This window comes from Elgaria multicarinata, chromosome 8 (genome assembly GCF_023053635.1).
Source record: "Elgaria multicarinata webbii isolate HBS135686 ecotype San Diego chromosome 8, rElgMul1.1.pri, whole genome shotgun sequence".
NCBI lineage: Eukaryota > Metazoa > Chordata > Lepidosauria > Squamata > Anguidae > Elgaria > Elgaria multicarinata.
The window spans coordinates 1,885,167-1,956,139 of record NC_086178.1 but is presented as its reverse complement, the minus strand read 5'-3'; the positions used below and the strand labels follow the sequence as shown (position 1 = coordinate 1,956,139).

The 70,973-nt window shown below is 48.8% G+C and overlaps 1 protein-coding gene across 4 annotated transcripts; it reads left to right on the top strand.

Annotated features, from left to right (window-relative positions):
* The first annotated feature begins 16,476 nt into the window (after window positions 1-16,476).
* Window positions 16,477-64,397, top strand: CCDC50 (coiled-coil domain containing 50). Of its 4 annotated transcripts, none has more exons than XM_063131724.1 (12): window positions 16,477-16,573; window positions 40,991-41,053; window positions 43,146-43,275; window positions 45,849-45,939; window positions 46,325-46,442; window positions 49,204-50,034; window positions 55,583-55,710; window positions 55,952-55,996; window positions 59,084-59,185; window positions 60,680-60,759; window positions 61,290-61,390; window positions 63,511-64,397. In XM_063131724.1, exons 1-12 carry the CDS (start codon window positions 16,525-16,527, stop codon window positions 63,528-63,530), a joined length of 1,758 nt encoding a protein of 585 aa, XP_062987794.1. In that variant the 5' UTR covers window positions 16,477-16,524; the 3' UTR covers window positions 63,531-64,397. The 4 variants fall into 4 exon arrangements, with proteins under 4 accessions (XP_062987794.1, XP_062987793.1, XP_062987795.1 ...); XM_063131723.1 differs by having other exon boundaries at window positions 60,677-60,759; window positions 63,511-64,396; XM_063131725.1 differs by lacking the exon at window positions 61,290-61,390 and having other exon boundaries at window positions 60,677-60,759; window positions 63,511-64,395.
* Window positions 64,398-70,973: the final 6,576 nt, after the last annotated feature.

Sequence of the window (70,973 nt, the reverse complement as noted above, 5' to 3'; positions counted from 1 at the left end):
TGATTTTAGCCCTCTTGAATATATTTATATATATTTTAGCCCGCATATATTTGTATATTTCCAAGGCCTTTTCAAGGTACTGCTTTGAACCTTGCGAAACTGAAGAGAGCCAGTGTGGCGTAGTGGTTAGAGTGTTGGGTGGGAGTCAAGAGATCTGGGTTCTAATCCACAGGGTTGTTGTTGTCAGGATAAAACAGAGAGGAGGAGGATTATGTATGCTGCCTTTGGTTCCTTGGAGGAAAAAGGGTAAGCTATAAATGAGATAGATAGATAGATAGATAGATAGATAGATAGATAGATAGATAGATAGGGAGAAAGAGAGAGAGAGATTTAAAAAAACCCTATAAAGCCTTATTTGGCTTGGGACCACAATACATGACGGACACCTCTCCCAGCATGAACCTACCAATACATTTCACTCATCATCTAAGGTCTTCTTCCAGGTGCCTCCTCCAAAGGAGGCTCAGAAAGTGGGAACAAGGGAGAGGGCCTTCTTGGTGGTGGCTCCCTGATTCCGGAACAATCTCCCCCATGAGCCCTGCCTGGCACCAATATTATTATCTTTTCGGTGCCAGGTTAAGACAATCCTCTTCTTTTAGGCATTTGGAAGAGGGCTAACGTTGTCCCTACCTTCAAAAAGGGCAAAAAAGAGGAACCTGTCCCAGTCAGTCTGACATCCATCCCTGGGAAAATTTTGGAGCAGATATAAAGAAGTCAATCTGTAAGCACCTTGAAAACAAAGCAGTGATTATTAGAAGCCAGCATGGATTTGTCAAGAACAAATCCTGTCGGACTAATCTGATCTCATTTTTTGGTCGGGTAACTTCCCTTGTGGACTGTGGGAATGCTGTGGACGTAATATATCTTGACTTCAGCAAAGCTTTGACAAAGTGCCCCATGATATTCTGATTAGGCTATTGGGTGGTATAAAAATGTAATAAATAAATAAATAAAATAAAATAAAATAAATAAATAACAAACTAGCTAAAAGTGGGCTAGATGGAACAACTATTAGGTGGATTCACAGTTGGCTACAGAATCGGACTCAAAGAGTGCTTATCAATGGAACCTTCTCAAACTGGGGAGAGGCAACGAGTGGGGTACCGCAGGGCTCAGTCCTGGGCCCAGTGCTCTTCAACATTTTTATTAACGATTTGGACGAGGAGGTGCAGGGAACGCTTATCAAATTTGCAGATTTGCAGGTTACTATCATTCATATCAACTACTACCTTCTCTAATTTTGTACACAGAGGTGGGCCAGGATCTCTTCTCGATCATCCCAGAGTGCAGGATATGGAATAATGGGCTCAAGTTACAGGAAACCAGATTCCGGCTGGACATCATGAAAAACTTCCTCACTGTTAGAGTAGTATGACAATGGAACCAGTTATCTAAGGAGGTTTTGGGCTCTCCCACACTGGAGGCAATCAAGAGGCAGCTGGACAACCCTCTGTCAGGGATGCTTTAAGGTGGATTCCTGCATTGAGCAGGGGGTTGGACTCAATGGCCTTGTGGGCCCCTTCCAACTCTACTATTCTATGATTCTATATGGTTAAGTTTTAATCAGGACCTGTATTTTTCTTATTGATGATTGTTCAAAATGGTTTAAATGTGTATGTGTGCACTGTCCAGTTATATGGTTGTATGAAAAAAATTATACTATGTATAATGTATTTTAATGATTTTTAATTTTTGTAAACCACACAGAGAGCTTCAGCTATTGGGCAGTATTGACATATAACAACTGACTGAATCAATCAACTTTCAGGTCTGCTACAAAATTCCCTAGGGAGACTGAAAATCCGCCCACCCACCCAACACAATTTTCTGAGTGTTTCCAATTTTAATGTCTTGAGTTGAGCTATTTAATTACTTGCATAGGAACAAGCTGAGTTGTTTAATTACTTGCACGGGGTCCTAGGGCAAGATGTGGGGGCTGATGACGTAGCAGGTCTGGACGGGTGCTGCCGGGGGCCCCCGTGCACACTGTCATGAGTTCTGCAGGAATGTATTTTGATTTATGGCTGCACGCCGGATGCCGCTGAAACCATTTCAATGCCAATTTATCTGCACAAGGACAATGATGGATCTCTCTGTGCAGAGGAAACACTTGCTTTGTGTGAGGAGCTGCCTACTTCATTGAGCTGGACAGTGCAGCGTCTTTAAAATGATTCGAAAGAAAGCTTATAAGACAGCAACAGGAATATCACACTCACACAGTGGTATAACGAAAGAAAATTAAACTGACAGCTTTACAAACATCTCCAAGCTTGGTCAATGGTACGGTAGTGATTAACCTCTGAGTCTTAACCAGACCTTTTTATCAGTAAGCCCTTAACATCTCCCTCTCTCAAAATACTAGAACCCAACGGGGTCATCCCATGAAGCTGATTGGTGGGAGATCCAGGACAAATAAGAGGAAGGACTTCTTCACACAGTGCATAGTTATATTATGGAACTCACTACCACAGGACGTACTGATGGCCACCAATTCGGATGGCTTTAAAAGGGGTTAGATAAATTCCTGGAGGCAAAGGCTATCAATGGCTACTAGCCCTGATGGTTGTGTCAGCCTGTGTGCACCAGTTGCTGGGAAACATGGGTAGGAGGGTGCTGTTGCACCATGTCCTGTTTTTCATCCCTGGCTGATGGCTGCTTGGCCACTGTGTGAACAGAGTGCTGGACTAGGTGGACCCTTGGTCTGATCCAGCCTCAGGGCACTTCATAGAATCATAGAATAGCAGAGTTGGAAGGGGCCTACAAGGCCATCGAGTCCAACCCCCTGCTCAATGCAGGAATCCACCCTAAAGCATCCCTGACAGGTGGCTGTCCTGATGCCTCTTGAAGGCCTCTAGTGTGGGAGAGCCCACAATCTCCCTAGGTCACTGGTTCCATTGTCGTACTGCTCTAACAGTCAGGAAGTTTTTCCTGATGTCCAGCTGGAATCTGGCTTCCTTTAACTCAAGCCATTTATTCCGTGTCCTGCACTCTGGGAGGATCGAGAAGAGATCCTGGCCCTCCTCTGTGTGACAACCTTTCAAGTATTTGAAGAGTGCTGTCATGTTTCCCCTCAATCTTCTCTTCTCCAGGCTAAACATGCCCAGTTCTTTCAGTCTCTCTTATGTTCTTAAATCCCAATTTGGTCACATTGTGAGTTTGACTTTTGACTGGTTGTTGTTCCTACGTTGACCCAACCATTTCCAAATGTGCCCACCTTCTACTTATGGAAGCTGTTTGCCCGCTCTTCCAGTTAATACCGGTTTTCATCGGAACCTTCTGAACTCTACCTGTGTTATTTCTGTGTATTCAGCTTTAACCACTGCCTTCCCTATTCTTGAACATTACTTAATTACTTCTTTTGTAACTTTCCAGACTACTTGCGATAAGCTTAGCCAGCCATACCCTAACCTGGTGCCCTCCAGACGTTTTGGACCACAACTCCCATAATTCCCAGCCAGTATGGCCATTGGCTTTGCTGGCTGGGAATGATGGGCCTTGCTGTCCAACACATCTGGAGAGTACCAGGTTGGAGGAGCTAAGCAATACAATTGGGCCTAACTTTTCTCTGGCTTAGCTTCTCTAGGAGACCTTGGGTTGGCTATTATTAACCTCTCTGCAAATATGTGTTTGACAAAGATTACCACAAGCAAATCTATGCCAATTTAATTCCGCCGCAGTTCTAAAAGAGAAACATGGGGGTGAATAACTGCTGGCAATTATGCTACAAGATGCGAAGATAAGGAAGCTCTGAACGGTATGTCTGATACTGTTTGGTCTGATAATGATCTTGCCTTTAAGTTTATTCTTGAGGAAACCACATTAAGAACAATCCAGAGTTATAGGAACTTTTTAAAAATGGTTTTGTGTTGTGGTATGGTGATGATGGCCATGGCAATAGCAACAAGCCGCCCAGTAAATCACCCTCAGAAAGCAATTTAGTTTTTGTTCACTAAACTCAGAGGCAGCAAGTTCCAAAGGAAGTTACCTTCTAACCCTGATTTTATCCTGCATTTATTTTGCGTTGGTGAGGAGTATTCTGTAGGAAAAGGAAGGTTGTGTTCAGACAACACGTTCAGTCAACGGTGGGATAATAATCAACTCAACAGTTGTTTATCTAGGGAGTACTCCCCACACGATGTGATAATAATCAACTATGGTGTAGATTAGGATCAGTGTTGAGTTGACTATTGGTCCATGTTGAGTTGACTCACTCATACCTCGCCCTCTCTCCCCTGTCCTGCTAGTATCCCATCAGCCATTGCTGCCCAAAATCTATCCTGCCAGCTGGACTAGAGTGCCAGCCACCGCTTTGACCATTCTTGCCTTGTGACTCTGCGGCTGATGAAATATCCAACAGTGACCGAGGAAATAACCAACGGTGCCCTCCACACAACACGATAACCCATGGTGGGTTAAATAAAAAACCGTCAACAATTTAAATCACCATTTGTTATTGTTATAGTTACCTAGGGAGGTGGTGGGCTCTCCCACCCTAGAGGCCTTCAAGAGGCAGCTGGACAACCATCTGTCAGGGATGCTTTAGGGTGGATTCCTGCATTGAGCAGGGGGTTGGACTCGATGGCCTTGTAGGCCCCTTCCAACTCTGCTATTCTATGATTCTATGATTCTATGAAAGCACCTCTCCTGATGCTGGGGATGGATATTCCCATCATGCCTTGCTACGCAGTTTTTCTTGAGGCCGGTGTCCAGCCATTGTTAGAACTGTGGGGCAAACGCAATAGGGTAGGCTGACCATATGAAAAGGAGGACAGGACTCCTGTATCTTTAATAGTAATGTAGAGAAGGGAATTGCAGCAGGTGTCAATTGAAGAGGGTGAAATTCCCTCTTCATCACAACAGTTAAAGCTACACTAGCTATAGTAGAGTGGCCAGATACAAAAGACGGCATGGCTTCTGCAGCTTTAACTGTGTTGATGAAGGGAGAATTCCATCCTCTTCAATTGACACTTGCTGAAATTCCCTTTTCTACATTACAGTTAAAGATACAGGAGCCCTGTCCTCCTTTTCATATGGTCACCCTACAATAGGGCAATTCTTGACCACTCAGATTGTAACACTCAAGTTATCAAATCTGATCAGGGGTGGGGTGGGGTGAGGGGAGAAGGGGGAGTGTGTTTGCCTGTGTGTGCATGTTTGTGTGCGCATGACAGAGAGTGGGGAGGGGGAGCACAGGGTCAGGGCACCTCCCTCTCTGGCCACACCCTCACTGCCAATATGCCGCCCCTGGCCTGCCTCCCTCTGTTGCACGTCACACACCTCAAGGGCTGAAAGGTTGTTCAGTTCACACCTACATTGGATAGACCTTTGTTAGGGTGACCCTATGAAAAGGAGGACAGAGCTCCTGTGTCTTTAACAGTTGAATTGAAAAAGTAATTTCAGCAGGTGTCATTTGTATATATGGAGAACCTGGTGAAATTCCCTCTTCATCACAACAGTTAAAGCTGCAGGAGCTATACTAGAACAACCAGATGAAAAATAAAGAGGGCAGGGCACCTGCAGCTTTAACTGTTGTGATGAAGAGGAAATTTCACCATGTTCTCCATATATACTAGGGATGTGCTCCGCTCCGATTAGGAGCGTAGAAGCAGTAGCGGATTGGCCTGCTCCGCCTTACCCAGAGGCGGAGTAGGAGCGGACCGCGGACCCCCTAGAAGCAAGGCGAAGAGAAGCGGCCATTTTTCGGAGCTCCTAGTTCAGGCGGAGCGCTCCGGTCGCCATCTTGAAAACATTTCGCCATAGGATTGCATTGCGGCAAATAATCGCGCATAACTACGTTGTTTTTGAAGCTATCATTCTGAAAATTCTTGTGCACAGAGAGTCGTGGATGGGGGTCATTTTGAGACCACTCTCACCTCTCTGCGTTGTCTGGGTCGCGTGCTATATTTTTGTGAAAATCGGGTCAACCGCGCGGCTCAAACGGCGTTTTCGGCTTTTCGCCCATAGGATTGCATTGAGGGAAAGAATCGGGGATAACTGGGGGGGGTTTAAGCTATCATTCTGAAAATTCTTGTGCACAGAGAGTCGTGGATGGGGGTCATTTTGAGACCACTCTCACCTCTCTGCATCGTACGGGTCGCGGGCTATATTTTTGTGAAAATCGGGTCAACCGCGCGGCTCAAACGGCGTTTTCGGCTTTTCGCCCATAGGATTGCATTGAGGGAAAGAATCGGGGATAACTGGGGGGGGGTTTAAGCTATCATTCTGAAAATTCTTGTGCACAGAGAGTCGTGGATGGGGGTCATTTTGAGACCACTCTCAACTTTCTGCATCGTACGGGTCGCGGGCTAGAAGTTTTTAAAAAATCGGCGGGAAAAATACCTTTTTCAAAGGGCTGAGGGGCAGAGTCAGCTCCCGGTCATGATGATCCCAAAGTTGGAGGAGGGCATAGGCAAAACAGGTAACTTGGGATTCTGGGAAACTTCTCTTTCTTCATCTGAACGGGCTTTTCCCCGTGTTTTTTAACACAGTAGCCCCACCAAATGCACAAACACAACCTGAAATCATATACTAAGCCAAGAATAAGAGATAGAAACACAGCACTGCTCCCCACCCTAACCTTGGTGAACAACTGAATAGATGTGGTGCAAGGGGATGAGCTCCCCTAGGGCATCTCATCGTGGACGTGCCCCCACTCTCTCCTGCACTGGAAGGCCATTAGAGCCTTCCAAAGAGAGTAAAACGGTGGAGCAATGCCTATCATGAGTTGAAGTGAATGGTCACTTTTCAGTGGTGGAGCAATGCCTGTTCTGAGTCGAAGTGAGCGTTTTACTTCTTCTCAGAGCTGTTGGTGGCTGTCAGTGTCTTGAACTGGCAGCTACTTCCCCCTCCCCCAGGCACGTCCCCCTATTGCTGGTAAAAGACAGATATAGCCTTTTTAAAAAAATTCTTCTTGCTGTTTATTGAGCAACACTGCTGCTTTTAATTCCACCCCTCCTTTGTTTATTGATTGATTTATTCCATTTTATATGCATTACTGGCTTATCCTTGGCTCACTTCCTTATGCCCCCAGAAATGCCCGCTGCATGCCTGCCTGCCTTCCCTCCCTCCTCCCCTGCCCACCTCGCAGGGATGTTGTGTGTGGGGTGCCCGATTTTCAAAAATTCCCCAAAAATCAGGGGATGATGGGATTGCTTTGAAACTTGGCGTGCGTGTGTATATCCCCATGAGGTGTCATGGTGCCAAACATGAGGTTTCTAACTTGAACAGAAAAAAAGTTGTATAATTTTTTAGCTTTCAATGCAAGCCTATGGGGGGGGGAAACGGAGCTCCGGATCCGGATCCGGAGCTCCGGGCGGAGCGGAGCGGAAGTGGGCGGAGCGGGGGCGGGGCGGAGCGGCCCGATCCGGAAAATGGCGGATCTGCAAGTGAAGCGGAGCGGGGGGTCCGTGCACACCCCTAATATATACAAATGACACCTGCTGAAATTCCTTTTTCAATACAACTGTTAAAGACACAGGAGCCCTGTCCTCTTTTTCATATGGTCACGCTACCTTTGTTCAGCCTCCGGCAAACCAGTTTGCATGTTCCTACTCTCATGAAGCCCACGTCAACCCCATTGTAGCTGGGAACAGAAGTCTCTCCCCACCCAACCCACAGTCTCTGTCTCTGTCTCTGTCTCTCTCTCGATATATATCCTGTTCTCACTTCATCCCACTCTGGATTATAGATCATTTTTAGCTGCTTGCTGAAAATTATTTCCCCAACATCTGCTGCCAATGGGCATTCAATAAGAGGATCTGGAGGGAGGGATGGAGAGAGATCTGGCTGGCTGCCCAGCCGGCATGCAAGCCTCACTGGCATGGAAGAGGAGATTAATTCGCTCTCCTCTCAGACTACTCACCTTCTTCCCTTTTTCCTGGTTAGGTTGGGGCTTCCTGTGCTGCCAAGGCTCTCCCCATGAGAAATAATGCCCGCTGCCTACTGCACCCATTACACGTGCTTTCAAACCAAGAGAGCTTAAGATAAACCCTGAACTGTGGGTGTGCTGAACCCCTTTCAGTCTGAGGGCTGGATTCAGTGTCAGTGAAGCTCTGGGGGGGGGGGGGGTAGGGTGACCCTATGAAAAGGAGGACAGGGCTCCTGTATCTTTAACAGTTGCATAGAAAGGGAAATTTCAGCAGGTGTCATTTGTATATATGGAGAACCTGCCGAAATTCCCTCTTCATCACAACAGTTAAAGCTGCAGGCGCCCTGTCCTCTTGACCAGATATAAAAGAAGGCAGGGCTCCTGCAGCTTTAACTATTGTGATGATGAGGGAATTTCACCAGGTGTGGCATGCATACAAATGACACTTGCTGAAATTCCCTGCTTTATACAACTGTTAAAGGTACAGGAGCCCTGTCCTCCTTTTCATATGGTCACCCTATCAGGGGGTGGGGGCTGCATTCCAGGGGGTGGGGATTGCAAAGGCAAAAGAGGTGGGGCCACACTACCAGCATAGTTTAATTTAAAGCCCTTCCTGCCAACAGGGACAAAGAATTTCTGACAATTGCTTTTCCTCCAAATCCAAAGTTTACTGGGCAGTAATTTTGGCTTCACAGCAACCCTGAGCGATTTTTGTTTGTTTGCTAGCTTGATGGAGCTTTGTCCAAGGTCATCCAGAGTCAGTGTGCTTTGTGAGGGTCTGTTTACTGCAGCAAGGAGCAGAAGTCCTGTGGAAGTTTTGATCCTTAGCAAAAGAACACGGAATGAAATAAATGCATAATTAATTGATGGGCAGACAGCAGTCATCCATAGCAACAAAGAAGCACCAAATAGCATCAAATTATTAGCAGCATCTGCCATTCTCCGCCCTAGGACTGCTGTGTAGCAGATGTTTGACTGTGTGCTCAGGGGAATTCCTCTTGTCTAGATTAAGCTTCAATTTGTTCACAAGAGAAGCCAATCTTTATGCGCTCTGGTCTACTCAGAAATGGACTGGAAGACATGGTGGAGAATTGGCAAGATTATTTATTTGCAGTCTTTGCATACTGCCCCATAACATAAAGTTCTCTGGACAAATTACAATGAATGAATGGTGGGGAGGACACTATTTCAACATAAAATAAGAGCACACTTTGGAATACTGTGTGCAATTCTGGTCACCACACCTAAAAAAGGGATATTGCAGACATGGAAAAAGTACAGAAAGAAGGCTATCAATGGCTACTAGTCCTGATGGCTATGTCCTATCTCCAGTATTGTTCAAGCTATACTTCCTGCGTTTCTTTTTTTCTTTCTTTCTTTCAACTTGTTTTTAATGATTTTACTGCATGCAATCTGATTCAGTTGAAGCAGCAGTGGGGAAACAAACAGTTGTGGCAACTCAAATGCAAATTGGACTTGGTTGGGGGAGGGGGAATACAGAGCTAGGCAAATTGTTCCAACTTGCTATGCAGTCATTTGACTAGCCTCATCCAAGGCAGGCATGACCCAACACCTGAAGACAACTTTGAGCAGGCACTTGGACATTTTTTTTAAAAAAAAAAAAAGAATCCCACTTCTAGTAGCATTAGGACTTCATGAACCATACTTTTCTGTACAATTTTAATGCATAACTTAAGATTCCTGTGTGAAAACCATCCATGGGGGCCTCCAGAGAGATGCGTCCTAGCGCTACCGATGAGAACACATTGTGCAACTATTCAGTCTTTCCCTTAACTGTAACTGTAAACTGTAAACAAAATCTGGAAGCACCCCATTTATGCTTGTATTAAGGAACAGAACTGTCTCCATTTTTGTATTTAGTTGGGGGTTGGGGATACAATGGGGTTAAATCTTGTATTTGTGGGTGTGTTTCCTGGTGTCATGGATTTACAAAACGCTGTCCAAAACACCGACACAACTCTCAGGCACCATTTACAAGCAAAAGCGCTTTAATTAGCAAGTCAGATACAACACCGTGGCGGAGCTCCTGTCCAACGTCTGGAGGGAGACTGAACTCCGCCTCATAGAATCATAGAATAGCAGAGCCGGAAGGGGCCTACAAGGCCATCAAGTCCAACCCCCTGCTCAATGCAGGAATCCACCCTAAAGCATCCCTGACAGATGGTTGTCCAGCTGCCTCTTGAAGGCCTCTAGTGTGGGAGAATCCACAACCTCCCTAGGTAACTGATTCCATTGTCATACTGCTGTAACAGTCAGGAAGTTTTCCTGATGTCCAGCCGGAATCTGCTTCCTTTAACTTGAGCCCATTATTCCGTGTTCTGCACTCTGGGAGGATCGAGAAGAGATCCTGGCCCTCCTCTGTGTGACAACCTTTTAAGTATTTGAAGAGTGCTATCATGTCTCCCCTCCATCTTTTCTCCAGGCTAAACATGCCTAGTTCTTTCAGTCTCTCTTCATAGGGCTTTGTTTCCAGACCCCTGATCATCCTGGTTGCCCTCCTCTGAACACGCTCCAGCTTGTCTGCGTCCTTCTTGAATTGTGGAGCCCAGAACCAGACGCAATACTCTAGATGAGGCCTAACCAGGGCCGAATAGAGAGGAACCAGGACCTCACGTGATTTGGAAGCTATACTTCTATTAATGCAGCCCAAAATAGCATTCGCCTTTCTTGCAGCCATATCGCACTGTTGGCTCATATTCAGCTTGTGATCTACAACAATTCCAAGATCCTTCTCGTTTGTTGTATTGCTGAGCCAAGTATCCCCCATCTTGTAACAGTGCATTTGGTTTCTATTTCCTAAATGTAGAACTTGGCATTTATCCCTATTAAATTTCATTCTGTTGTTTTCAGCCCAGCACTCCAGCCTCATACAAACAGCTAGCCCCCTCCCCCCCAGCCCCCCCGCTTGCATCTTAGTATGAAGGTGTGTTCTAATGGTTGAGTTTCTTGAGACAGAGACTTCTTTCCTTATCAGGCCATAAAACCATTATGGCCTTAGTTGCCACAGTGACACACATTCCTCTAGCTTGAAGTAAGAGGCCCCTTTTCTGTGCAACACCCCAGAAACTTCAACTACAAGTCCCATCTTAGAAATTCTACTACAATTGTTAGTGTCAGACACTATAACTTAAAACAGTAGATTAAAATCCATTAAACATATTAAAATCCATTGCACTGGTCAGTTTCAGCCGAAAGGTGGACAGTTTATTCACATTTTAGGAAACAGGATGTCTCCTCAGGAGGCCAAAGGTTCACCAGCTTAAATCAAAGGTTTAATTACATCTGGAGGCAGGATGTCAGCAGAAGAAAGAGGAGGCTCATTTGAAGGTCAGAGGGAGAAAGGGGAACAAGAAACTACTCTCCTGATTGATGGGAAGGGGAAAATGTCTAATTTTAAGCTAAAAAGCCGAAGGCAGAGACAGGGAAAGACAGAGGGTGTCTCTACATTAAGGGGGAAATAACCTGCATCCTTACTGGGGTTTCTTCTTCTGTCCACGTTTGCGACTGGCTCCTTTAGCCTGCGACCATGTGATTCTGAATTGAAAACTTCCCCTCTTGGCAATGGTATTGTTAAATGAAGCAGCAGCATCTAGTGGCAGAATTATAGCACTACAGCAGCATTACACATGAAAAATCCTGCGATAATTTAAATACTACATTATCCCCATTTTTTTAAAAAAAAAATGAAATTACCAGAGGAAAGCACAGGACACATCCTGGAGGTTGAAAGAATCATGTGAAGCATCCAAAAACTTTCATGAGTGGCCAATCATGAGCGTGCAATAAATTGCTTATACAAAGAAGCTGAGAGAGAAGAGAAGCCCAGAGTCACAGTAGAAAGTGTCAGAGCTGGAGAACTGGTTAAGAGTGTATTGAAGTGTATCTTACTTTTATAAGATATTGCTGGAATAAAGGAGCTGGATAAAATAGGGACACAGTCTAGTTAGGTTAGCTGGATGTGTTAACATTAAAATCACTCCACTGGCTGCAAATTAGTTTCCGGGCAAAGTACAAAGTGTTGGTCATTACCTTTAAAGTCTGAAATGGTTTGGGGTTACCTGCAGGATCACCTTCTCCCATACAGTCCGCCCCGCACACTCAGGTCCTCTGGGGTGAACTTACTTCAGTCAGCTAAAACTAGGCTGACATCAGTTTCCTAGAGGACCTTTTCTTCTGTCGCCCCCGGATTGTGGAATGGCCTGCTGGAGGAGATTTGTAAAATTAACTCTCTCTGTGATTTTAAGGCAGCTTTAAAGACTAGCCTTTTCCGGCAGGCCTATCCAGATCAATGTAAAATCAATAATTTTAAAGATGTGTTGATTGTGTACTAATGTTGTTCCCCACCTCAATCCAAAGGGAGAGGCAGGTAAGAAATAAATAAATATATTATTATTATTATCATCCCTGGTTAATTAACCTATTGCTCACTTGGGTGTGTGTGTGTGTGTGTGTGTGTGTGTGTGTGTGTGTGTGTGTGTGCATCTATTTAGACTTTAAAACCTTTTCCTATTATCATTTTTCTTCAGTAAGTTTTTAAATGTTCTTGTTGGAAACGTTGCAGTCATAGAATCATAGAATAGTAAGTTGGAAGGGGCCTACAAGGCCATCGAGTCCAACCCCCTGCTCAATGCAGGAATCCACCCTAAAGCATCCCTGACAGATGGTTGTCCAGCTGCCTCTTGAAGGCCTCTAGTGTGGGAGAGCCCACAACCTCTCTAGGGAACTGATTCCATTGATTCCATTGTCGTACTGCTCTAACAGTCAGGACGTTTTTCCTGATGTCCAGCTGGGATCTGGCTTCCTTTATCTTGAGCCCGTTATTCCGTGTCCTGCACTCTGGGAGGATGGAGAAGAGATCCTGGCTCTCCTCTGTGTGACAACCTTTTAAGTATCCGAAGAGTGCTGTCATGTCTCCCCTCAATCTTCTCTTCTCCAGGCTAAACAGGCCCAGTTCTTTCAGTCTCTTGGGTTACCCACCCCACATCTAATACCCCCAACAAGGGAGTTTTAAAGCTGGTGTGGTGGAAGCAGCCAGGGGTGGGTGGGAAATCTACAGTACATCTGGTGGCCAAGGGAGAAGCCACTGGCAGGTAAGAGCAAAAATGCAGAGGGGCAAATTATTTTTCATGTTCTCCTTTCTGCTCACAAAGCAGTGTTACTGGTCCGTGACAGAGTGCTAGAAGTTCATGCTTCTATTTGCACGCTTTGTGCACATGGGCACGGTGTTGTGGTTGGCCAGCCTCAGTGTGCTTATCACAGGCCCTGCTTGGCTGCGGCTGTTTCAGTTTCTCCCAAACCTACCCAGCTGACCCCCCCTGAGACCAAGTTCTCTGATCTACCTCTTGGGCTTCCTGCCTTTTGCAGTATTGTAACCCCTTTTACCAATCTCTGCTCAGCACTTTTTAACAGACCAGCGGTCAGTCTGAGGGGCCGTGCTCAGTCCTGGCCATCTTGAAAACTGCTCCAGAGATTGATCTTGAAGGTGGCAAGTAGAAAGAGGCCCTGGAATTGCAAACCAACTTTCCTGCCAAGATCTGTCTCAATATTGCATCCCAAAATATGTGCAGTTTTCCTTGCCTCCCCAGCCCTGAGGACCACCCTTCAAGAAGGATGCAGACAAGCTGGAGGGGGTTCAGAGGAGGGCAACAAGGCTGATCAGGGGTCTGAAAACAAAGTCCTGTGAGGAGAGACTGAAAGAACTGGGCATGTTTAGCCTGGAGAAGAGAAGGCTGAGGGGAGACATGAGAGCACTCTTCAAATACTTGAAAGGTTGTCACACAGAGGAGGGCCAGGATCTGAACATCAGGAAAAACGTCCTGTTAGAGCAGTACAACAATGGAACCAGTGACCTACGGAGGTTGTGGGCTCTCCCACACTAGAGGCCTTCAAGAGGCAGCTGGACAACCATCTGTCAGGGATGCCTTAGGGTGGATTCCTGCATTGAGTTGTCTCCAATCCCTGGCATTCAGTTCCATACCTGATTAGCTTGTATGACTGTGCAGTGCAGCACCAATTTTCCCTGGGTCCAGCCACTGGCATCGGTTGTACGCCCCATGTGCCTGGTCGGGGCCCATAGAGACACAATATGGCGATTAGATTGCAGCCGGAAGTCTGAGTTTTCACAGCTGGGTGTGGGGCTCCAAGTGCATGCTGTTTACTTTGGGGGGAACGGCGGCTGCTTTAAAAGGCTGGCTTCGTCAGAAAAGGTACTTGCCTGCTCCCCATGGCTTAACTTGTACATCCGTAAATAAATAAGATACCACAAAATGCTCCACCAACCCTCTTCCTCCTCCTCCCCACTCTCCTACAAACTTTCTACACTTGGGGAAATGGGGAGGCGGTGAGATGTTGTTAAATATCAGGGAGGACATGGAGCATATGGGTCTTCGCAGCTCTCTCCGTTGCTGGTGCCAACCCAGAGGGGACATCTGACTTGCCGTTCATGTCTCCTTAAGAGCTCCAGAAGAAGGAGAAGGCGCTGGGTGGGAAGGTGTCAGTCCTGCGAAATGCACCACGTCTTTAGTTCCGTTCTGGCTGGTGGATGTATCCTAAGGCGTGTGAGTTGTGGCAAAAGCCGAGCCAGCGAACCTGCCATCCCTCATCCTCTAAGAGCAGCCCGAGAAACCACAAAGATAGTTATCCTGTCATTTTGCAAACCGCCTAATTATCCCCTTTTCTAGGCTTATTAAAGGCTTGCAAAGATAGCAGAACTTCAGAAGAAGACTCTGGGAGGGAGACGGGCTGCATTTCTCAGCGCTTCGTTCACAGACGGCTTGGAGTTGGTCTCCATGTGACATTTCAAAGCCAAGGGCTGGGATGGTTCCTGTGACTTTGCACGCTGGTGAGGATGAGAGACCAGCAGGGAGCCTCAGCAAATTTCAAGAGCTGTTTGTTCAGGCTGGATCTCAGGAGCCGGGGCTTAGTTCAGGGGTGGGCAACTTGTGGTCCTCCAGGTGCTTTGGCCTACAACTCCCATGATCCCTCATCACTGGCTGTGCTGATGGGAGTTGTAGGCCAAAACCTCTGGAGGACCATGGAGGACCCACACAAGAGGCAGCTGGACAACCATCTGTTAGGGATGCTTTCAGGTGGATTCCTGCATTGAGCAGGAGGTTGGACTCGATGGCCTTGTAGGCCCCTTCCAACTCTGCTATTCTATGATTCTAAGTTGCCCACCTCTGCTTTAGATGGTGTTGGGGGGAGGCATAGGAACTTTGGGTAGGCAACCTGGTGCCCTTTGGATGTTTTGGGCTGCAGTTCCCATAACCCCCTGCCAGGGAATATGGGAGTTGTAGTCCAAAAGATCTGGAAGGCATAGGTCATTTACTGCTCTACCCTGACCATCAGCAGCTCTTCAGGGGTCTGGTGCAGAAGGAGGTCTTCCGAACGGTCACCACCTGCCCTCTGAGACCCTTGGGACCAGAGAAAGCACTGCATGTCCCTGTGCAGAAGAGGCAGGATAGAGGTTGGGTTGGGATTTTATTAATGCTCAAAACAGGGGCAGCGGATGTGTGTCCCCTGTCCATTTTCTCCACACCAGGCATGATTTTGTACCCCTCACTTGGCTCTGGGAGCAACACCGGCAGCTGAGCCCGTTCCATGTTCCCCGGCAGCAGCTCCGTGCAAAAGGCTCTTGGGCAGAGGAGGCGATGGGAAGGCTGCCTCGGTCTGCCCAAAGGCCACCAACCCCCCCCGGGCAAGGCAGCTTCACGAGCAGCCTCCCCCCACCCCGCGCGCCCCTTTGGCATGCGTAGGCAGAACCCTGGACCTGCGCCTCCAAGGAAATGATGGAGATGGAGGAGGAGGAGGAAGGGGGATCCATTCTTCTACCCATTCCCATGGAAAGCGCCCAAACTACACTTCCCAGAAGTCTCTGGGAAAAGGGGGCGGGGCTAGCTGGAAGGCGCCCAGCCGCCGGGCGGGTCCAGACGTTGCCTTACCTTTGCGGGAGAGATCAAAGGACCAGCAAACCCCCCACCCCACCCCACCCCACCGCCGGCGAACGCTCCGCCTCCCGGGCCTGGGCAGCGAGAGACAGAGGCAGGCCTCTGCAGGCGGCCCCGATCCCGCGGGCGCTTGCTCTGGAGTAAAGCCCTGCGGAAGCACGCGGGGCGGGGCGGGGCGACTCGCTTCGGCCAGCGGCATGCCTGAGCCAGCACGCTGAGGCCCCGATCCCGCGGCCGTGTCCTCGCGCAGAAGGAAGCGGCGCCGCAGCCAGCGGGGCTTGCTCCCGAGGAAGCGCGCGCTCCTCCCCGGGAGAGCCGGGGCGCCTTCTGCTCCTCCGTTTCGTCCGCCGCCCTTCCCCGAGGAGCGCTCCCGGGGACGACCCGCCGCCGCCGCCGCCGCCGCCGCCGCCTGCCCTCCCCCGCTCGGCCGCTGCCTGCCTGCCTGCCGGCGCCCCTCCCGGGCCCGCTTCCTGCTCCGGAGACATTGTAGCAGCCCGGGCGTCGCGAGCCCAGCCCGGCGGAGGCGCGCGCCGGAGCCCTCTCTAGCGCCCACCCTCTGCATTGCCGGCCCCTCGCAGGCCGGAGGGCGGGGCGGCCGGGGCGGCCGGGGCGGGGGTCTCTCCCCTCCCCTCCTCCCTCCCTCCCCTCAGCAGCTGCGAGCGCGATCCGCGGCCGCCTCCCCGCCACAACATGGCTGAAATCAGCATCGACCAGTCCAAGCTGCCCGGCGTCAAAGAAGGTACAGCCCCGGCGGGGGGGGGGGGGAAGGGAAAGAGCGGGGGGGGGCTTTGCCACATTCCCGGGGAGGGCGCGGAGCCCCTGGCCCCAGCGCCTTCGGGGCCGCCGCGCCGCCTTGAACGCCCCCCCCGGGGGAGGGGGCTCTGCCTTGCCGGGGCGCCGGCGCTCGCGCCCCCCCCTCCGCGTCCCGCCCGGGCAACGTGCGAGAAGCCCGCCGGGATTGGGCCCCTCCAGCCCCGGGGAGGATCGCAGCCCCGAGCTTGGCTGGCTGCGGCCGGACAATGTTGTGAAATGTGACCCCGCCGGTGTCGCTTGCGGGCTGGCTGGGCGGAAAACCCCGCGGGCAGGGCAGGGCGAGCGCCGGTCCCGGCTGCACAAAGGGCCGGGCGGGCGGGCTCCGCGGGCGGCTCGAGGGGGCAGCCAGCCAGCCAGCCGTGCGCCGCAGCGCCGAGTGGCCCCGCCCCGCCTGGACGGCCCCACGATCCGCGGGGGCGGCTTCTCTTGGGACGTGCCAGCCCCGCTGGTTTCCCTCTTGCGGGAGCCCAAGGCGGCTTAGGTGCGCCGCCTCTTCCTCCCCATGTTATCCTCACAACGGCCCTGTAAGGTAGGCGAGGCAGGGACGCAGTGGCTGCTCCAAAGGCACTCAGTGAGCTTAGTGGCACGGTGGGGGACGGGACTAGAATCCGGGTCTGCCCAGGCCCAGTTCAACACTCGAACCGGTACACACACACACACACACACCGGGTCTCTTGTGTGGTGTCGGTTACATAGTTGAATGCCCTGCCAGCTAGACAAGTAGCACGTCAGGGGGAGGCCCGGCCGAAGGCTTCCTCTCTAACATGCTACTCTTCCATGTGCAGGGAGTGTCGAAAATCTCCCCAGAGAGTGGCTGTGGTGGCCCAGCTGTGCCTCCCTCTCCCCACCCTCGTGGGATAGGAGAGAATCTTCCCTCTCAGGAGGACTTTTATGATCTGCCTTCCTTCCTGGGCAGAGTGTTTGCAGGGCTTCCTGTTGTTCTTTAATCTCTTTATTAAGGGCTGAATTGCCAGTGGGAGAAATGGTCCTTCGGACTCAAAAGGCAGAGGACTGACTTTAGGTGTGGCAGCTGGAAAACTGTCACAGGAGGCCGAGGGAGGGAGGGAGATAAGGCCAAATGTTTCTTGAGTTTCTTTTTTTTAAAAAAAAAAAATCTTTCCAACTAATTAGGATATCTTTTCATTTGTAGAAATAGTAATTTATTAATCCATTAGACCTTGCAAGTCCCTTTTACTTTTATATCTCTGATTTTATTATTCTGTTTTATTATTGTGTATGGGTTGGATCGAGGCTTAATTATGGTTACAGTAAACACACTGAAATCAATGGGACAACTTAGTCAAGACTAACTTAAGTCTCATTAAAGTAAAAGTCACTGTGTGGTGGAAAATTTCCAAAATCCATACTAATGTAATTCTTATTCATTATTCAATTCATATCGTGCCTATTTACAGAATACCCTCAACATCATACAAAGTTAAAACAATTTAAACAAGATAAAAGAATAAATAAAATACCACCAGCAGCACAAAAATGTTATAAACAATTTAAAATAAAACCATACAGCAAAAACTTCTTTTGTAAACTGTCAAGAGAGCTAAGCCTATAGGGCGGTATAGAAAAGTAATAAATAATAATAAGAATATATAATGGTCAGCAATAACTTTTATTAATATCTTTATTAGGCCAGTCCAAAGATCATTAAATATGAGTAAGCTTTTGAGATCTCCAGATCTCTTTATTGGGCAAGATGGTACCAACAGCAGGCTGAGGACGGGCAGAAAAAGCAGGGTGGCTTGTGACTGAAGTCGCTGTGTCTGTAGATTCAGAGTCCCAAGATGAAGTTGTGTGTTTTGGGGAGGGGTCTGGGGGTCTGCAGACATTCAAATTAGCATTGAGCTGTGGGTTGGACTCGATAGCCTTATAGCCCCCTTCCAACTCTACTATTCTATGATTCTAGACTCTGCAGATCTTGTGTTGGTGACAGGTCGTACTTGGAGCGGCCCCTTGGGCTGCGGTGAAATGGAAAGTGTTGGTTCCTCCATTGGGACATAAAAAAATCCTGCCATTACTCAGACATGTTTCCATCCTGGGCAAAATCATAGTTTTTTCCTCCCGTCCCCAAACCTGCTTTTTGTAACATAGAATCATAGAATAGCAGAGTTGGAAGGGGCCTACAAGGCCATCGAGTCCAACCCCCTGCTCAATGCAGGAATCCACCCTCAAGCATCCCTGACAGAGGGTTGTCCAGCTGCCTCTTGAAGGCCTCTAGGGTGGGAGAGCCCACCACCTCCCTAGGTCACTGGTTCCATTGTCATACTGCTCTAACAGTCAGGAAGTTTTTCCTGATGTCCAGCTGGAATCTGGCTTCCTTTAACTTGAGCCCGTTATTCCGTGTCCTGCACTCTGGGGGGATCCAGAAGAGATCCCAGCCCTCCTCTGTGTGACAACCTTTCAAGTATTTGAAGAGTGCTCTCATGTCTCCCCTCCATCTTCTCTTCTCCAGGCTAAACACGCCCAGTTCTTTCAGTCTCTCTTATGTTCTTAAATCCCAATTTGGTCACATTGTGAGTTTGACTTTTGACTGGTTGTTGTTCCTACATTGACTCTAAAGATCTTGAAAGTTTGCTTGCTTCCTGTGATCTTTTGGTTGTTCTAATAAAGGCACTACACTGCTATGGATTGTGCAGTTAAGGGTACAATCTTATGCATGTTTAGACAGAAAAATGTCCTACGACTTCCAGCATTCTCCAGCCAGTCATCCTGGGAATTCTCGCTTTTGTGTCTCAACATACATAGGATTGTGGCCTAAGTCCATTGATTTTCATTAGGTCTGCTCTAAAAAATGACTTTTGTCTGGATTCAACCCTATGCGCTTTATACTTTTTTTATTATAAGCTGGGTTTTTCATTTGTTCGTTTGACTGGAGGAAAAATGGACTATAAATGGTTGTGGGAAATATTTTTCCCTACCTTTAGCCTGAAATTGTACAGTCCGGGTAAAGTGTAACCACTTGCTTCTGCTGAATTTATCAACTGGCTTTGTGTTATTTGCTTCTTGGCATTTTTAGCCTCCCTGTTCTACTCTTCTGCAAGCTGTGCTGAACTGCCTTGTTCTGGAAATGAGAGTTTCAGTTCATTTCTCGTGCTTTCACAACTGCTAGCTTCCTCTCCAGCGTGCTAGAGGTGGGCCCTATTTGCTGGCAGGTAGCATAGGATACTGCCTCATATCTAGTCCACGCTAATGTATGAAACTAATAGCTGAGAGATAAAGGGAGATTATTATTTTTAATGGTTCAGTCTTTTGTTACATGAATTTCTTTTGTTCCTCAAATCAGTAAAACAGCAGTTTTTTCTCCCTTTTTTGGGGAGCACTAATTTAATGAATTAATTAATTAATTAATTAATTGCATTTTTATACCACCCAATAGCCTAACCTCCCTGGGCAGTTCACAAAAATTAAAACCATTCAAAGTATAAAACAACAGTATAAAAACATGACATGAAATAGAATATAAAAACACAACCAAGATAAAATCAGCAGCAGTGCATAAATACAAATTTAAAATACAGATTTAAAACAGCAAAGTTAAAATTAAATTTACAGACTGTTAAAATACTTGGAGAACAAAAAGGTCTTCACCTGTTGTCTAAAATAATATAGTGTAGATGACAGGCGAACCTCCTTAGGGAGCTCATTCCACAGCTGGGGTGCAGCAGCAGAGAAGGCCCTCCTCCTGGTAGCCACCTGCCTCACTTCCTTTGGCAGGGGCTCGCGGAGAAGGACCCCGGAGGATGACCTTAGGGTCCGGGCAGGTACATATGGGAGGAGGCATTACTTCAGATAGCCTGGCCCCAAGCCGTTTAGGGCTTTGAATGTTAATACCAGCACTTTGAATCGGGCTGGACCTGGACTGGCAGCCAATGAAGCTGGAAAAGGACTGGCGTGATGTGGTCTCGTTGGCCAGTCCCTGTTAGTAACCGTGCTGCCCTGTTTTGTACCAGCTGAAGTTTCCAGACCGTTTTCAAAGGCAGCCCCACGTATAATGAATTGAAGTAATCCAAACGAGAGGTTGTAAAGGCTTGTATAACTGTATTTCATGTTTTCCCCTGTCCTGGTCAACCACAAACCCAGACAATTATTTTATTTAGATTTGCAATAAGATGCTCTTTTAATCCTTAAGAGTTGTCAGTATTTGATCATTCAAGTTTTACCTGTTGATTTTTGAAAATTTGTATCCCCCGTTCTACAGTAAAAACAACAGAGAAACACACAAAGGCCACAGCTAGACCTAAGGTTTATCCTGGGATCATCCAGGGTTCGCCCCTGCCTGAGCACTGGATCCCCTGTGTGTCACCTAGATGAACAGGTTTGACCCATGGATGATCCAGGGATAAACCTTAGGTCTAGCTATGGCCAAAGAGCTTTTAGACAATTCAGCAGAATAACAACAGGATCAAGCAGTAACATATAGATGCCAGCATTCTGTTATATGTTTCATTTATTACCAAGTTATTACATATATAGTAGTTTCATCTTCAGTACTTCCATCATTAATCCAAGACGTTTCCTCATTGTTGCAATAGCACTGTTGATACGGTGTTGTTCTTGGCCTGTCTTGCTTTGGAAGTGTGTATTTCAAATGAACAGCTGTACAATTTCGAGAACTGTCATTCCAAGATCTCCCTCATGTTCTGTATTAAGATCTGATTTCTCCTCCATTTTTAAGACATTACCAAGGGTGCTTCCAGACACCGGGGTCCTACCACTAACAGTCCCAAAGGCATTCTGCAGCTACTCCATCTTCTTCTTCGTCACAGTTTTTTTTAGGGTAGGAAAAAAAGACAGAAGATGTGGTGGGAAAACGCAGGAAGGTTATGAGTGAAAGACATTCTTATCTGGACACACATACGCCAGTAAAATTCCATGAATGCGGCAGGGCGATGACACAGGGAGGAAAACACTACACCGGAAGCACCCAAGCCTCATACTTTCATTTTTTGGTGCTCAGTGTTACATATCTCAAGTGAAACGTTTCTCTCTGTCTCTCTGTGATACGTTGCTTGAGTTTCCCCTTTTGGACACAGCATAGGGAATTCAGAAAAGGCCACTCAAGTCACTTGAACATCCTAGAATCATGGAATCAAAGAATCGCAGAGTAGGAAGGGGCCTACAAGGCCATTGAGTCCAACCCCCTGCTCAATGCAGGAATCCACCCTAAAGCATCTCTGACAGATGGTTGTCCAGCGGCCTCTTGAAGGTCTCTAGGGTGGGAGAGCCCACCACCTCCCTAGGTAACTGGTTCCATTGTCGTACTGCTCTAACAGTCAGGAAGTTTTTCCTGGAGGGGATCTACATAGCGTACTGAAGGTGCACGGAAGCGCCTTCAGTGTGACCCGAAAGCGTGTGTGTAGATCCTGCTGGAAGAGGAGGAGGAGGAGGAGGCGGCTGGGGAATCCGGCCGCGTCCTTGCTGCCGCCGCCACCCATCTCCCCGCCGGCCTCATCCCAGCCACGGGGGTGGGGGGGCGAGATCCCCTTCCGCTGCAGACCAGGCTCCTCCTTCCCTGCCCAGGCCAGCCCCAGCACGTCCTCCGGGCTGATCAGGAGGCCGGCGGGGAGGTGGGCGGCGGCGGCAAGGACGCCTCCTCCTCCGCCTCTTCCAGGGCAGGATCTACACACACACTTTCTGGTCACACTGAAGGCGCTTCCGTGCACCTTGAGTACGCTGTGTAGATCCCCTCCTGATGTCCAGCTGGAATCTGGCTTCCTGTCACTTGAGCCTGTTATTCCGTGTCCTGCACTCTGTGAGGATCGAGAAGAGATCCTGGCCCTCCTCTGTGGGACAACCTTTCAAGTATTTGAAGAGTGCTCTCATGTCTCCCCTCCATCTTTTCTTCTCCAAGCTAAACATGCCCAGTTTTTAGAATTGCTCACATTCATTTTGGTTTTGCTTCCTACGCCTGCTCTGGCTGAAATTGCACACCCAATTGCCAGGTGGTGGCTGGATAAAAACTTACCATGGCAGCCAACCATATCATAGAATCATAGAATAGCAGAGTTGGAAGGGGCCTTTAAGGCCATTAAGTCCAACCCCCTGCTCAATGCAGGAATCCACCTTAAGGCATCCCTGACAGATGCCTGTCCAGCTGCCTCTTGAAGGCCTCTAGTGTGGGAGAGGCCACAACCTCCCTAGGTAACTGGTTCCATGGTCGTACTGCTCTAACAGTCAGGAAGTTTTTCCTGATGTCCAGCCGGAATCTGGCTTCCTGTAACTTGAGCCCATTATTCTGTGTCCTGCACTCCAGACTCTTCTATCTCCATCTCTTATTAATGTATGAAGATGCTCGAAGAATGTTTAGTTCTTTGAGAATTGATGTAGCAGAGACAAAGCTTCACAAGTGAGTGGTAACAAGGGATTTCTCGATTTGGAGAAACCCCGTTCCGCGTGGTTTTCATGGATTGCGCGGTGGCGTTTGTTCCAGCGTCCGTTCACAGCCGTATTTGATTTTTTTCCTGTTATGCGGAAAAATGTGCACATAATTCCATCAGAAAGTTTGCAACAATTTCCATAATTTATGTTAGTATCTGACATTTAGCGTATCGTCCACCATTCTATTTGACATTTTCCCGTGTATGTTTTCCAGCGTGGCACAGGCCTCAGCAGAAACTAGCATATTTCCCTGCGAATGAATTTGTGTATATTTCAGGAAAGTAAACACACACACCCCAAAAAAACCTGGATGTTTGCAGCCTCTGCGTGACCTAGGGAGGGGGTGGGGTTGTCCGCAGTGGATTCCTCAGGCTGGCTTCTTAGAAATGCAAATTCATTTTTAGTCCATCTTGAATTTCTCCACCATCCCTAGTGATAACACAGATCAGGTAAACGTCACCCTTTCCCACTCTCCTCTCCTGTGCTCTTAGTACAGGGATAGGGGGACATAGGAAGCTGCCTTATACTGACTCAGACTCCCCTTCCCACCCCCTCATTCCGTCTAGCCCAGTATTGTCAACGCTGACTGGCAGCAAAGGCTCTCCACGGTTGCGGGTCGGATCCTTTCCTCTCCCTATGCTGGAGATCCTGGGTTTGAACCTGGGACCTTCTGCATGCGGAGTGGCTGCTCTGCCACTCAGCCATATCCTCTTCTGCTAAACTACATGTCAGGATTGCTGCAAAGATGACTGAAGCTATAGCTAGACGGGGCAATATCCCGGGGCAATCCCCAGGATCGTTCCTGTGCATTTATTTATTTATTTATTTATTTTATTTATTACACTTATATACTGCTCCCATAGCCAGGGCTCTCTGGGCGGTTTACAGAAATTCTAAAATTGAGATAAAAACAAGTATACAAAATTTAAAACTCTAAAACACAGAACATACACACATAAAATATTAAAAACCGTTAAAAAAAACTAAACATGTGGGTGATTAAGATGTGCCGCCATATGCCGGGGATCCCGGGAGCAGGGAGGGGTGATCCCTTCTTTTCCCTGGGATATCGCCCTACTCTTTCAGCTCACTTTTTCCGTGGTCTTGGGCTGATCCCAAAACCACAGAACGTGTGGGCGGGCATTGCGGTTTGTCCCAGCTCCTCGCGAATACTCGTGAGGAGCCGGGAACCGCACATGGGGTGCAGAGCTCCTCAGGAGCTCTGCGCCCATTAGGGGTGGGGTAGGGGGAATGGGGGAAATTGTTAAAAATAAAAAAACCTTACCTTTTGTGCATCAGCACTCCTGCGCTCGTCTCCTTCAACAAAAAAACAAAATGGCAGGCGTGATGTCCTGTTCGTCCGAGGCTGTCGCGCGCTGTGTGTATACAAGGAGATCTTGCGATAAAAATATTGCGAGAACCTCACCCCTCCGTCGCGCTAGACTCATAGGTCTAGCTGAGGCCTGAGACAATGCTCATGAAATGCGTTGAGTCCTCCTTAGTTCTATATAGTTTTTCCTTTTGTTTTCATGTGCTGTGTGTTTTGTGGTTTTGCTTCTTATGTATTTAACAACTGCAAGCCACTTTGAAAGGCTATTTATAGGCTTAAAGTTGGGAGTATAACTTCTTAAGATATATACGCTGTAATATTATTCACAGCTGTCTTTCCAGTATATTTTAATAGGGTTCATGCAGTGAGTGACTGAAGAGCGGAGGTGGAGAAGCCCAAGTGTTTATTGGAAGGGAAATGTGACAACTTACCTTGACTGAGCAGATGGCTGTCCAGTCCCTATGACCAGATGTGGCTGTACAGATGCTCTGTTTTGAGAAAGGCGCCCTCGCCCTCCTCCTGCCTCCCCCCCCCAACACAGAAACAGAGTTTGTGGGCTCAAGTGTGTTTTTTCCAAAGTGCAAAAGTGCTAACTTTGGGAAGTGGCGTAATGCTGTTCTGTGTGACATCACCACCATGGACATGTTTCCCTTGGGTGAGTCGTCTGTGGTTGAATAGAAAGTTGGAAGGGCCAGGAAAGGGGGCAGGTTGAAAGGGTTCCAACCAGCATTCTGGAAAGCTTGGTTTAGAAAGTTTAAAATGAACAGAATTCTCATAGCACAGTCCTATGCCTGTTTATCCGGAAGTATGTTCCACGGTGTGCAATGGGACTTACTCTCTGTTAAGTGTGCATGCGATTGCAGCCTTAATTTTGTTTATTGATCCCCTGAAAAGAAGAAGAAGATTTAAAAAGGGGCTGCAAGGGAAGTCTTTGTCTGCAATCCCATGTCTTTCCAGGCGAGATCTCAAAAGGACACTGGCAAACGTGAAGGATTGGGTGGGGGGTGGGGGGTGGGTCCTTTTCTTTCATGGGAGTCAAAAGAGGGGGTGAGCGGGGCGGGGTCTGGTCTCTTGTCGTTGGCGCTTGTGTCTCAAGGGCCTGAAGAGTGCTGAGAAAGGGGAGGGGGATGCCCTGGCCCCAGAGACCCCCACAAAGGGTCTGAAAAGCTTTGACTGCTCCTTGATCTCGCCTTCGCTGCATCACAATCCAGCCTGCTACAAAGAGGCCAGGCAGGGCTCCCTATTATGCTGGGATGTCATCTTGTTGCCGAGTGTGGGAAAAGGCCGGGGGAGGGGTTGTGCGGGCAGGGGCAGAGGGACCTTCAGAAAGCACAGATACGAATCATGGAATAGCAGAGTTGGAAGGGACCATTGCCACTTCTGGCACCAGGGTCCAGGCAGAGAGGAGGGTGGGGCACTCCCCCAGCCCTGGAACTGATATGTGGTTCCCCCACCTCCTTTTTTGAAGTGGTAAGCGCTGAACTTGGGTAGCCTTCCTTAGTTGGGTGCTATCCAGATGTGTTGGCCATTGGCCATGTTGTCTGGGGATGATGGGGGTTGTAATCAAACACATTTGGAAGGCACCCAATTGGGGAAGGCTGAATTTGCAGTGTTTTGCATCCACAATATTTATTTATTTATTTATTACATATATATACCGCCCCACAGCCAACGCTCTCTGGGCGGTTTATCATGGCATCATGGAAGGGGCCTACAAGGCCATCGAGTCCAACCCCCTGCTTAATGCAGGAATCCACCCTAAAGCATCCCTGACAGACGGTTGTCCAGCTGCCTCTTGAAGGCCTCTAGTGTGGGAGAGCCCACAACCTCCCTAGGTCACTGATTCCATTGCCGTACTGCTCTAACAGTCAGGAAGTTTTTCCTGATGTCCAGCTGGAATCTGGCTTCCTTTAACTTGAGCCCGTTATTCCGTGTCCTGCACTCTGGGAGGATGGAGAAGAGATCCTGGCCCTCCTCTGTGTGACAACCTTTTAAGTATTTGAACTGTTTACAACAGTTAAAAACAGTAAACATTAAAAAAAGTATACAATTTTTTTTAAAAAACATCAGAAACATATAGACAACAATATAAAAACAACATTATCCATTTAAAAATAACCGTTGTGGGGGGTCCGTTAAAAAACAAACTTAGCGTTGTTAAATGCTATTAAATGCCTGGGAGAAGAGGAAAGTCTTGACCTGGCGCCTGAAAGATAACAATGTTGGCGCCAGGCGGGCCTCATCGGGGAGATCATTCCACAGTCAGGAGGCCACCACCGAGAAGGCCCTCTCCCTTGTTGCCACCCTCCGAGCTTCCCTCGGAGTAGGCACTCAGAGGAGGACCTTAGATGTTGAGCGCAGTGTACGGGAAGGTTCATGTCGGGAGAGGCGTTCCGTCAGGTATTGTGGTCCCAAGCCATGTAGGGCTTTATAGGTTAAAACCAGCACCTTGAATTGGGCTCAGAAATGTATAAGCAGCCAGTGCAAGCGGGCTAGAATCGGTGTTATATGCTCAAATCTCCCTGTTCCAGCTATCAATCTGGCCGCCGCATTTTGCACAAGCTGCAGCTTCCAAACTCTTCAGTGGCTGCCCCATGTAGAGGGCGTTGCAGTAATCTAATTTGGAGGTTACCAGAGTATGGACGACTGAAGCTAGGTTATCCCTACACTCTACCGCTGAGCAATGGCTCTTTGGCTAGTTATAAAAGGACTTTGCGCATAGAACTCGCGTCAATTTGTCCATTAATTTGCCTCATCCATGGTTGTCGGAGACAAATTAAACGTGACCTTCAAGACATTGCTTTTTTCCCTTGCTGAGAATTAACCTTGGGGGACCTGATCTGGCTCGAAGCCTTAGCCCAGGGAGGGGGGATATGGGGGGGCTTTAACCCTTTGCCCCCCATGTCTGAAATCCGTATTGCCAAAAGTGGGTCCAGTAAGCATGCACAAATGCTTGAGATCTAAATTTGAAGCCAAGGATTGAGTTAGGAAGGTGAACCCTGCAGAGGCCAGGCAGAGTTGAGCTTTGCCCGTCTCACTTTGGGTGCTTTCAGGTGAGGCTTTTATCCCCCCCATCTACCTGCCTCATTTTAGGGGAGAGGCAGACGTTGTAGCACTGCTGCTGCATCTCCCCATTGCTTCTTCCATCTTTGTTCATGCTGCAAAAAATCTGTCAAGGGAAAAGAAAAAGTTGCAATACGCCCACAAGTCCACCTGATTAGTAGAGCTAGTTTAATCCCTCTGTTCCCCAAAGGCTTGGGGCAAATTGCCATCAGTGATTTGCATTTTCTGAAAATTCTTGAATTGCAGACTTAGTTTAATTTGCATAGGGTCATTTACATTGGAAAATTTTCAATGAGCATCTGAAAATATTCTGATCTCCTAGAGAGATCTGAGATATCATATTTATTTTACTTGTATTTAAGTAAACAACAAAGTTTTTTTTGAAAATGTACTCCATGTTATTTTTTTTGTCCCACAAATATTTGACCTGAAATATTTGTGTGTGGGGGAATTAAAACATGCTTAATGTGATTTAAATGCTATATTAGGTAGGGTGACCATATGAACAGGAGGACAGGGCTCCTGCACTTGCATAGAAAAGGGAATTTCAGCAAGTGTTGTTTGTATATATGGGGAACCTGGTGAAATTCCCTCTTCATCACAACAGTTAAAGTGCAGGAGCTATACTAGAGTGACCAAATTTAAAAGAGGGCAGGGCACCTGCAGCTTTAACTGTGGTGATGAAGAGGAAATTTCACCAGGTTTCCCATATATACAAACAACACCTGCTGAAATTTCCTTTTCTATGCAACTGTTAAAGATACAGGAGCCCTGTCCTCCTTTTCATACGGTCACCCTATATTAGGTAGATGTTTCTGTTGGAGCAGGTCCTATAAAGACTTGATGGCCTTATAGGCCCCTTCCAGCTCTACTATTCTATGAAAGCTGCATTAAGATTGACAGTATCAAGGGTAATTCAGAATTCCCTGTATCTGAGCATTTACAAATCCTTTGTCTCTTCCCAAAACTGACCCCCACCCACCTGTCTCTCCTTTTGCCCAATTTCTTCTCCTCCTCCTCCACACGCTCCTGCCCAAACACTCTCCCAGATCTCATGTACTCAGCTGTTTACTCAGCCGCTCCCATGAGCAATGAGCGTTACTCTTCAAACTCCCTTCCCTGACCCCATACTTTGGAAATGCAAAAGAAAAGGACGGAGAGCATTTCAAGGAAAAGCACAGGAGAATTTGTCCAGAGCTGCTCACTGAACCCACCTACGTGGCTACAGCGTTCACACAGAGTGTTGCTTGGGTGCTGCCCAAGCTACCTGTGAATGGTTGGCAGTGCTGCAGGGCCCAACCTGTCAGCGTTGGTCTTTGCTTCCTCCTGAATCCTGTTCCTGTTCAAACAAGCCACTGTTACAGTGGTAACCGCTCACAGGTGTCCAGGGCTACCACCTAGGGCTCATCTACACCAAGCAGGACATTCCACTATGAAAGCAGTATATAAAAGGCAGGAGCCACACTACTGCTTTATAGTGGTATTGAACTGCAGTGACAACAGTTGGGGCATCTTGACACATTCCACATACTGCTTTCATACCGCTTTCATAGTGCTATATCCTGCTCGGTGTAGATGTGTCATGGGCCCCAACAGTTCTCAGTGCACTTCAGTACCACTATAAAGCAGTAGTGTAGATCCTGCAGTGCACTTTAATATTGCTATAAATCAGTAGTGTGGCTCCTGCCTTTTATATACCGCTTTCATAGTGGAATATCCTGCCCTGGTCCACTGGATTTGCCACTCTGAGCTCTGTAAACCTTGTGGGACGGGTGCTGGAGTCTTGAGGAATACCATGATGTATGCTGTTAGCATCCCTCCTCCTGTGCTTTGCTGAAGTACATTAATACTTTAAATCAGAGGTGGGCAGGCACCAGGCTTGGGGGATCTACATTGTTTTTTTACTAGTGGAGCCATCTGCAAAAAGATGGATCAGGTGGGTGACGGTACACGAAGCATTGAGGAAGAGGGCGCCCCTGAGCGCATGCTCAGCCCAGGAACGTGAGGACCAAACTCATAAGCCCTTCCACACACAAAAACCCACTTCTGGTTTTCCTCCAGGCGTTCTTTTTCATCCACTTCATTTAGTGGTGTGGGTGGTTCTGCTATTGTTAGCCATTTGGGAATTAGAAACCACCCAGTGATCGACCAGGAGATCGACATCTATCTCGTGCCCACCCCTATTTGAAATATGTGGTTCTTGTTTGACCACGTGCCCCCTCAATGCAGGGACAAATTCTGTGATGTGGAAGATGAGAAGAGGAAGAGGAAGAAGGCGCCGGAGGGCTGGGCAGAGAATTATTTATTTATTTATTACATTTTTATACCGCCCAATAGCCGAAGCTCTCTGGGCGGTTCACAAAAATTAAAACCATAATAAAACAACCAACAGGTTAAAAGCACAAATACAAAATACAGTATAAAAAGCACAACCAGGATAAAACCACGCAGCAAAATTGATATATGATTAAAATACAGAGTTAAAACAGTAAAATTTAAATGTAAGTTAAAATTAAGTGTTAAAATACTGAGAGAATAAAAAGGTCTTCAGCTGGTGTCTAAAAGCATATAATGTAGGTGCCAAGCGAACCTCCTTAGGGATCTCATTCCACAGCCGCGGTGCCACAGCAGAGAAGGCCCTCCTCCTGGTAGCCACCTGCCTTACTTCCCTTGGCAGGGGCTTGTGGAGAGGGACCCCTGAGGATGACCTTAGGCAGGTACATATGGGAGGAGGCGTTCCTTCAAATAACCTGGCCCCAAGCCGTTTAGGGCTTTAAACGTTAATACCAGCACTTTGAATCGGGCCTGGACCTGGACTGGCAGCCAGTGAAGCTGGAAAAGGACTGGCGTGATGTGGTCTCATCAGCCAGTCCCTGTTAGTAACCGTGCTGCCCTGTTTTGTACCAGCTGAAGCTTCCGGACCATTTTCAAAGGCAGCCCCACGTATAACGCATTGCAGTAATCCAAACGAGAGGTTATCAGAGCATGGATCACTGTAGCTAGGCTATCTCCATCCAGATAAGGGCGCAGTTGGTATATCAGCCTAAGCTGATAAAGGTGCTCTGCAGAAGGGAGTCTGCAGCTAAGCAGGAGAGAGAGAGAGAGAGAGAGAGAGAGAGAGAGAGGGGGCTCCTGCATGTGGGCCTGGCGAGGAATCTGCTGATGGGAGCTAGAAGGATAAATTTGGTTTTCAATTTTTCATCTGATCCTAGGCATTGTGTTTCCTTAGTGCAGAATGTGAGGGCAGTTTAACACGGCTAGGTTGTCTGTTTTAGGCACGGTGGCAAATTCTGGTGATGCAAGTGATGTGAACTGTCCTGGGCTTGCCTCAGAGTAGAGGAGTACAAGAGAGAATTTGATGATGATGATGATGATAATGATCATGATCATGATATTGTTTTTAAAGGCACTAACCAGAGTTCTTCTTGGACAAATTAAAAATACTCCTGTCGTGATTGACTGCGTAGGATGCCTTAAAGATCTAGGAATGGTGCTGGACCAACCAGCGTGATCCTCAAGTTGGGACCTAATCCTACATTTTGCAGTTTGTGTCAAGGCATTTCACCCCAGGGTGGCTGATCAACTTCAGCTAGAGCTGCCACCATAATTTTGCCCTAAAGTGAACCCCATTGGGGTCTCTTTCACAGGCAATGTAAGCTGAAAAACATTGAAGAAATCCAGACACATTTTGAGAAGGTCAGATTTTCCAGGGAGACTTTGCACATTCCTAACTCCTTAACCCTGGTTCAAGGCTGGGTGATGGTTTTCCTGGCGATCCCGCCTCATTTTACACCCAGTGGCCATTTGAACTGGGGGAAACGCCCTTATGCCAACCTGCCGTTCCCTCCGTCCAGATTCACAGCCCTCGACGGCCTTTCAGCTAGCTTCAACTTGGAAAAAGAAAAGGTGTTCACTCAGGTCTTTCCAGGGCTTTAAATTGAGGCTGCGCATTTACAGCGGCATAAATCTTCCCTGTGCAACAAGGAACACGACCTGGGCCGTGCGTTGATTCGGTGACAGCGACAGCAGACGCATCTGTTGTCAAACAAAGGGGCCAAGAAGCCGAAGTGTGCAGAATGGAGCCCATCACCAGGGCAACCTACTCACGCCAGCTGTAGTCAATCCTGGCCAGTCCTCTCGGCAAAATGTCCACCCTCCCTGCCTCTTCTGGCTAAAGGTCACGTTAGTCATTCTTCATGGGGCTGAACGGCCCCGGCGGCTGCAGCGACGGCTTCCTTCAGTTCAGCTGTTTTATTCATTCGTAGCCGTCCTTTGGCAGAGAGAACCATGATGCTTCCTAGAGGACGAAAGGTGCCTTTCTGCAGAATTTGGAAGACTTCCTCTAGTCTGGCAGGAAGAAGGGCAGCTGGCAGTTTTGCAAATTTCTGCTACTTTGTACTGAAAGTACACCTCACCTTGACCTCCCCCCTGAAACGTTGGGGGAAGTCTGTAAAAAAAATTAAGGGGGAAGTCCTTTCCCCTCAATATTTCCAAAAATCCCTGGGGAAAAACAAAACAAAAATTGGTTCTCTTCCCTATTTTTATGGGTTTCACAGCCGTAGATATACGTGGCCACTGGTTGGGTTGCCAGCGTTTTGACAAGGCTGCGTAGATAAGAGCTGGTTGCTTAATCCATAACTATTTGAAAGCAAATAGAAATGGGAGCATCAAAGGCAGAGACGAAGCTGAGGGCGGTCGGAGGGGCCATCTGAGCAGATGTGTTGCGGGCCGGAAGACCCCGGTTTCTTCCTGGCCTGGGAAAGACTTTCTCTGCTGGTGACCTTTGAGACCCGTTGCTTATACAGTCCTGGGATGGGCAGACCAGGGGGCCTAACTCAAAATGCTCCTCAATGGGGCTCCGTGGGCTGGGCGGGAATTTCAGCGCCTGCTTCTAAAGCCTGCCCTGTTTTCAGAACTAGTGTTGAAATTTAGTGGCATTTCCTGTGCACTCATTTTTCTTCTCATAAGACCAACGTAGAACAGCCTTCCCCAACTGGTGCCCTCTTGGATTGCAGCTCACACCAATCCAGGGGGATCCTGGGAGTTGAAACCCAGCACATTTGGACAGCACCTTGGGGAAGACTGACCTAGAACGCGTCCTTCTAAATTTCATCAAAGGTCCATCATGGCCAGCGTTTGTTCTCCAGCAATGGACAGTCATTTACTTGCGTGGACCTACGACGTCATTGTTTGTCCTCAGTCCTTGGAGATCTTGTGCCTCTGTAGCTGCAGGATCGATTTAGCTCTCTTGGCCTACTGCCAGTAGTAGACTTCTACTCCGTCGTTTGCTTAATCCTTCTAAAAAGCTCTCTAAGGCTATCATAGCACCCTGTGGTAGTGCTGTCTGTTGTGTAAGATACTCAATGCTTTTTACTGGTCCATCTAGCTTTGTAACATCTCTTCTGACTGACAGCAAAGCCTCTCCAAGGGTTTATTTATTCATTGCATTTATATCCTGCCTTTCCCCCCCTCTAACGAACCCAAGGCGGCGTACATAATCCTCCTCCTCTCCTTTTTATCCTCACAGCAACAACCCTGTGAGGTAGGCTGGGCTGAGAGTCTGTGGCTGGCCCAAAGTCACCCAGTGAGCGTCCATGGCTGAGTGGGGACTAGAACCCGGATCTCCCAACTCCCAGTCCAACACCTTAGCCACTACACCACACTGGATCTCAGGCAGGATCCAGGCAGGATCCCTGGAGTTGCTGGCGGGGGTTGAACCTGGAACCTTCTGCTCACAGTGCAGGGGCTTTTACCCCACTGAGCTACAACCCTTTCTTATTTTATTTATTTATTTATTTATTTATTTATTACATTTTTATACCGCCCAATAGCTGAAGCTATCTGGGCGGTTCACAAAAATTAAAACCATAATAAAACAACCAACAGTTTAAAAACACAAATACAAAATACAGTATAAAAAGCACAACCAGGATAAAAACACGCAGCAAAAGTGATATAAGATTAAAATACAGAGTTGGAACAGTAAAATTTAAATGTAAGTTAAAATTAAGTGTTAAAATTACTGAGAGAATAAAAAGGTCTTCAGCTGGCGATGAAAGGAGTACAGTATAGGCACCAGGCGGACCTCTCTGGGGAGCTCATTCCACAGCCGGGGTGCCACAGCAGAGAAGGCCCTCCTCCTGGTAGCCACCTGCCTCACTTCCTTTGGCAGGGGCTTATGGAGAAGGACCCCTGTGGATGATCTTAAGGTTCGGGCAGGTACATATGGGAGGAGATGTTCCAATCTTCTCCAAGATAGGACTCTGTAGCATGTAATGAAGCACTTTGCTTTGATCTGAACCTATTGCCGGTGTGTTTCATTGGAAGGCCCAAATTGCCTGTCTCTGTGTGTGAATGGATTCTTTTGTCTTTTGATTCCACCCTGTTCAGAATCTCATCAACCTCTTCTGTGCCTCCCTCTTCCCTTTCTGTCTTCTCTGCCTTTCAACTAAAATAGACCTAACCTTGTTCAGGCCTTCTTACCCCAAGCATAGTTTGTAACCACATCCTGCATGCAGCTGGTGTGCGGAGAGTGGGAGGGGGGGCGCATTCTTCTTGGATCCTGTCCATCCCTTTTGTTGTGTCTGATCCACGGCTCTCTTTTCCACTAGCTTAGCTTCTCTAGATGAAGGCTGGGGAAGTGGCCGGGAACGCACAGCTCCAGCCTGGCGTTCAGCTGACCAGTGTTCCGGAGGCTTCCAAATGTGCATCTGGAAATTCAGACAACACACATCTGATAAAATCGAATTTGCAAGTTGCAACGGTGGTTTAAAAAGGGACAAAGGGGGTGGGGGGTGTAGGGAAGTAGAATTCTTAATTTGCTATTTCAACTACCAGTCTGTGAATGATCCTGTCTTCAGTTCAATGCTCATACAGTTTTGAGCATTGCAGGGAATCATAGAATAGCAGAGTTGGAAGTGGCCTACAAAGCCATCGAGTCCAACCCCCTGCTCAAGGCAGGAATCCACCCTCAAGCATCCCTGACAAGTGGTTGTCCAGCTGCCTTTTGAAGGCCTCTAGTGTGGGAGAGCCCACCCCCTCCCTAGGTCATTGGTTCCATTGTCATACTGCTCTAACAGTCAGGAAGCTTTTCCTGATGTCCAGACGGAATCTGGCTTCCTGTAACTTGAGCCCATTATTCCGTGTCCTGCACTCTGGGAGGATCGAGAAGAGATCCTGGCCCTCCTCTGTGTGACAACCTTTCAAGTATTTGAAGAGTGCTGTCCTGTCTCCCCTCCATCTTCTCTTCTCCAGGTTAAACATGCCCGGTTGTTTCAGTCTCTCTTCATAGGGCTTTGTTTCCAGACCCCTGATCATCCTAGTTGCCCACTTGAAGCTCATCTACACCAGGCAGGATATTCCACTGTGAAAATGATATGAAAGCGGTATATATAAGAGGCAGGAGCCACGGAGCCACACTATGGCTTTATAGCAGTATTGAAGTGCACTGACAACTGTTGGGGCCCATTGACACATACTATAGACCACTTTCATACCACTACATCCTGCTTGGGGTAGATGTGTCATGGGCCCCAACAGTGCATTTCAATACCGCTGTAAAGCAATAGTGTGGCTCCTGCCTTTTATATACTGCTTTCATACCACTTTCATAGTGGAATATCCTGCTTGGTGAAGGTGAGCCCTTGAAGATGCCAGTGATTGAACTTGGGACCACAGACTTGTGACCCATGTGGTTGACCACTGAGCTATGGGCCTTGAGACACAGTGCCATCTTTAAAAAGATGGGACTGCCCCTAGAAGAGGCAAAAAGCCCTCCAGACCCTGGCGCCATCTTGAACGGTCTTTTACCAAAACCAGTGAGGGAGAAGAGTCCGTGGCTGCAGAAGGTCTGAAGCACAAGAGGAGGAGGATGGGAGGGTGAAAATGAGCCAGAGGGCTGAAGCTCTGTCCCCCTTCCGAACTGTCCCCATCTCCGTGACATTTCAGAGGCCTCTTGCTAGTTAGCTTGCAGGAGGGAGCTGCTTCATGAGGAGTTGCAAAAAGAGAGAGAGAGAGAGATTGAGAGAGAGAGATTCCTACTTTCAGTGCCAGCTTCTCTGCTTGGCAGGAATGTGAACTGAATCTCATTAGGGAAAGCAACCACCATACATCACAGCCATTAACCATGACAGAAGGGAACTATAATCAAGGCTGTAAATTCTCCATCCAAACACGCCATCCTGTCATTCCTCATCAAGCATTAATGTTCGGCTTCCATATTCAGTTGTCCTGTTCTCTGGTGTTGTGGCCCTTGCTTCTGAACACAGCCCTGCTTCTGCCCCTTGCTTAGATGCCACCATAATGCAGTTACCTTGCCCCTAGCGCATCAGAATTTCAAATTATAAATGTTTTATTTACATGGTGTTTTAATACTATAATTGATTCCATTCAGCGTTTTTGGGCTAAATTTGTGGTGTTGATTCCTACCTTTAAAGCCATGTAGAATCATAGAATAGTAGAGTTGGAAGGGGGCTACAAGGCCATCGAGTCCAACCCCCTGCTCATTGCAGGAATCTACCCTACAACTTCTTACAATGTACTTACAACTTCTCCCGTATATATACCCCCAAGTGCCATTTGTTGAGGACTAGGGGTAAGATGTTCTGCTGCCAGCAGAGGTAGGATTGTTCACCTGTTGTTCATAGATCTTCCTTGGTAGATCCCCTGAGAAATGTAGAATGTGATGCCTTAGGAAAGCCTTCCCCAACCTGGTGCCCTCAGGTTTGACCATAGAACACCTGCTCTGGTCCGCTTGCGCTGCCTGCCTGTATGCTTCTGAGCCCAATTCAAGGTGCTGGTTTTGACCTATAAAGCCTTACACGGCTTGGGACCACAATACCTGTTGGAACGCCTCTCCCGACATGAATATACCCGGTCACTACATTCAACATCTAAGGTCCTCCTCCGGGTGCCTACTCCGAGAGAGGGACAGGGCCTTTTCAGTGGTGGCCCCCAGACTATGGAACGATCTCCCTGACGAAGCTCGCCTGGCACCAAAGCTGCTATCTTTCCGGTGCCAGGTTAAGACTTTCCTCTTTGCCCAGGCATATGGCGGCACATCTTAATCACCCACATGTTTAGTTTTAACGGTTTTTAATGCTTTGTATGTATGTTCTGTGTTTTAGAGATTTAAATTTTGTATACTTGTTTTTATCTCATTTTAGAATTTCTGTAAACCGCCCAGAGAGCTCTAGCTATGGGGGCGGTATATAAATGTGATAACATAAATAAATAAAATAAATCATGGCCATTTGGAGGCCGCCAGGTTGGGTGAGGTACACACTTACCTGGAATAAGACCTGTTGAACACAGTGGGACTTACCCCTGAGTAAACATGCATCAGAATACACTGTATCTCAAGGAGACACTGAAATGTATATTTTATTTCTGCTGCCATATGTTTTATGATTGGGATAAATTGTGTGTATTTTTTCCCCACCCTGAACTTACTGAATAGAGAACTTGTTATTGCACAACATATACGTAATTATTAATAAATAAAATTTGATGGAGTGGTCAGTGTCCATGAAAGCTTCTGTTATAATAAACCGGTTAGTCTTTTAAGTTTCCACAAGAGTCTTTCAACAGGCTAACAGGCCTACCCATCTGGAAAGTAATTAATAAAAGTGGACAATAGTTTTGTAATAAATAAAGCATTCACCGACAAAACACTGGCCGACTCCTCTCTGCTCATTAAATCAACTGAGTAAGGGTTTTGGGGCCAGTGCAGTTAATAATAATTTTGTTTGTGTATGGTTTAGTGAATTTTCTTTATAAATCAATACGTCTGTCCGGATTGTTCATAATTTGCTGAGCTTCGGGAGAGCGGCTCTCTGTCAGACACATGTTGGACTGGCAGGGTTTTGACAGCGTTCACAGCCTTGTTCTTCAACCAGACGAACCCTGTGGGCTTTTGTGAAATTGATTCATTTGACTTTGGAGTTCAGCTGTGTGTGTGTTGTGCATGTGTGTATTTGTCAACACACACACACACTTTCTCTTTAGTGAAGGAAGGGATGTCTGTTTTCCAGATGGCAGCAAGGCATTTCAGTTCTGAAAAGGACTCCCGACCTCCCTTGATTGTGTTTTAGGAAAGATGGTTTGGTTGTTCCTCCCAGAGATAAGCGGCCCTCCTAGGTAATGCAATCCTGTGAGAGATTTATGGAAAGGAAAGAATGGGGTTCTTCTTCCACCCCCAACCCATGGCATTGACTGGGGAATTGGGTCAGGAGGATGCTTTCCCCGCCCCCAGACACGACACTACTTCAGATGCCGCCGCCACTGCTGAAAAACTCCAAACTCTCGCATCTCAGCGCCGTAATTCTTAGGTGACAGCTGCAGCCCCCCTGCGATCCCAGCCTTAAAGCGCGCGCATCTGTAGCAAGCTAGCCGCTGCGGAAGCCCCTCTTGCTGCTGCCTGAAAAAGTGGGCGGCTTCCTCTTGCGGGCCATCTCTGGTGTGGCATTTTGTTCAAGCTGTTCTTTCCTTGAATCTCCGGATTTTGTTTGGTTGTTCTTTAAAAAAAAACTTTTGGGAACGGCAGCAAGGAGAAATCCCCTGTGGAAGGTGCATTGTACGCATCGCGGCTTTGTTTGGAGCAGAAGGCTAGAGAGGGGAGGGATTTCGTGGTTGGGGGGTGGGGGGAGAGACAGACCGGCAGGGGGGCTGCATGCCACAGGCCCCTCTTCAGAGAGCAGCAAGCGCCCTTCGTGGCCACAGATGCTTAAGTTGCTATTTGAAGAGCCTCTTTATTTATTAAAAGTTTTTTTATCCCAGTCCTCAGCCAAGGAGGCTCCCAGAGAGGCTTATATATAATCAGTAGAAGCAGACAGCCCCTGCCGGCAGGCTGACAATCTTAGAAGAACCGATACACAAGGAAAAGGAAAAGGGGGGGGATTAAACCATCATTTTTAGACAGCAGCCAGACACTTCCTCCACCCACAGCCCCCCACCCCCCTTCTCCAGACTCACGTAAGCGTGGGAGGCAGAATTCCTGCCGTTTGCTTCTTTTGACATCCTGCACAGCAGAGACAGGCAGAAGGTCAGCGAGGATCTACTGGTAGATCCCTTGAGTGGTTTGCAGCAGATCCCTGAGGGATCCTGACTCCCAGTACTTCCATGAGAGAAGTCAGATTGCAAGGGCAACTGATCCCTGGCACGGCCTGCCTTTGTGCTCTTGGTTTATCCTTCAGCGTTCCTCGTCTGTAAACGAGGAGTACGAATTGGTTGCATTTGGCCAAGTCTTTGCTCAGCTGTGCTAGCACATTTTAAAGGGCTGCATTAGAATCACCCGTGTCTGGTAATTCAGTTGCATATATATATGCCCCAGTGTCTGGCATCCCCTTCCTCTGGAGACTCTCCAACGCCGAACTCTGGGCATCTTCTAGAAGCACAACGAAAGCACCTCAGTGCTGGATTTAGGAACAGGCCAAGTAAGCCAGGACTTAGGGCCTCGTATTATGAGGGGCCTCTAAATATGTTGGAGAAAAATGTGAAATATGTTGACTAAAATGAATTAGAATTGAAATCGCTCTGGCTTAAATATGTTGTAAAGTCTGCTGTGACTTACAGCAGAACTGCCTTATATGAAGAAAGCGTGGCAACGCAGCATTTAGTATTGGAGGTAATAAGCACAGGCAAGAGCCTGTTTAAAAGAAGTTTAAATTAACTTCATTAGTTCTTTTGTACACATCTTCAGAGAGGGCGCTCTTAACACTGTTTAACTGCAAGCATCCCCTAACAGTGAGTGGTACCCTTTCATTAAGTACCCTTCCTATTATAAGGTAATGCTCTTTTTCTTTTTGTGGCATGAGGCCTCTGAATCTTGATTTTGATTTAGAACCTCAGCATGACTTAATCCAGTACAGACCAAAACAAGTGGATGGTCCATAGCAAAGCTGCACGGCCAAAGGAACTCTTTGGGCAGCAAGAATTTGGCTCCGTGCTTTACTTGAGCAAAGAGAGGTCTTTTCTTGAGGTCTTTTGCCCTCAGCGGCCCATTATGCTTTGTAGGGAAGCCACGCGAGCTGCCTTGGCAATCTCTCCACCCGCTGCTTGGGCTGCTCGCTTTGGCCCAGCACAACTCACCTGTTAAAACAGCTTCACTGGCTTCCGGTCTGTTTCTGGGCACAAACGCTGTTTATTGTGACCTATAAAGCCCTTTACAGCTCAGGTCCAGGTTATTTGAAAGACCGTTTCCTCCCATAAGAGCCTGCCCATGCTCAGAGATCTTCTGGGGAGGCCTTTCTCTCAGTCCCACTAACATTCCAGGCACGCCTGACTGGTTCGCAGGACAGGGCCTTCTCGGCGGCTGCCCCAAGGCTCTGGAACTCCCTTCCCAGGGAGGCCAGGCTGGCTCCCTCTGTGCTACACTTTTGGAGGCAGGGTTTTTGTTTCAGCACGCTTTTGGAACTATACTGGACCTCTGTTAGTGTATTGGATTCCCCCCCCCCTTTTTAACCTGTTACAGTTTTTAATTTTTTTTAACATATTTTGAATTTTACCGTAGGTTAATTCTATTTTAACTTTTGTAATTTACATTTATATGTTTTAATTGTACATGTTTTAATCTTGTAAACTGCCTTGAGTCCCAGTACTGGGGAAAAGGCGTGATATATAATAATAATAATAATAATAATAATAATAATAATAATAATAATAATAATAGGGGAGGGGTGGCCACTGGCTCTACAAAGTGCTTCTTCTTCTCTTCTTCTTCTTCTTGATCATCATCATCCCAGTCACTTCCTATGCACTTTTCTTATGGCTACACCATTCTTTGGGAGAGAAAACCTCTACATGCCCCACTACCAACCCCCACGCATAGAATCATAGAATAGCAGAGTTGGAAGGGGCCTACAAGGCCATCCAGTCCAACCCCCTACTCAATGCAGGAATCCACCCTAAAGCATCCCTGACAGACGGCTGTCCAGCTGCCTCTTGAAGGCCTCTAGTGTGGGAGAGCCCACAACCTCCCTAGGTCACTGGTTCCATTGTCGTACTGCTCTAACAGTCAGGAAGCCTATGTCAGTCCTCAAATATTTGGTGCAGAATAAGTCAGGCAAAATTAGAACAGATGTGCAAAATATTCAGAATTTCATTATGAACAGCCGGGCAGCAGCAGGGGGAAGGTCTACAGCTTTCTATTTCTACTTTGATAGACTTTGTTTTACTTCAGTGCCCAAATACTGGTGGTTTTACTCTCTCTTGCTCCTGTTTTCTTTTTAAAGAGCTGAATATTATTCAAACAGTACACATGCAGGAAATGAGTACTTATTTGCACCATCAGTTTATATAGTAACGCAATTCCTTCGTTCGCCTTCCATTCCTTGAAATTGATCTGTAGGTTCTGCTTTAGGACTTCCTTGCAATGTCTATGGGCGGCAGAGATTTATGTATTGTAAGAAAATGCGGCAGGTTCCATATTTCTGTGGTTTCTGCTGCCTTGTGGCGCGCGGAGAAGTTGTGGCGTGTGGAATAATAAAGACAAGTTTCTGTCAGGTGGTTTGCAATTCCCTTCTGCTTATGTCACCCTCTCTGTCTGCTTTTTCCTCACAGTGTGCCGAGATTTTGCAGTTTTGGAGGATCACACCTTGGCTCACAGCCTGCAAGAACAGGAAAGTAAGTCTCGTCAGACAAACAAAGGTGGATTCTTCTGCCACCTGTGTATGTGATGCATGTTTGCAGAATTTCCTTTATTTTGCATAGTTCTGCCACTTTTATGACTTGGCTTAATTCTGGTTTGGCTACTGTGCAGGAGCTATGCAGGCTACTGACCGCCTGTGGACCCCATCTACTATTTATTTATTTATTTATTGCATTTTTATACCGCCCGATAGCCGAAGCTCTACTAGAAATTATACCCCGCCATCTGTGTGGCTTCTAACTAGGGATGTCTGAGAAATTCATTTCAGTTTGTTTTTGATCACTGTACATTTCCACTGTGATTCATCAGACAGCGTGTACAGGTTTGAAAAAAGCCCTTGGAAAAAAATGCGTACTTTTGAAAAACACGTACAAGCATGCTTTAATCAATGGGAGAAGAATTCTCACATTTCAACGATGCTCACAATTGATCTGTGCACTTGGAAAAATGGGCGCAAAATACACACACAGATTTTGACGCGAAAAGGACAAAAGCAAAGCTCGCAGTGTGAAATGGACTTGAGTCAGAATGAGCTATGAAATGCAATTTGGAAAACTTCAGCGAGCTCCAGGTTTTGCTGATGCGCACACCCCGACCAACATTTCAGCCTATTGCAATCATGTTATTTATTAGACATTTCTATCCCACGTCATCTTTACAAATGACTTTAAACTGGCTTGCAAAGTTACTAAAACATTAAAACAATTAATGCAAAAATGAAAGCTATCTGGAAATTAATAAATACCATATCATCATCAGAGCAGGTTAAAGCAAGCTTCAGAGCAGAGAGAGAAAACGCGTAAAGCCACATCGGAAGCTCAGCAGAATAAAAAACTCGGCACCATACATTGAGCTTGAAAAAGAAGGAGCCAATGGCTAGTTTTTAGAATCACAAGTAAAGATGTAAAATTTCCGGAAATTTTGAAGCCATGGAAAAAAACCAGGTGTTTTTTCATTTTTTTCAGGAAAAAACTGAAATTTTCGGAAAAAATGAAATAATGCAATATTAGCACTTTTTACAGATTGAAAGTCATAGAATCATAGAATAGCAGAGTTGGAAGGGGCCTACAAGGCCATCGAGTCCAACCCCCTGCTCAATGCAGGAATCCACCCTAAAGTCACTTTATTACTTCAGGAACATAAAATGTAATTATGTCCAAGTTGGTTTGGCATAAAATTATTACATTTGGTATATTAAAACTAGTGTATTCAAACAATTATTACAAATTTAATTTACTTTTTTGGCTTAACAAATGGAGCTACAAGCTCCTGAACTGTTAGGAACCTCTTTGGTTCTGCCAGTTTATGAGGAGCAGGCAAAAAACAATTTTAAAAAACAACAACTGAAGAAACCACCAACATTAGTAACAAAGAAAATTATTTATGTCTCCGCTAGTCCTCCAGTGTCCAGACATAAAGCCCCCATTCCCATAAAAAGAACTGAGAAAATGGGGGGGACACACCAAGATTCAATGAATATGCATGAAATTTAATCAGGCTCATTTTCTGGCCTATAGCTATCAGTATTAGTTTCAGTCTCTGCTTCCGTGGCAGTGCTGCCCCCTAGAGGCAGAAGTGCATCCTGCTCTTGCATTTGAGAGTTGTAGTCTCAGTTTGCAACCCAGGACTTGCTTGTCCTCGGTGCACAGACATTGTAATAATCTGATACTGTACCGTTTTTAGAAATCATTTGGAGAAGTAAATATCTGAACACTTTGTCTTAAACATTTTATTCATCATGCTAAAATAAAACATCCCGTAATCTGTTTTTCCTTCATTTTTTTCAATTTTTCCAATTTTTCGGGGAAAAGACAAAAAAGGCTTTGGGAAAAAACGGGAAACACCTCTTTTTTCCGGGGGTTTTCCGGGCCTTCACATCTCTAATCACAAGTAGGACATGGGTGTAGCGACACCCTCCTTCCTCCTGTCCTTAGCAGATGGTGTACAGAGGCATACTGCCTCTGCTCCTGGAGGTAGCCACCAGGACTAGCAGCCATTGGTAGCCCAGAGAGAGCTGTGGGCCTCCCTGACCTCAGCCCAGTTGCATGACTTTGTGCATCCTTGCAGTTGAGCACCACTTGGCGACAAACGTCCAGCGCAACCGTCTGGTGCAGTATGACTTGCAGATGGCCAAGCAGTTACAGGAGGAGGAGGACCGCAAGGCGCGAGCCCGCATCCAGGAGCACCACAAGGACCTGTGAGTGCCTCTGCGCTGTCCGTCATGGGTGGGGGCGTGGGAGGAGGAGGAGGAGGAGGAGGAGGAGACGGCGTGGTGCAGAATTGAGGACGGCGAGTTCTAGTCCAATGGATCTGGAGGGGGCCCAGGTTGGGAAAGACCGAGTCACAAAGGCCATTTCGCCTCTTCTGCAGTCCTCTTCTGACTCACTGTTGTCCAGAATAGTATCCCGAAAGTACAAGAGACCATCCGTTGTATCACTTTGAGGCTCTCACGCAGCACTGAGATTGCAAGACGTGAGATGATCTGCACCCGTGGAAGTCCCAGTTGGTGGAGAAGGGAGGGGGTGGAAGAAAGGCAGTCAGACCTACGGATGGGGAGGTGGCTGTGGATGGAAGGAAGCCCCATGTGGCAGAGGAGCAAGTCCACATGGAACACTTGGCAACAAATGGAGAACCCTTTGAACCAAGCTAATATTTCAAGAGCCGGATCCATGAACCGGGACAGTGTCTAAGAACCTGCTTTTGGATCCCTTGGAGAAATGTTGTTTGTGTTATTTATTTATTTATTTATTGCATTTTTATATCGCCCAATAGCCGAAGCTCTCTGGGCGGTTCACAAAAATTTAAACCATTAAGTACATAATAAAACATCCAACAATCTAAAATCCCAAATACAAAATGCAATATAATGATCGGATGTTTAGACCTCGGTTTAGTTTAATAGCTTTATAAGAAAATCCAGAATCCATTTGGAATTGAATCCAGTGTGATGTAATATGAAACAGTATTCCGGTTTATACAGCACATTATAACTATGCAGAGATGTTATCTAGTGTTGGTAATGATGTTGATGTTACTCTCTGTGGGGTCCTAAACGCCCGAGATGCTTTAGTCATGCATTTTTCCCATTCGGTTCAGAATCATAGAATCATAGAATAGCAGAGTTGGAAGGGGCTTACAAGGCCATCGAGTCCAACCCCCTGCTCAATGCAGGAATCCCCCCTAAAGCAGCCCTGACAGATGGCTGTCCAGCTGCCTCTTGAAGGCCTCTAGTGTGGGAGAGCCCACAACCTCCCTAGGTAACTGATTCCATTGTCGTACTGCTCTAACTGTCAGGAAGTTTTTCCTGATGTCCAGCTGGAGTCTGGCTTCCTGTAACTTGAGTCCATTATTCCGTGTCCTGCACTCTGGGAGGATCGAGAAGAGATCCTGGCCCTCCTCTGTGTGGCGACCTTTGAAGTATTTGAAGAGTGTTCTCACGTCTCCCCTCAATCTTCTCTTCTCCAGGCTAAACTCCTGGAGGGATGAACTGAAAAAAATAGCGAGTGGTTAGGACTTTCTTATCTTAACTGCTGCATAGCATAAGAATGTAAGAAGTGCCCTGATGCTGGATCAGACCAAGGGTCCATTTAGTCCAGCACCATTTAGTCCAACCAGCTGTCAGCCAGGGACCAACAAGGCAGGACATGGTGCAACAGCACCCTCCCGCCCATGTTCCCCAGCAACTGGTGCACACAGGCTTACTGCCTCTGATACTGGAGATAGCACACAAGCATCAGGGCTTTTCCCCAGTGCTGTCATGGCAGCCGCTGTGTTAGTGCAGCAAGGGAGAATATGTACTTTCCCCAAGGCTGGGTGAAATGGCGTATTTTCTCCCTCCAATGGAGTGGACGAATTTCCCCAGCCTTGAGGAAATTGTGTTTCTCTCCCCCCGCTACCTGCGGATCGGGGCCTTGGGAAAATACGCGATTTCCCAAGCCTTGATCCAAGAGGGCCTTTAAGGCGTCAGCTAGACCTACGGGTCTAGCATGACGGAGGGGTGAGGATCTCAGGATATTGTTATTGCGAGATCTCCCCCTCCGTTCACACGTGGCGCGTGATGACCACAGAAGAACAGGACGTCACGCCCGCCATTTTGTTTTTTGTTTCCTTAAAGGAAAAGAGCGCAGGAGTGCTCGTGCACAGATTGTAAGTTTTTTTTATTTAAAACAATTTTTCCCGCTCCCTCCACCCCACTCCCGATGGGCGCAGTACCCGGCTCCTCGTGAGTAACAGCGAGGAGCTGGAAGAAACCATGACACCTGCCCACACGTTCTGTGGATCATCCTGAGGCCGCAGAAAAAGCAGGCTAAAAGGGTAGGGCGATATCCTGGGCCAAAGGAGGGATCATCTCTCCCTGCTTCTAGGATCCCCTGTGAGTCATGTGGACGCACAGGGGCAATCCCGGGGCAATCCCCGGGATATTGCCCAATCTAGCTATGGCCTCAGGCCACGATTGGCGCAGCAGAAAGACAAATCACGCTTTTGGGGACCTCCGGAAAGTGCACAATTCCCCCAGCACAACGTGCCTGGGGAATTGCGCACTTTCTGGAGACCCTGGAGTGTGTGCGTTGTTCAGTGCTCGGCCTTTGCACGGAGTGGTCAGGCAGGATCTGAGGCAGGATTGGGGGTGAACGTGTCATCCGAACCCAGCCAGTGTGTAGCCAGAAATCAGAGCCCCGGGCAGCGTTTCTTTCCTGCCTCTCTCTCTCCCCCTGCCCCATTTGTCCCCCAGTAACGTCTTCCTCTCCGCTTCCCCTCCATGTCTTTCAGAGAGCAGCAGGACTGTGAGATCGCTCAGGAAATTCAAGTCAAGCTGGTCATTGAAGCAGAACAGCGGCGGCGGCAGGAAGAGGACGATGAGGTAAACCTCAGTGCTGCGGGCAGGGAGGGAGGTGGTTGATCTCGTGCCAAGTTGTTTTAAAAGAGAGAGAGAGAGAGAGAGAGAGAGAGAGAGAGAGAGAGAGAGAGAGAGAGAATCAATCTCCGAAATTTGATTTTGACTTGGAAATGTGCAAATTGAAAAACGTATTGTTGGGAACGTGACATGTCCCCACGGACAAGAGAGAACATTTCCAGGGTTGCAGTCGGGGAGGAAGGGAAGCAAGTGTGCACAGCCCCGAGGCTGGAACCCTTCCGTCTGGACGGTGGAGCATCCGGGAGTCTGGGAAACCGTAAATGAGAATGGAAGTGGACTTGAGATGCTCTCGGGGAAACTCCTTCCTGTTTGATTCCCGCCTTTCCTTTAGGACATTGCTCGGATTCTACAACAGAAGGAACTTCAAGAGGAAAAGAGGCGGAAGAAGCCCCAGCCGGAGGCCGTGCGGCACGGCCCTTACGAGGAGGGTTACCAGCTAGAAAGCAGAGGTAAGTCGAAGCAGCAGAGTGGGGAGCAGCAGAAGCCGCGGGAACGTTGGTGCCGCGTCGGCCCTGCTGTCCTACCCACCCCCAGAAGTTCTGCGTTGTGGCCTAGACCCCCCAGCCCTGGGCTGCAGTCTAGGAGGCCGTACGTGCACAGTGGGAATCGGGCACCGGAGTTTTTGCGTTGGTTTTGCTTTCACCAGCTCTGGATTCCTTGCTAAACTTGGGGGGATTTAAGAAGCAGTTTACTGGGAGGGACTGGGAGGAACATCTCTGACAGATGGGACCCAGGTGGGACATGGGGTTGTAGCCCTCACTTGGAATGGGCATGGGACCGTTCCTTTTCCTTGCTCCAAACTGAGTTTTCTCTAGTAGAAAGGTGCTGGTAAGGACACATATCGGATTGCAAGTGGAGGCTGGTGCTTCTCTGCAGGTGGAATGTGGGTCTTGTTCATGATCTCACGGCGCGGCAGCTGTGGTGGGTGAAGTTGTAGCGGGAACTGTTCCCTGATGCCGATTCCACATCCTGCTGGCTGTGGTGGGGGGTTCTCCGCTTGCCACTGCTGGTGGTGGTGTGACCCGAAATGAATTCCTGTTCGAGGAGAAGGGATGCACGGAATGGGAATAGGAGCCCAACAGACGCAGGACGTCTCACGCTTGCTGAACCGCCTTTCCGATCACCGCCAAATGTCACCTCTTGGCACGGTTGTCACTGCAGATTGGAAGCTGCAGGAAGCTGAACTTCTTCTCTGAGACGCTTTTGAGATCAGACGAGCTTGAGAATTTCAATGACTGCAAAATCTGGAATCTTGCTCTGGTGGTGGTTTCTCTGGCATGCACTTGTCCCCACATGTGCACGTTTGCACACACGTGCGTTCTTTCCAGCTTCTGTGTGTTGGGGAAGTAGCAGGTATTTGCTGAGGTCTCAGTCTGCTTTTAGATGCTTTGGCTTGTCGTAGGTTTCCCCAGGCAAATGGAGGACAGAGGGTGGGCACCCTGCTTCCGTTTTTTCTCAAGAGCTGTGCCTCTCATTAACGAGTAGCCACAATCTAGCGAGCCTTCTCCTGAACGGGCCTTGTCAAAATGAAATGCAAACTTTGCTCGTGAGCCTTTCACGTGAACCAGTTTGGGTGCTTCAACTACCAACTCAGCTTGAACCAAATATTAGCCTACTGAGCCCAATATTATCCCCTCTGTCTTGCATCAGCTGAGACCTCAGAACTGGCCTGGCCTGCTACTCAAGGTCCCTGTAACTGGGGTTGCTAGAGACTTGACCTTCTGCAGGGCATATGCTCCACAGCTATGGGCTGACTTCCCCAGTCATTTTTAGTGGATTGCACCAACAGCCAACGACTATAGAATCATAGATCATAGAATCATATAATAGCAGAGTTGGAAGGGGCCTACAAGGCCATTGAATCCAACCCCCTGCTCAATGCAGGAATCCACCCTAAAGCATCCCTGCCAGATGGTTGTCCAGCTGCCTCTTGAAGGCCTCGAGTGTGAGAGAGCCCACAACCTCACCAGGCAACTGATTCCATTGTCGTACTGCTCTAACAACGGTTAGGAAGTTTTTCCTGATGTCCAGCTGGTGGCCTGGACCTGCAGTTGTCTTTCCCTGATGTGGCCGAGGTCTCATTGATTCTAGGAACTGAACTTGACATTACAGGAAAATCAACCGCTAGAGCTAAATTACCTCTGGTGTGTCATGGCAGGGGGAGTGAGGACAGGGGCACCTGACTCATCCATTCACATTGCACGAAGGGCCTTGTGTTTCACTTCGGTTTCCCTCCACCTCCCCACAAAAGATGGGTCTTTCCTACCGCGGCTTCAGCATGGCTTGGTGAATCAATGTCCCCTTCTAGCTGCTTGATTGTGACATTGCACATGTGCCCTAGGATTTGGAGAGGTGCTCTGCTGCTTACAGAAAATGGCTTACAACCCAAAACTCCTGCATGAAAACCAGGAGAACTGCTGCCACTTAATGTCATAGAATCATAGAATAGCAGAGTTGGAAGGGGCCTACAAGGCCATCGAGTCCAACCCCCTGCTCAATGCAGGAATCCACCCTAAAGCATCCCTGACAGAGGGTTGCTCAAGCTGCCTCTTGAAGGCCTCTAGGGTGGGAGAGCCCACCACCTCCCTAGGTCACTGATTCCATGGTCGTCCTGCTCTAACTGTCAGGAAGTTTTTCCTGATGTCCAGCTGGAATCTGGCTTCCTGTAACTTGAGCCCGTTATTCCGTGTCCTGCACTCTGGGATGCTTGAGAAAAGATTCCGGCCCTCCTCTGTGTGACAACCTTTCAAGCTATGTCAACATTACATAGCTGGGCAAACAGTAATGGAGCCATCTGCTTTGCATGCGGAAGGTCCCAGTTTTGATCCCTGCCATCCCCAGATAAAAGGCACGGGGGTTGAGGACAGAGGATGAGAAAGTCCCCTGCCTGCCTTCGATCCTGGGATGCCGCTGCCAGTCAGAGGCGGTGGCGTGGGGCTTGGTGGACCCAGGTTCTAGCTGCCTATCCTCAAGACCCTGCATGGCTTTGGGTTGTAAGCGCCTAACCCTCAGATGCTCTCTTGTGGGTTTCCATTCCTGTCTTCATCTTTGCTCCTCTGACTTTCTGTGCATGTCTTCCCTGCCTGCCTGCAAGCTGCCTCCTGGCCTTTCCTCCGCTTCCCATTGCACCCGGTTATGTAAGCATGTGTCTGCCATTAACCTGTGTCACTAACCCACCTTCATTGTTTCTGTCCTCCCCCCATTGCTCAGACCACTCGTGCGGTAGCCCCAGGGAGCCGGCGCCTGAGCCAGCCAGGCCTCGCCGTCCCCGGAGTGGCGATAGGCAAACCCAGCAGCCCAGGGAACACCGGAGGGGGCCGCCTCTGCTGTCTGAGGGGCTGGACTTGGAGGTTCTGGGGAGCTCCTCTGAAGTGAGGAAGGCCAGAGATGGCCGGAGACACGACAGAGCGAGGCGGGACAGGAACCCGGGCAGCCAGGACAAGCCTCGGAAGCCGCCTTCGGATGTGGAGGACGAGCGCGTCGACAGAGGCGGCGGCGGCAGAACCAGCGAAGGCAGGGGGAGACGGCCGGCCAGCCGGGAGAGAACGCGGGGGCCGCCCTCGCCTAAGCTGGATGGCGGAGGCAGCAGGGAGCGACGAGAAAGGAGGCCGCGAAGCCGGGAGAGGCCCCCAAGGCCGCCCCCTCTTCTTGTGGACTGGGAAGATGAAGGGGCCAGCGCAGCTCACGGCAGCAGGCGACATCGGAAGTGTCAGGGGAGGCATTCGCCCGGCTCAGAAAAGTCCCCCCGGTCACCGATCTCGAACGGTGATGCGCCGGGATGGCGCTCCGACCGACGCCACGGCAGCAGCTGTTCACCAAACCCAGACTGTCACAAACTCCCGCCCCGTGAGGATCGGCAGTACCCGAGGCCCCCCTCCCGGGACCCCAGGCTCCCGGACGCAGAAGCCCCACCCCGGAGAGGCCACAGGAGGGGCGCAGAAGGAGACTGTGAAGGAGGAGCAGGTGATAGGGCAGGGGGCCCGCCCTCCTCCCGCCATGGGGAGGGCTGGGAAATGGCCCCAGGACGCCACCGGAACCCAGGTAACGGGGCGGAGGTGGTGGGATCTCTCGGTGCCCGGTGCTCCGGAAGGTCTCTGTGCCCGTTCTAAGGTGCCTGAAAAACCCTTAGAACTCTGTTTCTCCAGTTACACTAAAGTAGTTCCTGCTTAGGCATTCCGATGCGGTAGAAAGAGACTCCATCTGTGTCCATGTGTGTGCGCGAGAGACAGAATGAGAGCGATTTCTGCCAGGGACATGTTGAAAATGCCAAATTGTGTGGTGCTCTTTACAAAGTATCAAGGTCTAATTTGGGGTTAGTAAGCCCTGTCGGGTATATTCCATATGTGTTGGCAATTAGGTTTCAACTAAGAGCTTTTCGTCGTTTTAAATTTGGGATGGGGGCGGGGGGGGGGGGGCGAGGTTGGAATCCGTTGTTACTTGGCTTTCCCATTTCAGCCTCCCTCCAAGCGGAAACCGGGTCAGCCCAGGCCTGAAAACAAAAGAAGGTTGTGTCAAACGGGAGTCTGGGAGAAGTTCTGATTCGCCTTATTGCACCTAAAGAGAAAGACGAAAACTTGCTGGCTTCCATGCCAAATGCCAGGTTTTGTTGGGCCGCTAATGCAAACAGAGCGGAAAAGAACGATGAATGGAAGTGGTTAGGAAAATCATGGTCAAATTGTGTGTTGTCCTGGTCGTGAAAGGACATTTTACTCTGCTGTTACATTTTGAAAATTAGCTTCAGGGAGTTTGGTGCTGATATATATATCTTTTGCTCCTATGTTTTTTTTTATTATTATCAGCATCAGCATCATCGAGATTTAAATATCTTGTACCCCATTAAAAAAAATCTATAAGCACTTTACAAAAGAATTTAAATACATTGGAGCATACATTAATGTATAACAATTGCTAAAACTTTGCTATATAACGTTGATTAAAAAAACTTTGGCCATCCTGGCTGGGCAAAATGGGAGTTGCAGTCCAATGTATCTGAAGGGCACCAGGTTGGGGAAAGCTGTTCTAAGGGCCCTCAACCAAAACGCTTTCTCGTTGTTGCCAGTTTTCCCAACACGTTTCATGAGAAGAACCCAGTTGCCAGTTGCTGGGGAGGACGAGTGGTACGGTTGCTGGTGTTGCTCTCCAGTCTTGCTTCTGGGCTTTCCCTTGGGGACCGTGGTTGGCCACTATGACTCAAGAGGCCCTTGGCCTGGTCCAGCCTCAGGGCTCTTCTGAACTTCTGATGTTCTTAACCCTGCTGGACCACTGGTGTGAATGCCCATCTTGTCCAACACCCTTGACTCCACCAGTGGCCAGCAAGAGGGCTCCAGGAAGCCCACAAGCAGGGCATGAAAGCAACTATTTTGCCCCCTTTCCACAATCGTTCAGCGACACGTGCTGCTTCCAAACGTGGACGTGGCAGGTGGACATCCTGGCTGGTAGCCGGCCGCTGTTCAGGCTCTCTTCCTCCACGGGTGTGTCCAACCCCTTCTGAAAGGCATCTCTAAGCGAGTGGCCATCACCACATCTTGTGGTAGTTAGTTCCAGGAATTAATTATGAGTTTTAGGAGTCCCTCACAATCCCCCTCTTCCTCTCCTCCCCCATCCTGCCAAGAACCGGGTAAAAGGGTGCCTTTCCTGTCTGGGAGGAAACGGTGGACTGAGCAGTTTTGCAAACACTCTCTCTCTCTCTCTCTCTCTCTCTCTCTCTCTCTCTCTCTCTCTCTCTCTCTCTCTCTCTCTCTTTCTCATTCAGGGTAGGCAACTTGGTGCCCTCCAGATGTTTTGGACTCCAGTTCCCAGAATCCCTGGTCAATAGCCATGTTGGCTGGGACTGATGGCAGTTGTAGTCCCAAACATCTGGAGGATGCCAGGTTGCCTTACCCCTGTACTAATTCACGCATCCATCTCCCAGCTGTGACTTCCTGCCCTGGTTGTGCAAACTGGCCCCAAACGGGAAGATTTTGCAGGAAGATTTTGTCACACGCGTCCAATTGGTACAAAATCCTGCCATCTCCTTTCATTCCCCTTTCAGTTTTGTTATGTTTGCTGATGACTGTTGGGCTTGAAATAGCTCAAGCGTCTCTATAAGCAGGTCCTCATCACATCCTCTTCTCGTGGGTGCTAAACAGAGCTGCCTCTGCATCGTGACTGGGCCTTTGCCAAGGGTGGAGGAGGAATGCAGACGTCCCGTGGATCCGCCTCCTCGGTGCAGAGCGGCCTCCCGGGGTTTCTGCCCAAGAGGACTTCGTTAGCAGGGGAAGGGCCGTGGGGCCCGGCTGTGCACCAGATGTTGTGCACCCCAGTTCCAGAGCAGACCCTCTGCAGTGGCCAATTTTTCTCTCAAAATCTGCACCATCCAGTCTGAGATGAGTGCTGCCCAAAAAAACTGGAGAGGGAGGGCGGAAACCCAGTAAGATTGCAGGCGAGGTGAGGCTGCTCAGATGCAAAGGAGGAATTTGAGGCTCCTGCATTGCTCAGAATAAGGGAATTTCAGGAGCTTGCTATATCTGAACCACTGGGAACGTGCTCCCGTGCCCCTGACAGGAAGTGGTTGGAAGAGAAATGCCTTCTGCCGGGACCGCAAGGGTTGTCAGGCCGTCATCTCTCCAGCCAGGCCAGGAGACAGCCAGGTAGGAAGCAAATTTGGGGAGGGGTCTGGTCCAGATGCTTGAAGAGGACGGCCCGCTTCTGCCTTCTGACGGGGGCTGGAATGCACCCATTCCCTTAGTGAGAAAGCTGCATGCATCGTCCCTGGCACGTGGGCGGCACAATCCCGAGTCGGAGGTGCAGCTGGCAAGAAGCGGGGCCTCCCCCATCCCTCCCACCCCCCATCTTGGCGACAAGGACTGCGTTTTGTCACCTTGGAGTCTTATCGAGACTGACGTGTGGTTTCGTCTAGACCAGCCTTCCTCAACCTGGGGTGCTCCAGATGTGTTGGACTACAACTCCCAGAATGCCCCAGCCAGCTGGCTGGGGCATTCTGGGAGATGTAGTCCAACACATCTGGAGCGCCCCAGGTTGAGGAAGGCTGGTCTAGAGAAAGCTTGTCTTGAATTCAGAAGGCGGAAAAGCAGAGGAGACCCGAAGGTGCCCAGCAGAGAAGTGGTTTCCCTGTTCGCTCTTCGTCAGGGGTGGCTCTGATTCAGTATGTTTTTTCCCTCAAAACAAATTTTCCACATCACCTGAACCAGTCACTGCAAGGAATAATTATACTACTTGAAACCTGTCAAACAGTCAATTACATCGTGCAACCTTTTGGAAGTTTCTTCCTCTTTCCTTTCGGCGTTTGGTGCCTTCCTTTCTTTCCCACACTGAATGGCGGTGGGAAGGCTTGGGTTCAAGTCACGCCTCTACCTATCTGTTAACTGGCGGTTGTGTCTTTGCCCCCCTTTGCACATTCCAAGATGCTTTATAGATGCTAAACCAGCCTTTCCCAACCTGGTGCCCTCCAGAATGGGTTGGATTGCAACCCCTATCATTCCCAATCAGCATGGGAATGATGGGAATTGCAGTTGAACTGCAAAGGGTTTTTTAGGGGTGGGGGTGTTAGGCTGTGCAACCTGAAAGCAGACAGGGAGAAGCACCCCCTCTTTTTTTCGGGATGTTGTTTTGGTTCCTGTGGTATCACAGTTTGATGGCAGGGTGCGCAGGTGGATAATTCCAGCACCTCAGCAATCAATAATGCGTGACCTGGGTGTGCTGTTTTTTGCAGGGAACGTGTGTGAGTGCGTGTGGCTGGGTGTGTGTGTGTCTAAGTGCACCCTATAGGGAGAGAAGCAGTGGAAAGCCAGGGTGCACAGAGCCAGAATTGTAGCTCCAGGTTTCCAATCACCAATCTGGGATCATATAATAACCCCCTTTGCTGCCCTAATTCCCCAGCAGTGCCCTGCCCTCTGTCAGATTTCACAGGGCTGCTTTGGTGGTGGCCCCTGTAAAAACAAGGCCACGCCAAATCACCGTATGTGATAGCTTGCACTGCTTGGCTGGCCTTGGATATGAAAGCCATTTCAATTGCCTGCAGCGTTTTCTAAGAAAATGGAAGACTTCCATCAGGTCGTACACCCTTCATGCTTTGGTATCGTGCACAACAACCCTTTTTTTACGCACAGGGCAAAGTGAAACTTCAGACCACGTGTGCAATGCTTGATGAAGCCTAGGGATTCGTACAGGGGCTGGCCAGGATTTCCAACAGTCATGGGCAGAGGGTATAGAATTTAACCAGTATAGAATTTAAAAGCAGTCAAACCAATGAAAACTCTGTACAGGCTTGGTGACTTTAGCCATCAAAGGCTTTGTTAAAAAGCCATATCTTAACCTGGTGCCAAAATGAAGCCAGTGCTGGCACCAGTCAGGCCTCCAAGGGGAGGGCATTCCACAGCCGGGGTGCCACAACAGAGAAGGCCCTCTCCCACGCCCCACCATAGCGTATGTCTCATGTTGGTGGGACGCAGAGAAGGGCTCCTCCAACAGAACTCAGGTCTCTGTCTGCAAGAAAGGCCAATGCTATTTTGGGCTGCGTTAATAGAAGTATAGCTTCCAAATCGCGTGAGGTCCTGGTTCCTCTCTATTCGGCCCTGGTTAGGCCTCACCTGGAGTATTGCGTCCAGTTCTGGGCTCCACAATTCAAGAAGGATGCAGACAAGCTGGAGCGTGTTCAGAGGAGGGCAACCAGGATGATCAGGGGTCTGGAAACAAAGCCCTATGAAGAGAGACTGAAAGAACGGGGCATGGTTAGCCTGGAGAAGAGAAGATTGAGGGGAGACATGAGAGCACTCTTCAAATACTTGAAAGATTGTCACACAGAGGAGGGCCAGGATCTCTTCTCGATCCTCCCAGAGTGCAGGACACGGAATAACGGGCTCAAGTTAAAGGAAGCCAGATTCCAGCTGGACATCAGGAAAAACTTCCTGACTGATAGAGCAGTACGACAATGGAATCAGTTACCTGGGGAGGTGGTGGCCTCTCCCACACTAGAGGCCTTCAAGAGGCAGCTGGACAACCCTCTGTCAGGGTTGCTTTAGTGTGGATTCCTGCACTGAGCAGGGGGTTGGACTCGATGGCCTTGTAGGCCCCTTCCAACTCTGCTATTCTATGATTCTCTGATATACAGGGAGAGGCGCTCATTCAAGAACCGAGGTCCCAAGCTCTTTAGGGCTTTAAACATCATTGCAAACACCTTGAATTCCGACCGGAAGCCTGTAGGCATCCAGTGCAATTCTTTGAAGACCGGTGTTATATGGTCTTTGTGGGATGTGAAATGCCTGGTTACTGGGAGCGAGGGCTGGGCGCTAAATGCGCCAGCCCATCTGGGCCTTTCTGGCCACGCCCTTTGCCCACACCCAACACGGCAGTGCGGCCGTCGGGCTGAAAGAAGTTCAGTTCTGCTGGCTGAACGCATTGTGCGCAGCTCCAAGTCGCAGCCTAAGTTTACCGAAAGCGGGAGCCGACGTGCAACGGGCAGGCCGATCCGTGTCATGCGCAGGACGTGCAGGACCTTGGTGCGGGGCTGGGATTTGTGTGGGTAGCTCTGAATTTAGCCCCCGCACCCTTTTCGTTCTGGGAATGAGAAATTTGACTTCCCGTTTCGTAGGAACAAAATCAAGGGGGACAAAAGAAGCCATTTACCACAAGCCCCGCGTAACCGTCACCGCCGCCGCCCAGGACCTGGAGTTTTACGATGCTGAGATCGCTCGGAAGCTGCAAGAGGAGGAATTGTTGGTGAGCAGAATGGAGGGGAGTTTCCCGAAACAGAGAGTTCGAGGGCAGTGGGGCAGCCCTGCTGTGTGTGGGGCAAGGAAAGGCCGTTCTGCATGGACCTCGCAAGAGGGAGGAGGAGGAGGAGGAGAATGCATTTGGGGTGGGTGGGATGGAGGTTGCCCAAAAGGGCCCTTGCCCTGAACAGAACCCGGTGCAGGGGGTGAGTCTTTTGTAACCTTTGTGTTGCTGTTCCTTGCTTTAGGCCAGCCAGGTGGATAAGAGGGCAGCCCAGGTAGCCCAGGATGAGGTATGTGTATCTCTCGGTCTGTGTCTGTCTAAGGCCGTTGCGTCTTCGTAAAGCTCCACTCCCAAATTCTTTCCCAGTCTCCTCTTCTGTGTCGTTTCCCCATTCTTAGCCTTGTGATAGTTTGGCATATAGAGCCTGCCAACTGCCCTTCCCTCTGCTTGCTGCCTGCACTGTTGCTCCGGAGGTTTTGTCGAGCTGGAAAGATCAGTCCAGCCGCCGGTGTTGACCAGGGCCGGACTCGGGCCTTCTTCCTGCCCGTCTCAGCAGCCGCCACCGTGCCGCCTGACCTGTGAGCTGCATCCCAGGGTCTCTTGCACCGTCACAGGAAATGCTGGAGCACAGCTCTTGGACGGCCCGTTGCCGTCCCTGGCAGCTTTGCGTGGGACCCTTTTGGACCACAGCCAGCGTCAACGCCCCCCACGCCCCCGAGATCACTTGGTTTGCTCATGCAGTGAGGCCAGTGCAGTTTTTCAAAGTCGGAAAAGATCTGAGAGACAGATGCAGGACAGCCCTGTGCTGATGTTTGGGGGCTGAGGAAACTGCATGTCGGTTTCAGAGGAAGACGCTTGGAGAACCAGAGCTGTGGGGCAAACACAAGTGCCTCTCTAGGGCTGGTGGGTGGGGTGGGGCATAAAGCCCTAGCAGTTCACCACGCTGCAATGGCACCGTAGAGCAAAGAACATGAATCTCTACCTGTCAGAAATTGCACCACGTTGACAGGGTTTGTGCTCCAGTGAATGTTAGCAATCACCAGAGCATTGGAAGGGCAGCGTTCTCCAGCTTCTGTCACATACAGGAACAGTGTGTGCAGGTATAGAAGATGCGTCTAACCTTCATGGTTTGTAGAAAGAAACTGGGAGGAATTGTGTAAATGTACGTACAGAGGTTTCGGTTGTCTGGATCAGGGGTGGGGAACCTCAGTCCGGGGGCCAAACCTGACCCTCCAGGGTTCCTCAGATGGCCACCCCCTCTCCTCCCCCCTCCCCCCCTTGTTCGTTGGTTTCCTGGCTTCCGTGCAGTTCTACCACCGCCCTTCTCAAAGGTTGAAATACTTAATTACCTGCAGCAAGAGTTTTAAGCTCTGCCAATATTTTGTGTGTATTTCGACTCCGCCCACTTTTATCTTCAGCTCCACCCATTTTTATCTTCAACCCCTCCCTTTATCTTCAGCTCCACCCATTTTTATCTTCAACCCCTCCCTGACTGTAAAATGCCAGTCCGATTGGACAGGTCTCAGGGCGGTTTCGAAAGAGGGTTGGGCATGAATTGCGGCAAGTCTCCTAAACGCCAAGAACGGTTCCGTAGTTCTCCTGCAATTCTATTTATTTATTTATTTAAAGAATGTATGAACGGCACCTTCCTCCTGGAAAAAAAAATGGATTATAGGCTGGCCTCCATTTCAGAAAACAAAACAAGCACACACACTGAAATCTATGCAATATTAAAACATAAAACATTCAGCAGCATAATAAAATTGAGATAACATTTAATAAGATTAAACAGTACCATTAAATATTTACCCAGCTAAAAATAAAGTCATTTAAAATGCTTGGACGAAAAACAAAACACGGCTTTTGACCTGGTGCCAAAAGGAACACAATTCGTTTGAACCATTTTCAGAGGGACAGACGGCCGTGTTAGTCTGCCATAGCAAAAACAACAGGGAGTCTTGTGGCACCTTGAAGATGAACGAATGGACTATCTCTCACCTCTTTCAGGCATATATATACAGAACATGTCCGTGGGGGCCCGGGGGGAAGAAAAGGAGATTAAATACAGGAAGTCCTTGATAGTGACAATCACATTACTAACAGTGTCCATTCACAGTGCAATTGTTGCTGATAATACAACCCCCCAGGCACTAGATAAGGCAATTAACACATAGACCCGGATCACGTGATCAAACAACCCACAGTGTGCCGTGCTACCTGGCTGGCCGCCATTATGAATGTTCACCTCATTGTGTGTGAACTCAGCGACTGTGGGTTATACAAAGGTTCAACAACCATCGCATAACCCACGGTCTGTTCTAGGGTCTAGCAATGACAACCGCAGGTCAGGGGTTGAATATTCACAATGGTGGCCACCACACGCCATGGCTACATGAGGGTAAAATAACTCTCGATGGGCCAATGTGATGTGAGAACCAGCCTGTGCAGTAGATTCAAGGTTCTGGTTTTGACCTATAAAGCCTTACATGGCTTGGAACCACAATACCTGACGGAACGCCTCTCCCGACGTGAATATACATGTCCATGAGGTAAATACATGTCACTACATTCAACATCTAAGGTCCTCCTCTGGGTGCCTACTCCGAGAGAGGCTCGGAGTGTGGCAACGAGGGACAGGGCCTTTTCGGTGGTGGCCCCCAGACTGTGGAACGATCTCCCTGACGAGGCTCGCCTGGCGCCAACGCTGCTATCTTTCCGGCGCCAGGTTAAGACTTTCCTCTTTGCCCAGGCATATGGCGGCACATCTTAATCACCCACATGTTTAGTTTTTTAACGGTTTTTAATGCTTTATGTGTGTATGTTCTGTGTTTTAACATTTTAAATTTTGTATACTTGTTTTTAGCTCAATTTTAGAATTTCTGTAAACCGCCCAGAGAGCTCTGGCTATGGGGGCGGTATATAAGTGCAATAAATAAATAAATAAATAAATAAAGTTTTAAAAAAGCCCTTTTAAAATACCTGTCAGTGTACAGATGGAGTAATCCAGAAAGGGCCTTCCATATGTTAGAGACATTGAGATGGGGAGCGGGCAGGGTCAGTTTCTGCCCCTAACCTGTGGGGCTTTTACAGTGAAGGTGCTGGGTTCCTTATCCAGCCAGCCCTGGCCTTGGGTTGGCCCCATTTCCTTGGGAGTCTGGGGGTGAGCATGGCGTCCCACATCAGGTCAAATCATCCGCCTCTCTGGCCACAATCCTCTTGCTTCCGCCGGCCGGCTGGTCAGGCAGAGCCCACAGAGAGCTGCTCCTGTGACCCCCTGGTGGAAGGCTGGGCGCGTGGCCAGAGGCACGGGCACCCGCTTCTCTTGAAACCGCAGCTCCTGCCACGGTTCCTGTTTGTGCTTTTTTTTTCCTGCTAGGAAATTGCTCGCCTCCTTATGGCCGAGGAGAAGAAAGCATACAAAAAAGCAAAGGAGCGAGAGAAGTCTTCTGAAAAGAGGAAGCAGGACCAAGACTGGAAGGTGGGTCCCGGCACGGTTTGACCAAGCGGCTGCCGCTCTCGTTGCCGGGCAAAGCAGTGGCTGCAGGGAGATGGCGTGGGCTTCGGCCTCGCGAGGCTCCGGTCCCGGCCCCCTCTGCCTTGACCCTGCGGCCCGGGCTGTGTGGAAGCGGTACCCTGGGTCAAACCTTTTCTGTGCTGCAGGTGGCCGCTCTCAGTTCTGCAGCTGGATGTGAGGGTTGCGATCTATTGGGTGTTCTGTGCTCGTTCATTGCTTTCTGGCGTTTATTTTTACTGGTTTGGTCATTTCAATTTACTATTTTAAATTGAGGAAGGGTCATCGAGCCCTGCTTTGCATTCCAAAGGCCCGAAGTTCAATCCCCAGGATGTCCAGGCAGGGCTGGGGAAGACATGATGGCACTCTTCAAATACTTAAAAGGTTTTCCCACAGAGGAGGGCCGGGATCTCTTCTCGATCCTCCCAGAGTGCAGGACACGGAATAACGGGCTCAAGTTAAAGGAAGCCAGACTCCAGCTGGACATCAGGAAAAACTTCCTGACTGTTAGAGCAGTACGAAAATGGAACCAGTGACCTAGGGAGGTCGTGGGCTCTCCCACACTGGAGGCCTTCAAGAGGCAGCTGGACAACCCTCTGTCAGGGATGCTTTAGGGTGGATTCTTGCCTTGAGCAGCGGGTGGGACTCGATGGCCTTGTAGGCCCCTTCCAACTCTACTTTTCTATGATTCTATCCTGCCTGTAACCCGGGAGAGATGTTGCCAGTCAATTTGAGCTGATCTGAGGCATCTATCTGCGATGGAAAGAAGGTGGGACCGAAGTTACAAAATAGGTTTGGTTCCAGTTGTTCGGGATTGTTGTGAACCACTGTGGAAAAGGAACTTGCCAAACTCCTTGTTCAACCACCACCACCCCAAAAGAAGTGGCATTCTGCAACTCTAATAGAAAAATGTTAATATTAGCTGCATTTGATCATTTTGCAAAATGGTGTTCAGTAAGAGCTCTGCTGGCCCAGACAAAAAGGCTCCCTGAAATCCAGCTGCCCCTCTGCCATTCAGGGCCAAGCAGAATGTGATAGAGATTAAAGCCCAGGCGGAGGTCTCCATGCAGCCAAAAGGGATAAGGTGCCAGCCTGATGTACGCAGCCGCAGGGACTGGTTTCTTTTCCCTGACTGTGGCCTTCCCTTCCCAAAATTAGTCCAATTCATAGAATCGTAGAATAGCAGAGTTGGAAGGGGCCTACAAGGCCATCGAGTCCAACCCCCTGCTGAGTGCAGGAATCCACCCTACAGCATCCCTGACAGAGGGTTGTCCAGATTCCCAGCTGATCTCAGAAGTATCCTACCTGTATCCTGAAATCGTGAGTCTCCCAAATGCTGTGTTAGGTGCCACCTCCGCCAGGCCTCCGTGGACGCACTGCGTACGCACAGAAGCCCTGGTCGTGACGATGCCGCCCCCGGCCAGCTAACCCGACCTGCTCTCTCTCTCCTCTCCTCAGCAGCACGAGGCACAGGAATTGGGGGGCCCAAGGTCAAGAGAAGGTCACGAACCTCATCAAGCCAGGAGTGACAAACCGACACGGTAAGATGTGCCGCAGCTCCAACGCTCGTGAGATGTGGCCTCCCACGTCCCTGTGGGAAATACGGCCCATTATCCAAATGGGCTGGGTGGAAGGAAGGAAGGTAGGAAGGACAGGCGGATGTGGACATGCGCAGGTGTGCTTCTGCCTCTCTGAGTATGCTTCCTTTTATAGGAATACTTCTCTTTACAATAATAATAATAGTATTTTCCTGCACATAGAAAATTAGCCTATTGGGGTCACCAACCTTGGATTCTAAGGTAAATTAATATAAGGAAGTTCTTGGAAGGAAAGTTCCCCATCCCCTCCTCTGCATCTCACACCACATGGTTTCAGAGGACCCTCTGGAGACCCTTCCCAGGTGTTGTGTGGTGTGGAGGGGGTGGGAAACGTTCCTTCTGGGAACTTCCTTGCATGGACTTGTCTTCGGATCCGGGCCCAGGCGGTCAGTTCCACCTTCCCAGGCCAATGCCAGAGGAGAGAGGACCTCGCCCATGGATTTTCCCCTGACGATGGCCATCTTCTCCACCAGGCTTCCTCCACCGCCCACAGACGACCTGGATCAGCGGTGTAGTGTCACGAGTCAGCATCACACGGCGCGTCAAATATCCAAACCAGACCCTTCCCATAAAGGTGAGGGCTGGTCTCCCGTCCGATGGATAAGGTGCTCAATACGTGACCGACTGAACTGGATTCAGTCATTTATTCCCACTGCTGCAGGAACATAAAAAGAAATTGACTATATTATTAGAATTAGCAGTATTAGTATTATTTCCCTGACAGCCTGCTGTCCCAAGCGGCTGAGCGACAGAGAGACGTCATGGGAAGTTTGATCATCCCGCGGCTCCTGAGTTAGGGGGAACAGATCCAGGATGTGGGCAGTGGGAATGGCCAAGGCCAAGAAGGAGTGAGGACAAGGAATGGGAATTGAGAAGAGGGGGTTGGGTTGGTGAATGGGAAAGAGACCCACGAAGCGGTAAGGCCGGGGGAGGGAGAGGGGACAGACATAGAGGGAAGTGGGAAGGCAGAGTTGCTGCCATGTTGGCCCACAGGAGAAAGGGCATTTTCAGGATCCAGAGTCCCAAAGGAAGGGAAAGAGGTGTGCTAGAAAGAAGAACAGCGAAAGAACGTAAGAAGAGCCCTGATGCTGGAACAGACCCAGGGTCCATCTAGCCCAGCACTCTGTTCACACAGGGGCCCACCAGCCGTTGGCCAGAAACCCACAAGCAGGACACGGGTGCAAGAGCACCCACCCACCCACGAGTGTACATGGGCGTGCTGTGCGTTGCAGCGTGGGTCATGGCGTCCAGGTGTCAGCAAGTGTGTCTGTCCGCCGCCACCTCCTGAAGGTTACTTTTCCCGTGGGGAGAGTCGGCCGCCTGCCTTCCAGTCGTTGGCCAGGTCTCTTTTCAGGAATAGCAGTGAGCGCAAGGCTGTTTTGACCCCAGCAATTTTCACTTGAGAAGTTGCCGCTGTGACATTTCTGCTGATCGGGGCGGGGGTTACAGCTGCTTTTAAAAAGGGGATGAGACGTCGAGACAGCTGGAGTCGACAAAGGTGGCTCAACCACAGCTGAATATAGGAAACCCAAAGTGTGGAGGGGTGTGTGTCTTCTGCTCCCTCACAAATGCATTCATTTGGATACTGCTCAGTAGCCAAAGCATAATATAAAGCCTTTATCATTCAAAAATAATTGACAACAAAGCAACCAGGACCTGATTAAAAAAAAGAACACCCTAGCGTATACTGGTAGAGGCACCAAAAAGAAGACTGTGTTGGTGCCTGACGGACCTCACAGAGGAGAGAGTTCCACACGGACCGCACAGGGGAGAGCGTTCCACAATCAGGAGTCACCACCGAGAAGGCCCTCTCTGTTGTCGCCACCCTCTGAACCTCCCTCGGAGGAGACACCTGCAGGGGGGCCTCGGGTATTGATCGTAGGGCACAGGTAAGTTCATCCCAGGAGAGGCGGTCCATCAGGTATTTCAGCCCTGAGCCGTGTAAGCCTTTATAGGTCAAGACCAGAACCTTGAATTGATTCCATCTTGTTTATTTGTTGGGTGGGCTTGCCACCGTCCGGATCACCCAAAGTGCACAAGGAGCCATGGCACTCAAGAGCGGGGGAGCATGGGCCCTGTGCCATCCTGTTTCAGGGGTGATTATTTATTTATTTTTGCAAGCTAGACCCTTCTCTGTGTCCTCCCTATTCCAAAGCCACACCCATCCCACAGCTGTCTGCTTAGAATCATGGAATAGTAGAGTTGGTAGGGGCCTATAAGGCCATCAAGTCCAACCCCCTGCTCAGTGCAAGAATCCACCCTAAAGCATACCTGACAGGTGGTTGTCCAGCTGCCACCCTAGAGGCCTTCAAGAGACAGCTGGACAACCACCTGTCAGGGATGCTTTAGGGTGGATCCCTGCATTGAGCAGGGGGTTGGACTCGATGGCCTTGTAGGTCCCTTTCAACTCTACTATTCTATGATTCTATGATTCTAAGTAGCACTAAAGGCAACAGCACCTCTGAGCCTGTGTGGAGTACCTTTAAGGGGGATTCCTGCATTGAGCAGGGGGTTGGACTTGATGGCCTTAGAGGCACCTTCCAACTCTACTGTTCTATGATTCTAAGCAGACAGCCGTGGGATGGGTGTGGCTTTGGAATAAGGAGGACACAGAGAAGGGTATAGGTTGCAAAAAAATAAAAATAAAACAATGCACATTGCTGACCTAACCTTTTCCTATCTTTTTGTTTGTAGGTTACCACTATAAACAGTAGGGGGTGGAAACTAGACACTTCCGTTGATACTGACTCTCTTCTGTAGCAAACTTTGCTGGAATTCTTCCTGGAGATCTTCTGAGTTCCTCTCCCGCTGTGAGAGGACCATGTGGTTTTGAAGCATCGCGATGTCCACAAACAGTGCCTCTTCTTCAGTCTGTGGGGGTTCTCCTCTCTTTTTTTGTGTCTGATCTCTCAGGCAGGGCAGTTACATCTCCCTCCCCGCGCCCCCCCCCCCAAAAAACCCTCTTCCTTTGCATAATTCCATTTCGGCTTTGGGTCTTGTGGCGCTCCCCTCTTCCGTTGCAGCTGAGTCGTAGTTTTGTCAGTAAGATTTTCTTTCCTGTTTCGAGCATGGGAGAGGGTGGATGGAGACCAAGCAGAAGCTCAGTGAAGGGTTGCTTTTACGAGGAGACTTTGGCTGAGTTCAGATGGGCGAGAAGGTGGCGAAGTCTCCTCGTGAGGACCATTCCTGTGAATGCTTCGACATGGGACATGTCGCAGCTGGGTGGAGAGGTTGGCCCAGACTGTCTCCTGGCTCCCTCCGTATTTCAGAGCATTTCCAGAATTTGTGAACTCGCCCCTGGTCTCTCATCCCCTGAAATGTCTCGCCTGGCTGATGAAGCCATGCACGTCCCTCCCCGACTAACTCATGAAGTGCTACCACTCAGGGCTGCTTCGCATGTCACACCTTGGAGGTTTAGGCCAAGGACAGGTTTACAGGGATCACCTAAAGCAGCCTTCCTCAACCTGGGGCGCTCCAGATGTGTTGGACTGCAACTCCCAGAATGCCCCGGCTGGGGCATTCTGGGAGATGCAGTCCAACACATCTGGAGCGCCCCAGGTTGAAGAAGGCTGACCTAAAGACACCCTATGAACGTGGAGCACAGCAGTCTGTGTCACACACAGGAAGGCGTGGCAAGATTTGCCGCAGCGTCGCCTTCCGTGTATGTCGAGTGGCAAAGCTAGGTTTGTGGTTGTGTATTGTGTGAAATGGCCCTTGGAGATCCATGTGCATTCACAAAAACACATTTAGTTTGAGGTGGCCTGAACGCTCCATTTGCAGTGCCTGTTTTCACACAATGCAATTCATCGCAGGATGGTGCAAGTTACGGAGTCCCTGAGCTCGTACAGCTGAGCTGGCGCCAAAGCACTGCAGTCAAATGCCTGGATTCCATCCTAAAAGGCAGCTTTGGCCCCTATCTCTCCCCCCTCTCCCCCCCGGGCCACTTTGCAAACTCAACTGTGTAAAACACTCTGAGCTGCTGTAGCTTGTAGCATTTGGAGAAGTTCTACCTTTTTGAAGGGAAAGGGAAAGGAACCTCTCGTGCAAAGCATTTGAGTCATTACTGACTCCTAGAGGGACGCAAAGCAGGCGTTTTCTTGGCAGACTTTGTAGTGGGGTGGTTTGCCATTGCCTTCCCCAGTCGTGGCTACCTTTCCCCCAGCTAGCTGGGTACTCCTTTTACCGACCTCGGAAGGATGGAAGGCTGAGTCGACCTGAGCCGGCTGCCTGAAAACCAGCTTCCGCTGGGATCGAACTCAGGCCGTGGGGAGAGTTTCGGCTGCAGTAACTGCCACTTACCACCCTGCGCCACACGAGGCTCTTTTTGAAAGCACTTGAAATCTTCCCTGAGCTGAAGGGCTGCAACAACTCTGCACATTTATCTACACAATCTGAACATAATTTACCGTATTTCTTCGATTGTAAGACGCACACTAATTTCAGTACCACCAACAGAAACACCTGCAATTCTAAATCGCACCCCGTTTTTAGAGATGTTTATATGGGGGAAAAAATGCATCTTAGAATTGAAGAAATACAGTATGTATCATTTGGATGGCCCCATAGCAGGGACTAAGCCGTATGGTGGTCATATTGTACTACCACTTCTGAAACTCTTCTCAACTAGATTAAAGGGGGGGGGGGGTTAAACAAACAAACAAAAAAAACTTAAGGATGTGAACTTCAACATCATCAGAATAGAAAAGCAGTTAACTTTCAGTTTTGGTCTTACTTTCCTCCTAGTTAATTTAGCATTTATAACTTCATACGTATTTTTGAAACAATGAGGTCTAGAAGGATTTGGAGTCTATGAAGACGCTACAGGCTGTCCAAAAGTGCCTTGGGCAGGGCGGAAGGGCGAAGACAGGCTGCCCACCTTGCTTGCTGTGAGCTAGGCTGTCTGGTGCACTCTCTCTACGACACCCCAGGGTGGGGGGCGGGGGAATCTCCATACTACTCATCCTCCTTTCTCCCACCAAATTTTCACATTCCGTCCTAACCTTGCCTAGATTTTTCTGCCCAGGCCTCCTGCCCTTCTAATCTTTCCTTTTTGTTCAGATATCCTGTTCAGAGGTGTTAACTCTGTTTTGACAAATTAGCCAATATGCACAGTTTAACTCCCGTTCCTTCCTTTCCGTTTTGTTTCATACTCCTGCAGTGCCATGTCCGGCGGTTTGATTTTATATATGGTTTATTTTTATATGACGTAGAATAGTCAAAGGTTGTTAATTATTTTTTACTAATGAAGCTGCCATTTCCTACCTCCCACCCCCCTCTGTGTTTCTGCGTCCCAACAAACATGTATTTATTATCGTTAAACATTACAGTGTGGTTTTAGGCACCGGAAACTTGCTTGTACAACTAGGATCTGTTTCTCCGTTGTGCTGTATCGGCAGATGCACTACAGCATCTGTCGTGCAAAGTTCTGGCTAGGTGGGAATGCAGGCGCATTCTCCGTTTCCCTTGCACTGGGGAGCAGGCCACAAGTCCGTTTGTGCTCAGGAAGGGGGGAAGGAAGTGGAGGGGAGGGTCAGATCACAAATGGTTGCTCCCTGGTTGGACATGATGAGGATCATAGAATCATAGAATAGCAGAGTTGGAAGGGGCCTACAAAGCCATCGAGTCCTGCTCAATGCAGGAATCCACCCTAAAGCATCCCTGACAGATGGTTGTCCAGCTGTCTCTTGAAGGCCTCCAGCGTGGGAGAGCCCACAACCTCCCTAGGTAACTGATTCCATTGTCGGATCAAGGCGAGGCGAGAATGCCCTCTGGTGTGGTCAAGTTCAAGAGTTTGGACCTCAAAACTCTTTCCCCCCCCCCCCCACTCTTGGTCCCCAGACTCTTCACTGGCGTTCCCCAGAGTGTTCAGGAAACTCTGGGGCGCTCTTGTCAAAAGCTGGGCTTGGAGGCAAAGCCTCTTCCTTGGGAGGGGAGAAGTCACGTGCTTAACCTGGGCATCTCCTAGAGGTTATTCATAAGTGCGTGCAGACAAAGGGCTCAGTCTCCCGGGAAGGGTTCCTGAGCAAGCCCCATCGAAATCAGTGCCCTTGGCAGCTCCTGTACATTTCAGGGTGGCTCACGCCATCGGTCTCCCCAGTGAATTCCTCCCAAAATGCTCCTTCAGTGCCTTTTTCTTACTCTGAAACAAGCCTGGTGGACTCCAATCCAGATTGGGACTGCTTTGCCTGGGGAGGGGAGGTTTAATCCTTCCTTCCCCAGCCCCTTCCCCCCCCACACACACACACAAAATGGCAGGAAAAACTGCCATTGGCACAAATTTGTAGCTTTCCCCCTATCCCTTACTGCCTGGGGTGTGGGTGGGGATTACAGAGTGGCGGGGGGGGGGGGCGTTTTGCAACTAGGGAGAGAAGGATTAACGCACACACACACACACACACACACACACACACACACACACACACACACACACACACACCCTTCCCATGGTCTGGGGTTCCGATGTGGTTCAGGTGCCCCCACTTACTTTAGAGTAAGAAAAAAGCACAGATGTAGCTTCGCATTACATCTTTAAAAGAACGTGTAGTTTTTCCCCTTTGAGTCGCCACAAGCAGGGGACCAAGTGAAACTGGTTTCATCTACAGGGCCAGTGCTGCTGGATCACAGCCAATGTTGTCTCTTGGGCCCCTTCATCCAAACCAGGTGGACTTGATTTCCAACATGCGAGGGGGGGGGGGTGCTCCCAGGCAAGGCTTTTATTGCTCCTCATTCCCAGATCTTTGGGGGGAGGGCGACATCTTCCGTTTGTAACTCACCCACCCATGTTTTGCTACCATGTCTTCCATATTTGGGGGAGGGAGAGAAAAAGACTGAATTGCTGCACGATGCCTCTGGACTGGTTGTGCTGCCGGCAGGGCTCCGTTTCGAAGCACCCACTGACTATAGAAGTGAACACTCAAAGGGGCCGCCGGGGCAGTGGGGGTGGGTGGATATTGCACAGTTGTTTATGCACCCTTTCAAAGCACGCACACAAAATCTAGAGGGTGGGTTTCGTTGCAATCTTTAACATTGAATATCAGAAGGTCAGACCTCCCAGGGTTGTGGATTTTGGGAAATCACTGCATTGCAAATTCCTCCTCAAATCCACCAAGGAGCAAATGACAGCCGTGGCCTTTTCTCTGAAGCCACTGTGGGCTTCTGCCAGAAACTAAACTGGCACCCTGATGGTTCTGTCTCTAGTTGCCTGACTTTAGCCATTAACTCAACACGGATGCTCCTGGCTAAGGAAGGGAGCCTGTGCAGTCGCTCCCAACAACTGCTTCTTAAAGAAGTTTTCTCAAAGCCATGTGTGGGTCACACAGCGTTCTCCGTGTCTCCGTCCGTAAAGTCCGTCATGTATCAGTATATGCAGCTGCCTTATATCAGACCATTGGTTCAGTGAGCCCAATATGGTCTCTCCTTACTGGCACTACAGCATCCAGCCGGTCCTACCAGTCGGTTTCACACATCAATAAGAGTTCTGTGCAACAAGGAAGCTCATCAGCAGTTGGTGTAGTGGAGCCAGGGCTGGCAGGGTGCCAGGGTTTGGGGATGAAGACGTCACCTGCCAGCCCTTCAGGCTTCCTCCCAGTAAATGCAGGATGATGGATTTTCCCAACAACAATGTATTATTGTCAGCTGTCACTCTTGTAATGCGAAGTAGGTTTGGGTGACTTGGTCTGCAGTGTGCAATTCAGAGCCTGTTGCATTATAAAAGATCTAGTGGTGATGAGAACAGCTAGAACTGGTGGGTTGATGTAGATTGACACCGCTGCCTGCATCAATCCTCTTTGGGTACCGCCATGATGAGCACTTGGCCCTTCAACAGGTACCATTCCCCCACAGGTCATCAACCGGTCCAACAAAAGTATCATTTGACCTCTTCTGGTTTAGGTCTGCTTGAACTCTGTTTGCCCCGCACCGTGATGCAAAAGTTCTCGAAAACTTTGAACTGGAAAATTTTCCAATGAAATGTAGCATAGTTCGCACGGGGAAATTTTCACTTTGCATCAGAAAATGTGCTGGTGCCCTAGAGAGAGGGTGGGCAGCTTATTTATTATTGCATTTATACCCTGCCTTTTTTTCCTCCAAGGAACCCAAGGCAGCATATATAATCCTCCTCTCCATTTTATCCTCACAACAACAACCCTGTGAGGTGGGTTGGGCTGAGAGTCTGTGACTGGCTCAAAGTCACCCAGTGGGTTTCCATGGCCGAGTGGGGACTAGAACCCGGATCTCCCGACTGCCAGTCCAACACTTCAGCCACTACACCACACTGGCTTGAGACCCTCCAGATGTTTTGACCTGCAACTTCCATCATCCCTCACCATTGACTATGCTGGCTAGCTGATGGGAGCCATTGGTCAAAACATCTAGAGAGCCAGAAGTTGCCCACTGCTTCCCTAGACAGGTCTGATTCAGCACATTAACTTTACTTGCATTTAAATAAACAACAAAGCTAAATAAAAGGCACCCCATGTTAATTTTTTTTGCCCCAATACACCACAAGTATTTGAAATTTTTGTGGGAGAAAAACTAAGGCACCATTAATATGATTTAAACATTGTGTAGAATGTTGTATTGGAATAGTTGTTAAAAAGGTAATAGCATGTATTTCCCTTATGGTGTTTAAATTGAAGGGGGGAGACAGTAAGGTACTGAAAACTGTTGACACACTAATTAATTTTAGGAACCCAAAGAACTGTGCATGATAGGCTGATAATCACACACCTATTATTGCAACAGAATTCAACTCTCCTCCACAAAGGATCTTCAGTTTCACACTCACCATTTCTTCGTTACATTTCACTTTGAGACATTTACGTGGTCTACGTGTATTCATTTCAGTGGTCTATTCTCTCGCATACTTGCTAGGGATGATTGCCTGAAAACCATTACCCCTTTGAAACGGCCAGGCTCACTTAATACTGTATTTGCAATTAGCATCCATTCTTCGCTACTAATAAACTTGTGAAACGGAAAACTTTCAGCGGAAGCATAAAGCACTGGAAAAAACGTCCACCCCACATGAGTGGCCCCACACTGCTCCAGAACTGCAGGGCAATGGAGGCGAGGGGGTGGCCTTCACAGTTTGGGGAGGGATTGAATTGGTACCACCCCGAAGCACAAGGCTTCCGGTGCTCTTTTGAGGATAAAATGTGGTGGGTGGTGAAGGAAGACACTGGGCCTTAAGCCAGCACTGTCCCAGGTCTGGGCATGAGCTCTTCACTGTGAAAGGCCTGACGCCTGACGCCTGCCCTGTGGTCACGTGAGGTGCTGTGGCCATTGGAAGCAAATGTGCAAGACGTCTCTTTGCCTGACATCAGCAAAGTGGACCGTGTTTGGGAAGATGCGTTTTCATTTCCTTGTTGATTTTATTGCTTGAGCAGTAGACGTTGGGTAGCAGTGGTGTTCAGCTCTTCATTACGAACGGATCTTGTTTCGTGTTCTACGTTGCACTGTCCCTTCACTTTAAAGATGGGAATTGGATTGACTGACGTAGCACTTACAACTGCTGATGTTTTAAAGGAGGAAAAAAACTGGGATCTTCCCTTCCGTGCCAAGGCTGGGAGCAAAAGGATCTCAAGATGTCTGCTAACCCCTGCCGTTCGATCTATTTCTGTGTTTTTTTCCCTTTAATTCCCATTTTTGTATTTATTACTGAAGAACTCTTATGGAAGCTAACAACAGATTTTACTTCCCAGGAGAGTGGGCATATTCTTGCCATTAATACTGTTTGAAAGCTTTGAATAAAAATCTCTACTGCAGCTTTTCGTAGCTGGCCAGGGATGATTGGAATTGTAGTCCAACACATCTGGAGAGCACCACGTTGGGGAAGGCTGCTCTCCTCTTCGCTTCTGCCTAACGTGGCTGGTCTGCAAGCTCGATGGCCGTAGAATCCTATTCTTACTTGAGACGACTCTTGAAGCCCAAAGAATGGATGACTCTGTGTTCATGGAATAAGGTCCAATCTCCAGTGCTGCAATTCTTAAATCATCCCTGACTTCCTCAACTTTTCTAGGCTGTTTGCCCTATTGCTAAATTGCGGCTACCCTTAGGAAGTTCTCTGTAACCATTCAGCTAAATCTACCTCTTTGTAGTTTAAAACTGCTGTTATTTATCAGACTTTTAAACAGCTGAAATTGGCCAGCAGTTCCTCA

Excerpts from the sequence above, each read along its gene's own strand:
- CCDC50 (XM_063131723.1), top strand. The coding sequence starts at position 16,525 with ATGGCTGAAATCAGCATCGACCAGTCCAAGCTGCCCGGCGTCAAAGAA. Across the intron at positions 16,574-40,990 it reads GCTGCCCGGCGTCAAAGAAG|TGTGCCGAGATTTTGCAGTT; the intron begins GTACAGCCCCGG and ends TTTTCCTCACAG. Across the intron at positions 55,997-59,083 it reads CCCAGGTAGCCCAGGATGAG|GAAATTGCTCGCCTCCTTAT; the intron begins GTATGTGTATCT and ends TTTTCCTGCTAG.